Source organism: Thermobia domestica, chromosome 3, assembly GCF_964235325.1.
Source record: "Thermobia domestica chromosome 3, izTheDome1.hap1.1, whole genome shotgun sequence".
In the NCBI taxonomy this organism is placed as follows: Eukaryota; Metazoa; Arthropoda; class Insecta; order Zygentoma; family Lepismatidae; genus Thermobia; species Thermobia domestica.
Genome location: NC_137456.1, coordinates 220735076 through 220807164, shown reverse-complemented (window position 1 = coordinate 220807164; position 72089 = coordinate 220735076). Strand labels below are relative to the sequence as shown.

The 72089-nt window shown below is 36.4% G+C and overlaps 4 protein-coding genes across 4 annotated transcripts; all 4 read right to left on the bottom strand.

Annotated features, from left to right (window-relative positions):
* Positions 1-35297: 35297 nt before the first annotated feature.
* LOC145682128 (uncharacterized) lies at positions 35298-35957 on the bottom strand. The gene has a single exon (XM_081753722.1). It carries the CDS (start codon positions 35955-35957, stop codon positions 35298-35300), a length of 660 nt encoding a protein of 219 aa, XP_081609848.1.
* Positions 35958-36209: 252 nt separating this feature from the next.
* LOC145682127 (uncharacterized) lies at positions 36210-36716 on the bottom strand. The gene has a single exon (XM_081753721.1). The coding sequence runs from the start codon at positions 36714-36716 to the stop codon at positions 36210-36212; it is 507 nt and encodes a 168-aa protein (XP_081609847.1).
* Positions 36717-36911: 195 nt separating this feature from the next.
* Positions 36912-39802, bottom strand: LOC145682126 (uncharacterized). The gene is made up of 2 exons (XM_081753720.1): positions 37747-39802; positions 36912-37690 (listed from the first exon to the last, which is right to left on the bottom strand). Exons 1-2 carry the CDS (start codon positions 39800-39802, stop codon positions 36912-36914), a joined length of 2835 nt encoding a protein of 944 aa, XP_081609846.1.
* A 140-nt stretch (positions 39803-39942) lies between these two features.
* LOC145682125 (uncharacterized) lies at positions 39943-40479 on the bottom strand. Its single transcript, XM_081753719.1, has one exon. It carries the CDS (start codon positions 40477-40479, stop codon positions 39943-39945), a length of 537 nt encoding a protein of 178 aa, XP_081609845.1.
* Positions 40480-72089: the final 31610 nt, after the last annotated feature.

The following is a 72089-nucleotide window of genomic DNA, read 5'->3' as shown; positions in this document are numbered from 1 at the left end:
AATTATTACCCTCCTTAGGAGAAATTTACTGTGTAATTCAAGCGAGTTTAGCTATAGGCTACAATTTGCCCTTGAAATTATTACCCTCTTATGTGAAAATTTATATTTTTCTGGTCAATTTTTACCCTCTTTAGGAAAAATTCACTGTGCATTTCAAGCGAGTTTAGCTATAGGTACTTTTTGCTCGGGAAATTATTACCCTCTTTCCTGAGAAGTTATTTTTTTGGTCAATTATTACCGTCATGAGCAGAACGTTATAGTGTAATTCTATAGTGTTAAGCAAGAGGGTACTATTTTCCCAAGATATTATTACCCTTTTACTGTGAAGTCATTTTATCCTGGTCAATTTTTACCCTCTTTAGGAGAAATTTACAGTGAAGTTCAAGCGAGTTTTGTTCTAGGGTACAATTTAACAGGGGAATTATTACCCTCTTTAGTCAGAAGTCATTTTTCCCTGGTCAATTATTACCCTTCTTGGCAGAAATGTATAGTGTAATTCTATAGAGTTTAGCTATAGGGTACAATTTGCCCGGAAAATTATAACCCTCTTTCGTAAAAAGACATTTTTTCCTGGTCAATTATTACCGTCATGAGCAGAAAATTATCGTGTAATTCTATAGTGTTAAGCAAGAGGGTACTATTTTCCCAAGGTATTATTACCCTTTTACTGTGAAGTCATTTTTTCCTGGTCAATTTTTACCCTCTTTAGGAGAAATTTACTGTGAAGTTCAAGCGAGTTTTGTTCTAGGGTACAATTTTACAGGGTAATTATTACCCTCTTTAGTCAGAAGTCATTTTTCCCTGGTCAATTATTACCCTTCTTGGGAGAAATGTATAGTGTAATTCTATAGAGTTTAGGAAGAGGGTACAATTGCCCGGGGTATTATTACCCTTTTACTGTGAAGTCGCTTTTTCCTGGTCAATTTTTAACCTCTTTGGGAGAAATTTACTGTGTTGCTCAAGCGAGTTTAGCTGTAGGGTACAATTTGCCCGTGAAATTATAACCGGCTCTCGTGAGATGTCAATTTTCCTGGTCAAATATACCCTTCTTAGGAAAAATTTACTGTGAAGTTCAATCGAGTTTAGCTGTAGGGTACAATTTGCCAGGGAAATTATTACCCTCTTTCGTGAGAAGTCATTTTTTCCTGGTCATTTATTACCCTCTTTAGGAGAAATTTACTGTGAAGTTCAAGCGAGTTTAGATATAGGGTACGATTTGCCCGGGAAATAATTACCCTCTTTCGTGAGAAGTCATTTTTTCCCGGTCAATTATTATCCTCTTTAGTAGAAATTTACTGTGAAGTTCAAGCGAGTTTAGCTATAGGGAAGAATTTGTCCGGCATATTATTACCCTCTTTAATGAGAAGTCATTTTTTCTGGTCAATTTTTACCCTTATTGGGAGAAATGTATAGAATAGTTCTAAAGAGTTTAGCTATAGGGTACAATTGGCCCGGGAAATTATAACCCTCTTTCGTGAGAAGAGTACTTTCTCCTGGTTAATTATTACCTCTTTAGGAGAAATTTACTGTGTAGTTCAAGCGACCTTAGCTATAGAGTACATTTTGGGCGGGATATTATTACCCTCTTTCCTGAGAAGTTAAATTCTCCTGGTCAATTATTACCCTCTTTAGGAGAAATTTACTGTGTTGCTCAAGCGAGGTTAGCTAAAGGATACAATTAGCCCGGGATATTATTACCTTCTTTCATGACAAGTCATTTTTTTCTGGTCAATTATTACTTTCTTTAGGAGAAATTTACTGTGTTGCTCAAGCGTGTTTAGCTATAGGGTACGATTGCCCGGGAAATTATAACCCTCTTTCGTGAGATGTAATTTTTCCTGGATAATTATTACCATTATTAGGAGAAATCTACTGTGAAGTTCAAGCGACTTTAGCTATAGGGTACAATTTGCCCCAGAAATTATAACCCTCTTTCGTGAGGAGTGTTTTTTTCCTGGTAAATTATTACTGTTATGAGCAGAAAGTTATTGAATAATTGTATAGAGTTTAACAAGAGGGTACTATTTGCCCGGGGTATTATTACCCTTTTACTGTGAAATCATTTTTTCCTGGTCAATTTTTACCCTTTTTAGGAGAAATTTACTGTGTTGATCAAGCGAGTTCAGCTATAGGGTGCAATTTGCCCGGGAAATTATAACCCTCTTTCGTGAGATGTCATTTTTTCTGGTCCATTATTACAATCTTTAGGAGAAATTCACTGTGTATATCAATTGAGTTGAGCTAAAGGGTACAATTTGCTCGGGAAATTATTACCGTCTTTCGTGAGATGTCATTTTTCCCGGCCAATTATTAACCTCATGAGGAGAAAGTTATAGTGTTATTCTATAGAGTTTAGCAAGAGGATACTATTTGCCCCGAATATTATTACACTTTTTCCTGTGATGTCTTTTTTTCCTGATCAATTATTACCCTATTTAGGAAAAATTTTTTGTGTAGTTCAATCGAGTTTAGATATAGGGTGCAATTTGTCAGGGTAACTATTACGGTCTTTCGTGGCAAGTCATTTTTTCCTGGTCAATTATTACCCTCTTTAGAAGAAATTTACTGTGTAGTTCAAGCGAGTTTAGCTATAGGCTAAAATTTGCCCGGGAAATTATTACTCTCTTTCGTGAGAAGTCATTTTATCTTGGTCAAATATTACCATTCTTAGGAGAAATGTATAGTGTAATTCTATAGAGTTTAGCAAGAGGGTACTATTTGCCCCGGATATTATTACACTTTTTCCTGTGATGTCTTTTTTTCCTGATCAATTATTACCCTCTTTAGGAGAACTTTACTGTGTAGTTCAGGCGAGTTTAGGTATAGGCTACAATTTGGCCGGGATTTTGTTACCCTCTTTCCTGGGAAGTCAATTTTTCCTGGTCGATTATTACTATCTTTAGGAGAAATTTACTGTGTTGCTCAACCGAATATAGCTATAGGGTACAATTTGCCCGGGAAAATATAACCTTCTTTCGTGAAATGTAATTTTTTCCTTGTCAATTATTATCCTTCTTAGAAGAAATTAAGTGTGAATTTCAAGCGAGTTTAGCTATAGGGTACAATTTGCCTGGGAAATTATAACCCTCTTTCGTGAGAAGTCATTTTTTTCTTGTGAATTATTACCGTCATGAGCATAAAGATATAGTGTAATTCTATAGCGTTTAGCAGGAGGGTACTATTTGCCCGGGGTATTATTACCCTTTTACTGTGAAGTTATTTTTTCCTAGTCAATTTTTACCCTCTTTAGAAGAAATTTACTGTGTTGATCAAGCAAGTTTAGCTATAGGGTGCAATTTGCCCGGGAAATTATAATCCTCTTTCGTGAGAAGTCTTTTTTCCCTGGCAAATTATTACCCTTCTTAGGAGTAATGTATAGTGTAATTCTATAGAGTTTAGCTATAGGGTACAATTGGCCCAGGAAATTATAACCCTCTTTCGTGAGAAGTTTATTTTTTCCTGGTCAATTATTACCTCTTTAGGAGAAATTTACTGTGTAGTTCAAGCGACCTTAGCTATAGAGTACAATTTGGCCGGGATATTATTACAATCTTTCCTGAGAAGTTTAATTTTCCTGGTCAATTATTACCCTCTTTAGGAGAAATTTACTGTGTTGCTCAAGCGAGATTAGCTAAAGGATACAATTTGCCCGGGATATTATTACCTTCTTTCATGACAAGTCATTTTTCCTGGTCAATTATTACACCCTTTAGGAGAAATGTATAGTGTAATTCTATAAAGTTTAGCAAAAGAGTACTATTTGCCCGGGAAATTATAACCCTCTTTCGTGAGGTGTCATTTTTTTCCTTGTCAATTATTACAATCTTTACGAGAAATTTACTGTGTAGTTTAAGCGAGTTTTGCTACAGGGTACAATAAGTCCGAAATATTATTACCTTCTTTCCTGAGGAGTCAAGTTATTTCTGGTCAATTATTACCCTCTTTAGGAGAAATTTACTGTGTTGCTCAAGCGTGTTTAGCTATAGGGTATAATTTGCCCGGGAAATTATAACCCCCTTTCGTGAGATGTCATTTTTCCTGGATAATTAATACCATTCTTAGGAGAAATCTACTGTGAAGTTCAAGCGACTTTAGTTATAGGGTACAATTTGCCCCAGAAATTATAACCTCTTTCGTGAGGAGTATTTTTTTCCTGGTCAATTATTACCGTTATGAGCAGAAAGCTATTGAGTAATTCTATAGAGTTTAACAAGAGGGTACTATTTGCCCGGCGTATTATTACCCTTTTACTGTGAAATCATTTTTTCCTAGTCAATTTTTACCCTTTTTAGGAGATCTTTACTGTGTTGATCAAGCGAGTTTAGCTATAGGGTACAATTTGCCCGGGAAATTATAACCCTCTTTCGTGAGATGTCATTTTTTCTGGTCAATTATTACCCTCTTTAGAAGAAATTCACTGTGTATATCAATTGAGTTTAGCTCTAGGGTATAATTTGCCAGGGGAATTATTACCCTCTTTCGTTAGAAGTCATTTTTCCCTAGTCAATTATTACACTTCTTAGGAGTAATGTTAAGTGTTATTCTATAGAGTATATCAAGAGGGTACAATTTTCCCGGGAAATTATTATCCTCTTTCCCGAGAAGTCACTCTCCTGGTCAATTATTACCCTCTTTAGGAGAAATTTACTGTGTTGTTCAAGCGAGTTTAGCAATAGGGTACAACTTGCCCGGGAAATTATAACCCTCTTTCGTGAGATGTCATTTTTTCCTGGTCAATTATTACCTTTCTTATGAGAAATTTACTGTGAATTTCAAGCGAGTTTAGCTATAGGGTACAATTTGCACGGGAAATTATAACCCTCTTTCGTGAGATGTCATTTTTTCGTTGTCAATTATTAGCCTTCTTAGGAGAAATTTACAGTGAAGTTCAAGCGAGTTTAGCTATACGGTACAATTTTTCCGGGAATTTATAACTCTCTTTCGTGAGATGTCATTTTTTCTTAGTCAATTATTACCCTTCTTAGGAGAAATGTACTGTGAAGTTCAAGCGAGTTTAGCTCTAGGGTACAATTTGACAGGGGAATTATTACCCTCTTTCGTGAGAAGTCATCTTTCCTTTGTCAATTATTACCCTTCTTTGGAGAAATGTATAGTGTTATTCTATAAAGTTTAGCAAGATGGTACAATTTGGCCGGGAAATTATTACACTCTTTCGTGAGGAGTCATTTTTTTCCTGGTCAATTAGTACCCTCTTTAAGAGAAATTTACTGTGTTGCTCAAGCGAGTTTAACAATAGGGTACAATTTGTCCGGAAAGTTAAAACCCTCTTTCGTAAGATGTCATTTTTTCCTGGTCTATTATTACCCTTCTTAGGAGAAATGTATAGTGTAATTTTATAGAGTTCAGCAAGATGGTAAAATTTGCCAGGGAAATTATAACCTTTCTTTCGTGAGATTTAATTTTTTCCTGGTCAATTATTACCCTTCTTAGGAGAAATTTAATGTGATGTTCAAACGAATTTAGCTCAAGGGAACAATTTGCCAGGGGAATTATTACCATCTTTCCTGAGAAGTCATTTTTCCCTAGTCTATTATTACCCTTCTTAGGAGTAATGCATAGTGTAATTCTTTATAGTTTAGCAAGACTGTACAATTTGCCCGGGAAATTATTATACTCTTTCCCGAGAAGTCATTTTTTCCTTGCCAATTATTACCCGCTTTAGAAGAAATTTACTGTCTTGCTCAAGCGAGTTTAGCAATAGGGTAACCTTTGCCCGGGAAATTTTAACCCTCTTTCGCGAGATGTCATTTTTTCCTGGTCAATTGTTTCCTTCCTTAGGAGAAACTTACTGTGAAGTTCAAGCGAGTTTAGCTATTGGGTACAATTTGCCCGGGAAATTATAACCCTCTTTCGTGAGATGTCATTTTTTCCTGGTCAATTATTACGCTTTTTAGGAGAAATTTACTGTGAAGTTCAAACGAACTTAGCTCCAGGGAACAATTTGCCAGGGGAATTTTTACCCTCTTTCGTGAGACGTCATTTTTCCCTAGTCAACTATTACCCTTCTTAGGAGTAATGCATAGTGTAATTCTATAGAGTTTAGCAAGAAGGTACTTTTTGCCAGGGAAATTATTACCCTCTTTCGTGACAAGTAAATTTTTAATGGTCAATTATTACAATATTTCGGAGAAATTTACTGTGAAGTTCAAGCGAGTTTAGCTATAGAGTACAATTTGCCCGTGAAATTAAAACCCTCTTTAGTGAGAAGTCATTTTTTCCTGGTCAATTATTACCCTTCTTAGGAGAAATTTACTTTGAAGTTCAAGCGAGTTTAGCTCTGGGGCACAATTTGACAGGGAATTTTTACCCTCTTTCGTGAGATGTCATTTTTCTTTGGTCAATTATTACCCTCCTTAAGAGAAATGTATAGTGTAATTTTATAGAGTTTAGCAAGATGGTACAAATTGCCGGGGAAATTATAACCCTCTTTCGTGAGATGCCATTTTTTCCTTGGTCAATTATTACTCTTCTTAGGAGAAATTTACTGTGAAGTTCAAGCGAGTTTTGCTCTTTGCTACAATTTAACAGGGGAATTATTACCCTCTTTCGTGACATGTCATTTTTTCGTGATCAATTATTACCGTCATGAGCAGAAATTTATAGTGTAATTCTATAGATTTTAGAAGAGGGTCCTATTTGCCCGGGGTATTATTACCCTTTTACTGTGAAGTCATTTTTTCCTGGTCAATTTTTACTCTCTCTAGAAGAAATTTACTGTGTTGATCAAGCAATTTAGCTATAGGGTACAACTTGCCTGGGAATTTTTAACCCTTTTTCGTGAGAAGTCTTTTTTCCTGGTCAATTATTACCATTCTTAGGAGAAATTTACTGTGAAGTTCAAGCGAGTTTACCTCTAGGGTACAATTTGACAGGGGAATTATTACCCTCTTTCCTGAGAAGTCTTTTTTCCTTGGTCAATTATTACCCTTCTTAGGAGAAATGTATAGTGTAATTTTGTAGAGTTTAGCAAGATGGTACAATTTTACCGGGAAATTATAACCCACTTTCGTGAGATGTAATTTTTTCCTGCTCAATTATTACCCTTCTTAGGAGAAATTTTCTGTGAAGTTCAATCGAGTTTAGCTATAGGGTGCAATTTGCCAGGGAAATTCTAACCCTCTTTCGTGAGAAGTCATTTTTTCCTTGTCAATTTTTACTGTCATGAGCAGAAAGTTATATTGTAATTTAGTTTAGCGAGAGTTTAGCATGACGTTACTATTTGCCCGGGGTATTATTACCCTTTTACTGCGAAGTAATTTTTTCCTGGTTAATTTTTACCCTCTTTAGGAGAAATTTACTGTGTTGATCAAGCGAGTTTAGCTATAGGGTACAATTTGCCCGGGAAATTATAACTTTCTTTCGTGATATGTTTTTTTCCCTGGTTAATTATTACCCTTCTTAGGAGAAATTTACTGTGAAGTTCAAACGAATTTAGCTCTTGGGTATAATTTGCCTGAGGAATTATTTACCTCTTTCGTGAGATGTCATTTTTCCCTAGTCAGTTATTACGCTTCTTAGGAGTTATGCATAGTGTAATTATATAGAGTTTAGCAAGAGGCTACAATTGGCTCGGGAATTTATTATCCTCTTTCTTGAGAAGTCATTTTTTCCTGGTCAATTATTACCCTCTTTAGGAGAAATATACTGTGTTGCTCAAGCGAGTTTAGCAATAGGGTACAACTTGTCTGGGAAATTATAACCCTTTTTCGTGAGAAGTCATTTTTTCCTGGTCAATTATTAACGTCATGAGCAGAAATTTATAGTGTAATTCTATAGAGTTTAGCAAGAAGGTACTATTTGCCCGTGGTATTTTTACCCTTTTACTGTGAAGTCATTTTTTCCTTGTTAATTTTTACCCTTTCTAGGAGAAATTTACTGTGTTGATCAAGCAATTTAGCTATAGGGTACAACTTGCCAGGGAATTTATAACCCTCTTTCGTGAGATGTCATTTTTTCCTGGTCAATTATTACCCTTCTCAGGAGAAATTTACTTTGAAGTTCAAGCGAGTTTAGCTCTAGGGCACAATTTGACGTTGGAATTATTACCGTCTTTCGTGAGAAGTCATTTTTCCTTGGTCAATTATTACTCTCCTTACGAGAAATGTATAATGTAATTTTATAGAGTTTAGCAAGATGGTACAATTTACAAGAGAAATTATAACCCTCTTTCGTGAGATGTCATTTTTTTCTGGTCAATTATTATCCTTCTTAGGAGAAATGTACTGTGAAGTTCAAGCGAGTTTAGCTATAGGGTACAATTTGCCAGGGAAATTCTAACCCTGTTTCATGAGAAGTCATTTTTTCCTGGTCAATTATTACCGTCATGAGCAGAAAGATATAGTGCAGTTTAGTTTAGCGAGAGTTTAGCAAGACGGTACTATTTGCCCGGGGTATTATTACCCTTTTACTGTGAAGTAATTTTTTCCTGGTTAATTTTTACCTTCTTTAGGAGAAATTTACTGTGTTGTTCAAGCGAGTTTAGCAATAGGGTACAACTTGCCCGGGAAATTATAACCCTATTTCGTGAGATGTCATTTTTTCCTGGTCAATTATTACCTTTCTTATGAGAAATTTACTGTGAAGTTCAAGCGAGTTTAGCTATAGGGTACAATTTGCACGGGAAATTATAACCCTCTTTCGTGTGATGTCATTTTTTCGTGGTCAATTATTAGCCTTGTTAGGAGAAATTTACAGTGAAGTTCAAGCGAGTTTAGCTATACGGTACAATTTGTCCGGGAATTTATAACTCTCTTTCGTGAGATGTCATTTTTTCTTAGTCAATTATTACCCTTCTTAGGAGGAATGTACTGTGAAGTTCAAGCGAGTTTAGCTCTAGGGAACAATTTGCCAGGGGAATTATTACCCTCTTTCGTGAGAAGTCATTTTTCCCTAGTCAATTATTACCCTTCTTAGGAGAAATGTATGGTTTAATTTTATAGAGTTTAGCAAGATGGTACAATTTCCCCGAGAAATTCTAACCTTTCTTTCGTGAGATTTAATTTTTTCCTTGTCAATTATTACCCTTCTTAGGAGAAATTTATTGTGAAGTTCAAACGAGTTTAGCTATAGGGTACAATTTGCCAGGGAAATTCTAACACTCTTTCATGAGAAGTCATTTTTTCCTGGTCAATTATTACCGTCATGAGCAGAAAGATATAGTGCAATTTAGTTTAGCGAGAGTTTAGCAAGACGGTACTATTTGCCCGGGGTATTATTACCCTTTTACTGTGAAGTAATTTTTTCCTGGTTAATTTTTACCCTCTTTGGGAGAAATTTACTGTGTTGATCAAGCGAGTATAGCTATACGGTGCAATTTGCCCGGGAAATTATAACCCTCTTTCGAAAGATGTCATTTTTTTCTGGTCAATTATTCCCTTTCTTATGAGAAATTTACTGTGAAGTTCAAGCGAGTTTAGCTATAGGGTACAATTTGCCCAGGAAATTATAACCCTCTTTCGTGAGATGTCATTTTTTCGTGGTCAATTATTAGCCTTCTTACGAGAAATTTACAGTGAAGTTAAAGCGAGTTTAGCTATACGGTACATTTTGCCCGGGAATTTATAACCCTCTTTCGTGAGATGTAATTTTTTTTAGTCAATTATTACCCTTCTTAGGAGAAATGTACTGTGAAGTTCAAGCGAGTTTAGCTCTAGGGTACAATTTGACAGGGGAGTTATTACCCTCTTTCGTGAGAAGTCTTCTTTCCTTTCTCAATTATTACCCTTCTTTCGAGAAATGTATAGTGTTATTCTATAAAGTTTAGCAAGATGGTACAATAAGCCCGGGAAATTAATACCCTCTTTCGTGAGAAGTCGTTTTTTCCTGGACAATTATTACCTTCTTTAAGAGAAATTTACTGTGTTGCTCAAGCGAGTTTAGCAATAGGGTACAATTTGCCCGGGAAATTATAACATTCTTTCGTGAGATGTCATTTTTTCGTGGTCAATTATTAGCCTTCTTACGAGAAATTTACTGTGTTGCTCAAGCGATTTTACCAATAGGGTACAACTTGCCCGGGAAATTATAACCCTCTTTCGTGAGATGTCATTTTTTCCTGGTAAATTATTAGCCTTCTTATGAGAAATTTAAAGTGAAGTTCAAGCGAGTTTAGCTATACGGTACAATTTGTCCGGGAATTTATAACCCTCTTTCGAAAGATGTCATTTTTTCTTAGTCAATTATTACCCTTCTTTGGAGAAATGTATAGTGTTATTCTATAAAGTTTAGCAAGATGGTACAATTAGCCCGGGAAATTATTACACTCTTTCGTGAGGAGTCAATTTTTTCCTGGTCAATTATTACCTTCTTTAAGAGAAATTTACTTTGTTGCTCAAGCGAGTTTAGCAATAGGGTACAATTTGGCCGGGATATTATTACCTTCTTTCCTGAGAAGCCAATTTTTCCTGGTCAATTATTACCTTCTTTAGGAGAAATTTACTGTGTTGCTCACGCGAGTTTAGCTATAGGGTACAATTTGCCCGGGAAATTATAACCCTCTTTCGTGAGATGTCATTTTTTCCTGGTCTATTATTACCCTTCTTAGGAGAAATTTACTTTGAAGTTCAAGCGCGTTTAGCTATAGGGTACAATTTGCCGGGAATTTATAACCCTCTTTCGTGAGAAGTCATTTTTTCCTGGTCAATTATTACCGCCATGAGCAGAAAATTATAGTGTAATTTAGTTTAGCAAGAATTTAGCAAGACGGTACTTTTTGCTCGGGGTATTATTACCCTTTTACTGTGAAGTCATTTTTTCCTGATTAATTTTTACCCTCTTTAGAAGAAATTTTACTGTGTTGATCAAGCGAGTTTAGCTATAGGGTACAATTTGCCCGGAAAATAATAACCCTCTTTCGTGAGATGTCATTTTTTTCTGGTCAATTATTACGCTTTTTAGAAGAAATTTACTGTGAAGTTCAAATGAATTTAGCTCAAGGGAACAATTTGCCAGTGGGAATTATTACCATCTTTCGTGAGAAGTCATTTTTCCCTAGTCAATTATTACCCTTTTTAGCAGTAATGCATAGTGTAATTGTATAGAATTTAGCAAGAGGGTACAATTTGCCCGGGAAATTATTACCCTCTTTCGTGAGAAGTCATTTTTTCCTGGACAATTATTACCCTATTTGGGGGAAATTTACTGTAAAGTTCAAGCGAGTTTAGTTATAGGGTACAATTTACCGGGGAAATTATTACTCTTTCTCGTGAGAAGTAATTTTTTGCTGGTCAATTATTACCCTTCTTAGGAGAAATTTACACTGAAGTTCAAGGGAGTTTTGCTATACGGTACAATTTGCCCGGGAATTTATAACCCTCTTTCAAGAGATGTCATTTTTTCCTGGTCAATTATTACCCATCTTAAGAGAAAGTTACTGTGTTGCTCACGCGAGTTTAGCTATAGAGTACAATTTGAACGGGAAATTATAACCTTCTTTCGTGAGATATCATTTTTTCCTGGTCTATTATTACCCTTCTTAGAGAAATTTACTGTGAAGTTCAGGCGAGTTTAGCTATACGGTACAATTTGTCCGAAAAATTATAACCCTCTTGCGTGAGAAGTCATTTTTTCCTGGTCAATTATTACCGTCATGAGCAGAAAATTATAGTGTAATTTAGTTTAGCAAGAATTTAGCAAGACGGTACTTTTGGCCGGGGTATTACCCTTTTACTGTGAAGTCATTTTTTCGTGGTTAATTTTTACCTTCTTTAGGAGAAATTTACTGTGTTCATCAAGCGAGTTTAGCTATAGGGTACAATTTGACCGGGAAATTATAACCCTCTTTCGTGAGATGTAATTTTTTCCTGGTCAATTATTACGCTTCTTAGGAGGAATTTACTGTGAAGTTCAAACAAACTTAGCTCTAGGGAACAATTTGCCAAGGGTATTATTACCCTCTTTCGTGAGAAGTCATTTTTCCCTAGTCAATTATTACCCTTCTTAGGAGAAATGTATAGTGTAATTTTATAGAGTTTAGAGAGATGGTACAATTTGCCCGGGAAATTATACCCTCTTTCGGGAGATGTCATTTTTTATTGGTCAATTATTACCCTTCTTAGGAGAAATTTACTGTAAAGTTCAAGCGAGTTTAGCTCTTGGCTACAATTTGACAGGGTAAATATTACCCTCTTTCGTGAGAAGTCATTTTTCCTTGGTCAAATGTTACCCTTCTTAGGAGAAATGTATAGTGTAATTTTATAGAGTTCAGCAAGATGGTACAACTTGCCCGGGAAATTATAATCTTTCTTTCGTGAGATGTAATTTTTTCCTGGTCAATTATTACCCTTCTTAGGAGAAATTTACTGTGAAGTTCAAACGAGTTTAGCTATAGTGTACAATTTGCCAGGGAAGTTCTAATCCTCTTTTGTGAGAAGTCATTTTTTCCTGGTCAATTATTACCGTCATGAGCATAAAGTTATAGTGTAATTTAGTTTAGCCAGAGTTTGGCAAGTCGGTACTATTTGCCGGGGGTATTATTACCCTTTTACTGTGAGGTCATTTTTTCCTGGTTAATTTTTACACTCTTTAGAAAACTTTCACTGTGTTGTTCTAGCGAGTTTAGATTTAGGGTACAATTTGCCGGGGAAATTATTACTCTTTCTTGTGAGAATTCATTATTTCCTGGGCATTTATTACCCCCTTTACGAGAAATTTACAGTAAAGTTCAAGAGAGTTCAGATATAAGGTATGATTTGCCCGGGAAATTATTACCCTCTTTCGTGAGGAGTCATTTTTTTCCTGTATATTTTTATCCTCTTTAGGAGAAATTTACTTTGAAGTTCAAGCGAGTTTAACTATAGGGTACAATTTGCCCGGCATATTATTACCCTCTTTCCTGAGAAGTCATTTTTTCCTGGTAAATTATTTCCCTCTTTAAGAGGAATTTACTGTGTTGCTCAAGTGAGTTTAGCTATAGTTTACAATTTGGCCGGGACATTATTACCCTCTTTCCTGAGAAGCCAATTTTTCCTGGTCAATTATAACCCTCTTTAGGAGAAATTTACTGTGTTGCTCACGCGAGTTCAGCTGTACGGTACAATTTGCCCGGGAAATTATTACCGTGTTTCGTGGGAAGTCATATTTCCTGTTCAATTATCACCGTCATGAGCAGAAAGTTATAGTGTAATTTAGTTTAGCAAGAGTTTAGCAAGACTGTACTTTTTGCCCGGGGTATTATTACCCCTTTCCTGTGAAGTCATTTTTTCCTGCTTAATTTTTACCCTCTTTAGGAGAAATTTACTGTGCTGATCAAGCGAGTTTAGCTATAGGGTACCATTTCCGGGGAAATTATAACCCTCTTTCGTGAGATGTAATTTTTTCCTGGTCAATTATTACGCTTCTTTGGGGAAATTTACTGTGAAGTTCAAACGAATTTTGCTCTAGGGAACGACTCGCCAGGGAAATTATTACCCTGTTTCGTGAAAATTAATTTTTCTCTAGTCAATTATTACCCTTCTTAAAAGTAATGCATAGTGTAATTCTATAGAGTTTAGAGAGAGGGTAATATTTGCCCGGGAAATTATTACTCTCTTTCGTGAGAAGTCATTTTTTCCTGGTCAATTATTACTCTTCTTAGGAGAAATGTATAGTGTAATTTTAAAGAGTTTAGTAAGAGGGTACTAATTGCCCGGGGTATTATTACCCTTTTACTGTGAAGTCTTTTTTTCCTGGTCAATTATTACCCTGTTTATTAGAAATTTACTGTGTTGTTCAAGCGAGTTTAGCTATAGGGTACAATTTGCGGGGATATTTTTACCCTCTTTCGTGAGAAGTCATTTTTTCCTGGTCCGTTCTTACCCTTCTTAGGAGAAATGTATAGTGTACTCCTAAAGAGTTTAGCAAGAAGGTACTATTTGTCCGGGATATTATTACCCTTTTTCATGTGAAGACATTTTTTCCTGGTCAATTATTACAATCCTTAGGAGAAATTTACTGTGTAATTCAAGCGAGTTTAGCTATAGGCTACAATTTGCCCTTGAAATTATTACCCTCTTTCGTGAAAATTAATATTTTTCTGGTCAATTATTACACTCTTTAGGAGAAATTCACTATGTACTTCAAGCGAGTTAAGCTATAGGGTACAATTTGCTAGGGAAATTATTACCCTCTTTCGTGAGATGTCATTTTTTCCTGGTCAATTATTATCCTCTTCAGTAGAAGTTTACTATGAAGTTCAAGCGAGTTTAGCTATAGGGTACAATTTGTCCGGCATATTATAACCCTCTTTCCTGAGAAGTCATTTTTCCTGGTCAATTATTACCCTGTTTATTAGAAATTTACTGTGTTGTTCAAGCGAGTATAGATATAGGGTACAATTTGCCCGGGATATTTTTACTCTCTTTCGTGAGAAGTCATTTTTTCCTGGTCCGTTATTACCCTTCTTAGGAGAAATGTATAGTGTATTTCTATAGAGTTTAGCAAGAAGGTACTATTTGCCCGGGATATTATTACCCTTTATCATGTGAAGTCATTTTTCCTGGTCAATTATTACAATCCTTAGGAGAAATTTTCTTTGTAATTCAAGCTAGTTTAGCTATAGGCTACAATTTGCCCTTGAAATTATTACTCTCTTTCATGAAAATTCATGTTTTTCTGGTCATTTATTACACTCTTTAGGAGAAATTCACTGTGAATTTCAAGCGAGTTAAGCTATAGGGTACAATTTGCTAGGGCAATTATTACATTCTTTCGTGAGATGTCATTTTTTCCTGGTCAATTATTACCCTCATGAGGAGAAAGGTATAGTGTAATTCTATAGAGCATAGCAAGAGGGTACAATTTGCCCGGGGTATTATTACCCTTTTACTGTGAAGTCACTTTTTCCCGGTCAATTTTTACGCTCTTTAAAAAAAATGTATGTGTATTTAGCTCTAGGGTACAATTTGACAAGGGAATTATTACCCTTTTTCGTGAGAAATCATTTTCCTTTGTCAATTATTACCTTTCTTAGGAGAAATGTATAGTGTAATTTTATAGAGTTCAGCAAGACGGTACAATTTGCCCGGGAAATTATAACCTTTCTTTCGTGAGATGTAATTTTTTCCTGGTCAATTATTACCCTTCTTAGGAGAAATTGCTGTGAAGTTCAAACGAGTTTAGCTATAGGGTAAAATTTGCCAGGGAATTTCTAACCCTCTTTCGTGAGAAGTCATTTTTTCCTGGTCAATTATTACCGTCATGAGCAGAAAGTTATAGTGTAATTTAGTTTAGCAAGAGTTTAGCAAGACGGTACTATTTGCCGGGGGTATTATTACCCTTTTACTGTGAAGTCATTTTTTCCTTTTTAATTTTTACCCTCTTTAGGAGAAATTCACTGTGTTGTTCTAGCGAGTTTAGCTTTAGGGTACAATTTGCCCGGGAATTTATTACTCTTTCTTGTGGGAATTCATTTTTTCCTTGGCATTTATTACCCTCTTTACGAGAAATTTACTGTAAAGTTCAAGCGAGTTCATATGTAAGGTATGATTTGCCCTTGAAATTATTACCCTCTTTCGTGAGGAGTCATTTTTTTCCTATCTATTTTTATCCTCTTTAGGAGAAATTTACTTTGAAGATCAAGCGAGTTTAGCTATAGGGTACAAATTGCCCGGCATATTATTACCCTCTTTCCTGAGAAATCATTTTTTCCTGGTCAATTATTACCCTTTTTAAGTAGAATTTACTGTGTTGCTCAAGAAAGTTTAGCTGTACGGTACAATTTGCCCGGGAAATTATAACCGTCTTTCTTGGGAAGTAATTTTTCCTGTTCAATTATTACCGTCATGAGCAGAAAGTTATAGTGTAATTTAGTTTAGCAAGAGTTTAGCAAGACTGTACTTTTTCCCGGGTTATTATTACCCCTTTCCTGTGGTCATTTTTTCCTGGTTAATTTTTACACTCTTTAAGAGAAATTTACTGTGTTGATCAAGCGAGTTTAGCTATAGGGTACAATTTGCCCGGAAAATTATAAACCTCTTTCGTGAGAAGTCATTTTTTCCTGGTCAATTATTACTCTTCTTAGGAGAAATGTATAGTGTAATTTTATAGAGTTTAGCAAGAGATACTAATTGCCCGGGGTATTATTACCCTTTTACTGTGAAGTTATTTTTTCCTGGTCAATTTTTACCCTCTCTAGGAGAAATTTCCTGTGTTGATCAAGCGAGTTTAGCTGTAGGGTACAATTTGCCCGGGAATTTATAACACTCTTTCGTGAGAAGTCATTTTTTCCTGGTCAATTTTTACCGCCATGAGCAGAAAATTATAGTGTAATTTAGTTTAGCAAGAATTTAGCAAGACGGTACTTTTTCCGGGGTGTTATTACCCTTTTACTGTGAAGTCATTTTTTCCTGGTTAATTTTTATCCTCTTTAGGAGAAATTCACTGTGTTGATCAAGCGAGTTTAGTTATAGGGTACAATTTGCCGGGGAAATTATTACTCTTTCTCCTGAGAAATAATTTTTTGCTGGTCAATTATTGCGCTTCTTAGGAGAAATTTACAGTGAAGTTCAAGGGAGTTTAGCTATACGGTACAATTTACCCGAAAATTTATAACCCTCTTTCGTGAGATGTTATTTTTTCCTGGTCAATTAGTATCCTTCTTAGGAGAAAGTTCCTGTGAATTTCGAGCGAGATTAGCTCTAGGGTACAATTTGAAAGGGGAAATATTACTCTCTTTCGTGAGAAGTCATTTTTCCTTTGTCAGTTATTACCCTTCTTAGGAGAAATGTTGAGTGTAATTCTATAATGTTTAGCAAGATGGTACAATTTGCCCGGAAAATTATTACCCTCTTTCGTGAGAAGTCATTTTATCCTGGACAATTATTACCCTATTTGGGAGAAATTTACTGTGTTGCTCACGCAAGTTTAGCTATAGTGTACAATTTGCCCGGGATATTATTACCCTCTTTCGTGAGAAGTCATTTTTTCCTGGTCAATTATTACCCTCTGTAGGAGAAATTTACTGTGTAGTTCAAGCGAGTTTAGCTATAGGATACAATTTGCCCGGGAAATTATTACCCTCTTTCCTGAGAAGTCATTTTTTCCTGGTCAATTATTACCCTCTTTAAGAGAAATTGACTGTGTTGCTCAAGCGAGTTTAACAATAGGGTAGAAGTTGGCCGGGACATTATTGCCCTCTTTCCTGAGAAGTCATTTTTTCCTGGTCAATTATTACTCTTCTTAGGAGAAATGTATAGTGTAATTCTATAGAGTTTAGCAAGAGGGTACTATTTGCCCGGGGTATTATTACCCTTCTACTGTGAAGTCATTTTTTCCTGGTCTATTTTTACCCTCTCTAGGAGAAATTTACTGCGTTGATCAAGCGAGTTTAAAGGTAGGGTACAATTTGCCCGGGAATTTATAACACTCTTTCGTGAGATGTCATTTTTTCCTGGTCAATTACTACCCTTCTTAGGACAAATTTACTGTGGAGTTCAAGCGAGTTTAGCTCTAGGGTACAATTTGCCAGGGAAATTCTAACCCTCTTTCGTGAGAAATCATTTTTTCCTGGTCAATTATTACCATCATGAGAAGAAAGTTATAGTGTAATTTAGTTTAGCAAGAGTTTAGCAAGACGGTACTATTTGCCCGGGGCATTATTACCCTTTTACTGTGAAGTCATTTTTTCTGGTAAATTGGTACCCTCTTTAGCAGAAATTTACTGTGTTGATCAAGCGAGTTTAGCTATAGGGTACAATTTGCCCGAAAAGTTATAACTCTCTTTCGTGATATGTTATTTTTTCTTGGTCAAGTATTACGCTTATTAGAAGAAATTTAATGTTAAGTTCAAACGAATTTAGCTCTAGGGAATAATTTGCCAGGGGGAATTATTACCCTCTTCCGTGAGAAGTCATTTTTCCCTAGTCAATTATTACCCTTCTTAGAAGTAATGCATAGTGTAATTCTATAGAGTTTAGCAAGAGGGTACAATTTGCCCGGGAAATTGTTATCATCTTTCCTGAGAAGTCATTTTTTCCTGGTCAATTATTAACCTCTTTAGGAGAAATTTACTGTGTTGTCAAGCGAGTTTAGCAATAGGGTAACACTTGCCCAGGAAATTATAACCCTCTTTCGTGATGTGTCATTTTTTCCTTGTCAATTATTACCCTTCTTAGAAGAAATTTACTGTGAAGTTCAAGCTAGTTTAGCTATAAGGTACAATTTGCCCGGGAAATTACAACCCTCTTTCGTGAGAAACAGAAAGTTATAGTGTAATTTAGAGTAGCAAGAGTTTAGCAAGACGGTACTTTTTGCCCGGGGTATTATTACAATTTTACTATGAAGTGCTTTTTTTCCTGATTAATTTTTACCCTCTTTAAAAGAAATTTACTGTGTTGATCAAGCGAGTTTAGCTATAGAGTACAATTTGCCAGGGAAATTATTACCCTGTTTCGTGAAAATTAATTTTTCCCTAGTCAATTATTACCCTTCTTAAAAGTAATGCATAGTGTAATTCTATAGAGTTTAGAGAGAAGGTAATATTTGTCCGAGAAATTATTACTCTCTTTCGTGAGAAGTGATTTTTCCCTGGTCAATTATTACTCTTCTTAGGAGAAATGTATAGTGTAATTTTAAAGACTTTAGTAAGAGGGTACTAATTGCCCGGGGTATTATTACCCTTTTACTGTGAAGTCTTTTTTTCCTGGTCAATTATTACCCTGTTTATTAGAAATTTACTGTGTAGTTCAAGCGAGTTTAGCTATAGGGTACAATTTGCGGGGATATTTTTACCCTCTTTCGTGAGAAGTCATTTTTTCCTGGTCCTTTATTACCCTTCTTAGGAGAAATGTATAGTGTACTCCTAAAGAGTTTAGCAAGAAGGTACTATTTGTCCGGGATATTATTACCCTTTTTCATGTGAAGACATTTTTTCCTGGTCAATTATTACAATCCTTAGGAGAAATTTACTGTGTAATTCAAGCGAGTTTAGCTATAGGCTACAATTTGCCCTTGGAATTATTACCCTCTTTCGTGAAAATTCATATTTTTCTGGTCAATTATTACACTCTTTAGGAGAAATTCACTATGTACTTCAAGCGAGTTAAGGTATAGGGTGCAATTTGCTAGGGAAATTATTACCCTCTTTCGTGAGATGTCATTTTTTCCTGGTCAATTATTATCCTCTTCAGTAGAAGTTTACTATGAAGTTCAAGCGAGTTTAGCTATAGGGTACAATTTGTCCGGCATATTATAACCCTCTTTCCTGAGAAGTCATTTTTCCTGGTCAATTATTACCCTGTTTATTAGAAATTTACTGTGTTGTTCAAGCGAGTATAGATATAGGGTACAATTTGCCCGGGATATTTTTACTCTCCTTCGTGAGAAGTCATTTTTCCTGGTCCGTTATTACCCTTCTTAGGAGAAATGTAAGGTGTATTTCTATAGAGTTTGGCAAGAAGGTACTATTTGCCCGGGATATTATTACCCTTTATCATGTGAAGTCATTTTTTCCTGGTCAATTATTACAATCCTTAGGAGAAATTTCTTTGTAATTCAAGCTAGCTTAGCTATAGGCTACAATTTGCCCTTGAAATTATTACTCTCTTTCATGAAAATTCATATTTTTCTGGTCAATTATTACACTCTTTAGGAGAAATTCACTGTGTATTTCAAGCGAGTTAAGCTATAGGGTACAATTTGCTAGGGAAATTATTACATTCTTTCGTGAGATGTCATTTTTTCCTGGTCAATTATTACCCTAATGAGGAGAAAGTTATAGTGCAATTCTATAGAGCTTAGCAAGAGGGTACAATTTGCCCGGGGTATTATTACCCTTTTACTGTGAAGTCACTTTTTCCCGGTCAATTTTTACGCTCTTTTTAAGAAAAATTTATGTGTATTTAGCTCTAGGGTACAATTTGACAAGGGAATTGTTACCCTCTTTCGTGAGAAATCATTTTCCTTTGTCAATTATTACCTTTCTTAGGAGAAATGTATAGTGTAAGTATATAGAGTTCAGCAAGATGGTACAATTTGCCCGGTAAATTATAACTTTTCTTTTGTGAGATGTAATTTTTTCCTGGTCAATTATTACCTTTCTTAGGAGAAATTGCTGTGAAGTTCAAACGAGTTTAGCTATAGGGTAAAATTTGCCAGGGAATTTCTAACCCTCTTTCGTGAGAAGTCATTTTTTCCTGGTCAATTATTACCGTCAAGAGCAGAAAGTTATAGTGTAATTTAGTTTAGCAAGAGTTTAGCAAGACGGTACTATTTGCCGGGGGTATTATTACCCTTTTACTGTGAAGTCATTTTTTCCTTGTTAATTTTTACCCTCTTTAGGAGAAATTCACTGTGTTGTTCTAGCGAGTTTAGCTTTAGGGTACAATTTGCCGGGGAATTTATTACTCTTTGTTGTGGGAATTCATTTTTTCCTTGGCATTTATTACCCTCTTTACGAGAAATTTACAGTAAAGTTCAAGCGAGTTCAGATATAAGGTATGATTTGCCCTTGAAATTATTACCCTCTTTTGTGAGGAGTCATTTTTTTTCCTATCTATTTTTATCCTCTTTAGGAGAAATTTACTTTGAAGTTCAAACGAGTTTAGCTATAGGGTACAAATTGCCCGGCATATTATTACCCTCTTTCCTGAGAAATCATTTTTTCCTGGTCAATTATTACCCTTTTTAAGTGGAATTTACTGTGTTGCTCAAGCGAGTTTAGCTATAGGGTACAATTTGGGCGGGACATTATTACCCTCTTTCCTGAGAAGCCAATTTTTCCTGGTCAATTATAACCCTCTTTAGGAGAAATTTACTGTGTTGCTCACGCGAGTTTAGCTGTACGGTACAATTTGCCCGGGAAATTATAACCGTCTTTCGTGGGAAGTCAATTTTTCCTGTTCAATTATTACCGTCATGAGCAGAAAATTATAGTGTAATTTAATTTAGCAAGAATTTAGCAAGACGGTACTTTTTGCCGGGGTATTATTACCCTTTTACTGTGAAGTCATTTTTTCCTGGTTAATTTTTATCCTCTTTAGGAGAAATTCACTGTGTTGATCAAGCGAGTTTAGCTGTAGGGTACAATTTGCCCGGGAATATATAACACTTTTTTGTGAGAAATCATTTTTTCCTGGTCAATTTTTACCGCCAGGAGCAGAAAATTATAGTGTAATTTAATTTAGCAAGAATTTAGCAAGACGGTACTTTTTGCCGGGGTATTATTTCCCTTTTACTGTGAAGTCATTTTTTCCTGGTTAATTTTTATCCTCTTTAGGAGAAATTCACTGTGTATTTCAAGCGAGTTAAGCTATAGGGTACAATTTGCTAGGGAAATTATTACATTCTTTCGTGAGATGTCATTTTTTCCTGGTCAATTATTACCCTCATGAGGAGAAAGTTATAGTGCAATTCTATAGAGCTTAGCAAGAGGGTACAATTTGCCCGGGCTATTATTACCCTTTTACTGTGAAGTCACTTTTTCCCGGTCAATTTTTACGCTTTTTTTAAGAAAAATTTATATGTATTTAGCTCTAGGGTACAATTTGACAAGGGAATTGTTACCCTCTTTCGTGAGAAGTCATTTTTCCTTTGTCAATTATTACCCTTCTTAGGAGAAATGTATAGTGTCATTCTATAGAGTTTAGCAAGATGGTTCAATTTGCCCGGGAAATTATTACCCTCTTTCGTGAGAAGTCAATTTTTCCTGGACAATTATTACCATATTTGGAAGAAATTTACTGTAAAGTTCAAGCGAGTTTACCTATAGCGTACATTTTGCGCGGGAAATTATAACCTTCTTTCGTGAGAAGTCATTTTTTGCCAATTATTACCGTCATGACCAGAAAGTTATAGTGTAATTCTACAGAGTTTAGCAAGAGAGTACTATTTGCCCGGGGTATTATTACCCTTTTACTGTGAAGTCATTTTTTTCTGGTCAATTATTATCCTCTTCAGTAGAAATATACTATGAAGTTAAAGCAAGTTGAGCTATAGGGTACAATTTGTCCGGTATATTATAACCCTCTTTCCTGAGAAGTCATTTTCTCCTGTTCAATTATTACCCTGTTTATTAGAAATTTACTCTGTTGTTCCAGCGAGTTTATATATAGGGTACAATTTGCCCGGGATATTTTTACCCTCTTTCGTGAGAAGCCATTTTTTCCTGGTCCGGTATTACCCTTCTTAGGAGAAATGTATAGTGTACTTCTATAGAGTTTAGCAAGAAGGTACTATTTGCCCGGGATATTATTACCCTTTTTCATGTGAAATCATTTTTTCCTGGTCAATTATTACCTTCTTTAGGAGAAATTTACTGTGTAATTCAAGCGAGTTTAGCTATAGTCTACAATTTGCCATTGAAATTATTACCCTCTTTCGTGAAAATTCATATTTTTCTGGTCAATTATTACACTCTTTAGGAGAAATTTATGTGAAGTTCAAGCGAGTTTAGGTCTAGGGTACAATTTGACAGGGGAATTATTACCCTCTTTCGTGAGAAGTCATTTTTCCTTTGTCAATTATTACCTTTCTTAGGAGAAATGTATAGTGTAATTCTATAGAGTTTAGCAAGATGGTTCAATTTGCCCGGAAAATTATTACCCTCCTTCGTCAGAAGTCATTTTTTCTTGGGAAATTATTGAACTATTTGTGAGAAATTTACTGTAAATTTCAAGCGAGTTTACTTATAGGGTACAATTTGCCAGGGAACGTATAACACTCTTTCGTGAGAAGTTATTTTTTTGGTCAATTATTACCGTCATGAGCAGAAAGTTATAGTGTAATTCTATAGAGTTTAGCAAGAGGGTACTTTTTGCACGGGGTACTATTACCCTTTTACTGTGAAGCCATTTTTTCCAGGGCAATTATTACCCTCCTTAGGAGAAATTTACTGTGTAATTCAAGCGAGTTTAGCTATAGGCTACAATTTGCCCTTGAAATTATTACCCTCTTATGTGAAAATTTATATTTTTCTGGTCAATTTTTACCCTCTTTAGGAAAAATTCACTGTGCATTTCAAGCGAGTTTAGCTATAGGTACTTTTTGCTCGGGAAATTATTACCCTCTTTCCTGAGAAGTTATTTTTTTGGTCAATTATTACCGTCATGAGCAGAACGTTATAGTGTAATTCTATAGTGTTAAGCAAGAGGGTACTATTTTCCCAAGATATTATTACCCTTTTACTGTGAAGTCATTTTATCCTGGTCAATTTTTACCCTCTTTAGGAGAAATTTACAGTGAAGTTCAAGCGAGTTTTGTTCTAGGGTACAATTTAACAGGGGAATTATTACCCTCTTTAGTCAGAAGTCATTTTTCCCTGGTCAATTATTACCCTTCTTGGCAGAAATGTATAGTGTAATTCTATAGAGTTTAGCTATAGGGTACAATTTGCCCGGAAAATTATAACCCTCTTTCGTAAAAAGACATTTTTTCCTGGTCAATTATTACCGTCATGAGCAGAAAATTATCGTGTAATTCTATAGTGTTAAGCAAGAGGGTACTATTTTCCCAAGGTATTATTACCCTTTTACTGTGAAGTCATTTTTTCCTGGTCAATTTTTACCCTCTTTAGGAGAAATTTACTGTGAAGTTCAAGCGAGTTTTGTTCTAGGGTACAATTTTACAGGGTAATTATTACCCTCTTTAGTCAGAAGTCATTTTTCCCTGGTCAATTATTACCCTTCTTGGGAGAAATGTATAGTGTAATTCTATAGAGTTTAGGAAGAGGGTACAATTGCCCGGGGTATTATTACCCTTTTACTGTGAAGTCGCTTTTTCCTGGTCAATTTTTAACCTCTTTGGGAGAAATTTACTGTGTTGCTCAAGCGAGTTTAGCTGTAGGGTACAATTTGCCCGTGAAATTATAACCGGCTCTCGTGAGATGTCAATTTTCCTGGTCAAATATACCCTTCTTAGGAAAAATTTACTGTGAAGTTCAATCGAGTTTAGCTGTAGGGTACAATTTGCCAGGGAAATTATTACCCTCTTTCGTGAGAAGCCATTTTTTCCTGGTCATTTATTACCCTCTTTAGGAGAAATTTACTGTGAAGTTCAAGCGAGTTTAGATATAGGGTACGATTTGCCCGGGAAATAATTACCCTCTTTCGTGAGAAGTCATTTTTTCCCGGTCAATTATTATCCTCTTTAGTAGAAATTTACTGTGAAGTTCAAGCGAGTTTAGTTATAGGGAAGAATTTGTCCGGCATATTATTACCCTCTTTAATGAGAAGTCATTTTTTCTGGTCAATTTTTACCCTTATTGGGAGAAATGTATAGAATAGTTCTAAAGAGTTTAGCTATAGGGTACAATTGGCCCGGGAAATTATAACCCTCTTTCGTGAGAAGAGTACTTTCTCCTGGTTAATTATTACCTCTTTAGGAGAAATTTACTGTGTAGTTCAAGCGACCTTAGCTATAGAGTACATTTTGGGCGGGATATTATTACCCTCTTTCCTGAGAAGTTAAATTCTCCTGGTCAATTATTACCCTCTTTAGGAGAAATTTACTGTGTTGCTCAAGCGAGGTTAGCTAAAGGATACAATTAGCCCGGGATATTATTACCTTCTTTCATGACAAGTCATTTTTTTCTGGTCAATTATTACTTTCTTTAGGAGAAATTTACTGTGTTGCTCAAGCGTGTTTAGCTATAGGGTACGATTGCCCGGGAAATTATAACCCTCTTTCGTGAGATGTAATTTTTCCTGGATAATTATTACCATTATTAGGAGAAATCTACTGTGAAGTTCAAGCGACTTTAGCTATAGGGTACAATTTGCCCCAGAAATTATAACCCTCTTTCGTGAGGAGTGTTTTTTTCCTGGTAAATTATTACTGTTATGAGCAGAAAGTTATTGAATAATTGTATAGAGTTTAACAAGAGGGTACTATTTGCCCGGGGTATTATTACCCTTTTACTGTGAAATCATTTTTTCCTGGTCAATTTTTACCCTTTTTAGGAGAAATTTACTGTGTTGATCAAGCGAGTTCAGCTATAGGGTGCAATTTGCCCGGGAAATTATAACCCTCTTTCGTGAGATGTCATTTTTTCTGGTCCATTATTACAATCTTTAGGAGAAATTCACTGTGTATATCAATTGAGTTGAGCTAAAGGGTACAATTTGCTCGGGAAATTATTACCGTCTTTCGTGAGATGTCATTTTTCCCGGTCAATTATTAACCTCATGAGGAGAAAGTTATAGTGTTATTCTATAGAGTTTAGCAAGAGGATACTATTTGCCCCGAATATTATTACACTTTTTCCTGTGATGTCTTTTTTTCCTGATCAATTATTACCCTATTTAGGAAAAATTTTTTGTGTAGTTCAATCGAGTTTAGATATAGGGTGCAATTTGTCAGGGTAACTATTACGGTCTTTCGTGGCAAGTCATTTTTTCCTGGTCAATTATTACCCTCTTTAGAAGAAATTTACTGTGTAGTTCAAGCGAGTTTAGCTATAGGCTAAAATTTGCCCGGGAAATTATTACTCTCTTTCGTGAGAAGTCATTTTATCTTGGTCAAATATTACCATTCTTAGGAGAAATGTATAGTGTAATTCTATAGAGTTTAGCAAGAGGGTACTATTTGCCCCGGATATTATTACACTTTTTCCTGTGATGTCTTTTTTTCCTGATCAATTATTACCCTCTTTAGGAGAACTTTACTGTGTAGTTCAGGCGAGTTTAGGTATAGGCTACAATTTGGCCGGGATTTTGTTACCCTCTTTCCTGGGAAGTCAATTTTTCCTGGTCGATTATTACTATCTTTAGGAGAAATTTACTGTGTTGCTCAACCGAATATAGCTATAGGGTACAATTTGCCCGGTAAAATATAACCTTCTTTCGTGAAATGTAATTTTTTCCTTGTCAATTATTATCCTTCTTAGAAGAAATTAAGTGTGAATTTCAAGCGAGTTTAGCTATAGGGTACAATTTGCCTGGGAAATTATAACCCTCTTTCGTGAGAAGTCATTTTTTTCTTGTGAATTATTACCGTCATGAGCATAAAGATATAGTGTAATTCTATAGCGTTTAGCAGGAGGGTACTATTTGCCCGGGGTATTATTACCCTTTTACTGTGAAGTTATTTTTTCCTGGTCAATTTTTACCCTCTTTAGAAGAAATTTACTGTGTTGATCAAGCAAGTTTAGCTATAGGGTGCAATTTGCCCGGGAAATTATAATCCTCTTTCGTGAGAAGTCTTTTTTCCCTGGCAAATTATTACCCTTCTTAGGAGTAATGTATAGTGTAATTCTATAGAGTTTAGCTATAGGGTACAATTGGCCCAGGAAATTATAACCCTCTTTCGTGAGAAGTTTATTTTTTCCTGGTCAATTATTACCCTCTTTAGGAGAAATTTACTGTGTAGTTCAAGCGACCTTAGCTATAGAGTACAATTTGGCCGGGATATTATTACAATCTTTCCTGAGAAGTTTAATTTTCCTGGTCAATTATTACCCTCTTTAGGAGAAATTTACTGTGTTGCTCAAGCGAGATTAGCTAAAGGATACAATTTGCCCGGGATATTATTACCTTCTTTCATGACAAGTCATTTTTCCTGGTCAATTATTACACCCTTTAGGAGAAATGTATAGTGTAATTCTATAAAGTTTAGCAAAAGAGTACTATTTGCCCGGGAAATTATAACCCTCTTTCGTGAGGTGTCATTTTTTTCTTGTCAATTATTACAATCTTTACGAGAAATTTACTGTGTAGTTTAAGCGAGTTTTGCTACAGGGTACAATAAGTCCGAAATATTATTACCTTCTTTCCTGAGGAGTCAAGTTATTTCTGGTCAATTATTACCCTCTTTAGGAGAAATTTACTGTGTTGCTCAAGCGTGTTTAGCTATAGGGTATAATTTGCCCGGGAAATTATAACCCCCTTTCGTGAGATGTCATTTTTCCTGGATAATTAATACCATTCTTAGGAGAAATCTACTGTGAAGTTCAAGCGACTTTAGTTATAGGGTACAATTTGCCCCAGAAATTATAACCTCTTTCGTGAGGAGTATTTTTTTCCTGGTCAATTATTACCGTTATGAGCAGAAAGCTATTGAGTAATTCTATAGAGTTTAACAAGAGGGTACTATTTGCCCGGGGTATTATTACCCTTTTACTGTGAAATCATTTTTTCCTAGTCAATTTTTACCCTTTTTAGGAGATCTTTACTGTGTTGATCAAGCGAGTTTAGCTATAGGGTACAATTTGCCCGGGAAATTATAACCCTCTTTCGTGAGATGTCATTTTTTCTGGTCAATTATTACCCTCTTTAGAAGAAATTCACTGTGTATATCAATTGAGTTGAGCTATAGGGTACAATTTGCTCGGGAAATTATTACCCTCTTTCGTGAGATGTCATTTTTCCCGGTCAATTATTAACCTCATGAGGAGAAAGTTATAGTGTAATTCTATAGAGTTTAGCAAGAGGGTACTATTTGCCCCGAATATTATTACACTGTTTCCTGTGATGTCTTTTTTTCCTGATCAATTATTACCCTCTTTAGGAAAAATTTTCTGTGTAGTTCAATCGAGTTTCGATATAGGGTGCAATTTGTCAGGGTAACTATTACGCTCTTTCGTGAAAATTCATTTTTTCCTGGTCAATTATTACCCTCTTTAGAAGAAAATTACTGTGTAGTTCAAGCGAGTTTAGCTATAGTGTACAATTTGCCCGAGATTTTATTCCCCACTTTTGTGAGAATCATTTTTTCCTGGTCAATTTTTCCCCTTATTAGGAGAAATGTATAGTGTAATTCTATAGTTTAGCTATAGGGTACAATTTGCCCGGGAAATTATAAACCTCTTTCGTGAGAAGTCATTTTTTCCTAGTCAATTATTACCCTCTCTAGGAGAAATTTACTGTGTAGTTCAAGCGAGTTTAGGTATAAGGTACAATTTAGCCGGGATTTTGTTACCCTCGTTCCTGAGAAGTCAATTTTTCCTGGTCGATTAATACCATCTTTAGGGGAAATTTACTGTGTTGCACAAGCGAGTTTAGCTATAGGTTACAATTTGCCCGGGAAAATATAACCCTCTTTCGTGAGAAGTGATTTTTCCTGGTAAATTATTACCCTTCTTAGGAGTAATGTATAGTGTAATTCTATAGAGTTTAGCAAGAGGGTACAATATGCCCGAGAAATTATTACCCTCTATCGTGAAAAGTCATTTTTTCCTGGTCAATTATTACCCTCTTTAGGAGAAATTTACTGTGAAGTTCAAGCGAGTTTACCTATAGGGTGCAATTTGCCCGGGAAATTATAATCCTCTTTCGTGAGAAGTCTTTTTTCCCTGGCAAATTATTACCCTTCTTAGGAGTAATGTATAGTGTAATTCTATAGAGTTTAGCTATAGGGTACAATTGGCCCAGGAAATTATAACCCTCTTTCGTGAGAAGTAATTTTTTCCTGGTCAATTATTACCTCTTTAGGAGAAATTTACTGTGTAGTTCAAGCGACCTTAGCTATAGAGTACAATTTGGCCGGGATATTATTACAATCTTTCCTGAGAAGTTTAATTTTCCTGGTCAATTATTACCCTCTTTAGGAGAAATTTACTGTGTTGCTCAAGCGAGATTAGCTAAAGGATACAATTTGCCCGGGATATTATTACCTTCTTTCATGACAAGTCATTTTTTCCTGGTCAATTATTACACCCTTTAGGAGAAATGTATAGTGTAATTCTATAAAGTTTAGCAAAAGAGTACTATTTGCCCGGGAAATTATAACCCTCTTTCGTGAAGTGTCATTTTTTTCCTTGTCAATTATTACAATCTTTACGAGAAATTTACTGTGTAGTTTAAGCGAGTTTTGCTACAGGGTACAATAAGTCCGAAATATTATTACCTTCTTTCCTGAGGAGTCAAGTTATTTCTGGTCAATTATTACCCTCTTTAGGAGAAATTTACTGTGTTGCTCAAGCGTGTTTAGCTATAGGGTATAATTTGCCCGGGAAATTATAACCCCCTTTCGTGAGATGTCATTTTTCCTGGATAATTAATACCATTCTTAGGAGAAATCTACTGTGAAGTTCAAGCGACTTTAGTTATAGGGTACAATTTGCCCCAGAAATTATAACCTCTTTCGTGAGGAGTATTTTTTTCCTGGTCAATTATTACCGTTATGAGCAGAAAGCTATTGAGTAATTCTATAGAGTTTAACAAGAGGGTACTATTTGCCCGGGGTATTATTACCCTTTTACTGTGAAATCATTTTTTTCTAGTCAATTTTTACCCTTTTTAGGAGATCTTTACTGTGTTGATCAAGCGAGTTTAGCTATAGGGTACAATTTGCCCGGGAAATTATAACCCTCTTTCGTGAGATGTCATTTTTTCTGGTCAATTATTACCCTCTTTAGAAGAAATTCACTGTGTATATCAATTGAGTTGAGCTATAGGGTACAATTTGCTCGGGAAATTATTACCCTCTTTCGTGAGATGTCATTTTTCCCGGTCAATTATTAACCTCATGAGGAGAAAGTTATAGTGTAATTCTATAGAGTTTAGCAAGAGGGTACTATTTGCCCCGAATATTATTATACTGTTTCCTGTGATGTCTTTTTTTCCTGATCAATTATTACCCTCTTTAGGAAAAATTTTCTGTGTAGTTCAATCGAGTTTCGATATAGGGTGCAATTTGTCAGGGTAACTATTACGCTCTTTCGTGAAAATTCATTTTTTCCTGGTCAATTATTACCCTCTTTAGAAGAAAATTACTGTGTAGTTCAAGCGAGTTTAGCTATAGTGTACAATTTGCCCGAGATTTTATTCCCCACTTTTGTGAGAATCATTTTTTCCTGGTCAATTTTTCCCCTTATTAGGAGAAATGTATAGTGTAATTCTATAGTTTAGCTATAGGGTACAATTTGCCCGGGAAATTATAACCCTCTTTCGTGAGAAGTCATTTTTTCCTAGTCAATTATTACCCTCTTTAGGAGAAATTTACTGTGTAGTTCAAGCGAGTTTAGGTATAAGGTACAATTTAGCCGGGATTTTGTTACCCTCGTTCCTGAGAAGTCAATTTTTCCTGGTCGATTAATACCATCTTTAGGGGAAATTTACTGTGTTGCTCAAGCGAGTTTAGCTATAGGTTACAATTTGCCCGGGAAAATATAACCCTCTTTCGTGAGAAGTGATTTTTCCTGGTAAATTATTACTCTTCTTAGGAGTAATGTATAGTGTAATTCTATAGAGTTTAGCAAGAGGGTACAATATGCCCGAGAAATTATTACCCTCTATCGTGAGAAGTAATTTTTTCCTGGTCAATTATTACCCTCTTTGGGAGAAATTTACTGTCTAGTTCAAGCGATTTTAGCTATAGGGTACAATTTGATCCGGAAATTATTACCATCTTTCGTGAAAAGTCATTTTTTCCTGGTCAATTATTACCCTCTTTAGGAGAAATTTACTGTGAAGTTCAAGCGAGTTTACCTATAGGGTGCAATTTGGCCTGGATAGTATAACCCTCTTTCCTGAGAAGTCATTTTTTCCTGGTCAATTATTACCCTCTTTAGGAGAAATTTACTGTGTTGCTCAAGCGAGTTCAGCTATATTGTACAGTTTGCCCGGGATATTGTTACCCTCTTTCGTGACAAGTCACTTTTTCCTGGTCAATTATTATCCTCATGAGGAGAAAGTTATTGCGTAATTCTATATAGTTTAGCAAGAGGGCACTATTTGCCCGGGGCATTATTACCCTTTTACTGTGAAATCATTTTTTCGTGGTCAATTTTTACCCTCTTTTGAAAAATTTAGTGTGTAGTTCAATCGAGTTTCGCTATAGGGTACAATTTGCCAGGGGAATTATTACGTTTTTTCGTGACAAGTCATTTTTCCCTGGTGAATTATTACCCTTCTTAGGAGAAATGTATAGTGTAATTCTATAAAGTTCAGCAAGAGGGTATAATTTTCCCGGGAAGATATTACGATCTTTCGTGAGAATTCATTTTCGCATGGTCAATTTTTAGCCTATTTGGGAGAACTTTACTGTGTAGTTAAAGCGAGTTTAACTATATAGTACGATTTGCCCGGCAAATTATTACCCTCTTTCGTGAGATGTCACTTTTTACCTGGTCAATTATTATCCTTTTTAGGGGAGATTTAGTGTGAAGTTCAAGCAAGTTTAGCTATAGGGTACAAATTGGCCGGTATATTATAACCCTCTTTTCTGAGAAGTCATTTTTTTTCTGGTCAATTATTACCCTCTTTAGGAGAAATTTATTGTGTTGCTAAAGCGAGTTTAGCTGTAGGGTACAATTTGCCCCGGATATTATTACCCTCTTTCGTGAGAAGTCATTTTTTCTTTGTCAATTATTACCCTTCTTAGAAGAAATGTATAGTGTAATTTTATAGAATTTAGTAAAAGGGTACTATTTGCCGAGGATATTATTACCCTTTTTCCTGTGAAGTCATTTTCTTCTAAGCAATTATTATTCCCATTAGGACAAATTTACTGTGAAGTTCAAGCGAGTTATTTAAGTCTAAAATTTGCCCGGATATTATTACCCACTTTCGTCAGAAGTCATATTTTCCTGGTCAATTTTTACCCTCTTTAGGAGAAAATATTGTGTTGCTCAAGCGAGTTTAGCTATAGTCTAAAATTTGCCCGGATATTATAACCCACTTTCGTGAGAAGTAATTATTTTCTGGCCAATTATTTACCTTCTTTGGAGAAATGTATTCTGTAATTCTATAGAGTTTAGCTATAAGGTACAATTTGATCCGGAAATTATTACCATCTTTCGTGAAAAGTCATTTTTTCCTGCTCAATTATTACCTTCTTTAGGAGAAATTTGCTGTGTAGTTCTACCGAGCTTAGCTACAGGTACTATTTGCCGGGGAAATTATTACCCTCTTTCGTGAGAATTCATTTTTTCCTGGTTACTTTCTTTAGGAAAATTTTACTGTGCAGTTCAAGCGAGTTTAGCTATAGAGTACAATTTCCCGGGAAATTATAACTCTCTTTCGTGAGAAGTCATTTTTTTCTGGTCAATTATTACCGTCATGAGCATAAAGTTATAGTGTAATTCTATAAAGTTTAGGAAGAGGGTACTATTTGCCCGGGGTATTATTAACCTTTTACTGTGAAGACATTTTTTCCTGGTCAATTTTTACCCTATTTAGAAGAAATTTACTGTATTGATCAAGCGAGTTTAGCAATAGGGTACAATTTGCCCGGGAAATTATAACCCTCTTTCGTGAGATGTCATTTTTTCCTGGTCAATTATTACACTTCTTAGGAGAAATTTAGTGTGAGGTTCAAGCGAGTTTAGCTCTAGGGTACAATTTGACAAGGGAATTATTACCCTCTTTCGTGAGAAGTCATTTTTCCCTGGTCAATTATTACCCTTCTTAGGAGTAATGTATAGTGTAATTCTATAGAATTTAGCAAGAGGGTACAATTTGCCCGAGAAATTATTACCCTCTTTCGTGAGAAGTCATTTTTTCCTGGTCAATTATTACCCTCTTTGGGAGAAATTTATTGTGTAGTTCAAGCGAGTTTAGGTATAGGGTACAATTTGCCGGTGAAATTATTACTCTTTCTCGTGAGATTTCATTTTTTCCTGGTAATTTATTATCCTCTTTAGGAGAAATTTACTGTGAAGTTCAAGCGACTTTAGATATATGGTAAGATTTGTCCGGGAAATTATTACCCTCTTTCGCGAGAAGTCATTTTTTCCTGGTCAATTATTATCCTCTTTAGGAGAAATTTACTGTGAAGTTCAAGGGAGTTTAGTTATAGTGTACAATTTTCCGGCATATTATTATCCTCTTAGATGAGAAGTTATTTTTTCCTGGTCAATTTCTATCCTCTTTAAGAGAAATTTACTGTGTTGCTAAAGCGAGTTTAGCTATAGGGTACAATTTGCCCGGGAAATTGTTACCCTCTTTCGTGAGAAATCATTTTTTTTCTGGTCAATTATGATCCTTTTTAGAAGAAATTAACTGTGTAGTTCAAGCGAATTTAGCTATAGGGTACAATTTTGCCCGGGATATTATTACCCTTTTTCGTGAGAAGTCATTTTTCCCTGGTCAATTATTACCCTTCTTAACAGAAATCATAGTGTAATTCTATACCGTTTAGCAAGAGTGTACAATTTGCCCGGGAATTTATTACCCTCATTCCTGAGAAGTCATTTTTTCCTTGTCAATTACCAATTTCTTTAATAGAAATTTACTGTATGGTTCAAGCAGGTTTAGCTATAGTGTACAATTTGCCCGGGATATTATTACCCACTTTTGTGAGAATCATTTTTTCCTGGTCAATTATTACCCATCTTATGAGAAATGTATAGTGTAATTCTTTAGATGTTAGCTATAGGGTACAATTTGATCCTTAAATTATTACCATCTTTCGTGAAAAGTCATTTTTTCTTGGTCAATTATTACCCTTTTTAGGAGAGATTTACTGTGAAGTTCAAGCGAGTTTAGCTATAGGGTACAATTTGGCCGGGATATTATAACCCTCTTTCCTGAGAAGTCATTTTTTCCTGGTCAATTATTACCCTCTTTAGGAGAAATTTACTGTGTTCCTCAAGCGAGATTAGCTATATTGCACAGTTTGCCCGGGATATTATTACCCTCTTTCGTGACAAGTCATTTTTTCCTGGTCAATTATTACCCTCATGAGGAGAAAGTTATTGCGTAATTCTATATAGTTTAGCAAGAGGGCACTATTTGCCCGGGGCATTATTACCCTTTTACTGTGAAGTCATTTTTCCGTGGTCAATTTTTACCCTCTTTAGGAAAAATTTAGTGTGTAGTTCAATCGAGTTTCGCTATAGGGTACAATTTTCCAGGGGAATTATTACGCTTTTTCGTGACAAGTCATTTTTCCCTGGTCAATTATTAACCTTCTTAGGAGAAATGTATAGTGTAATTCTATAAACTTCAGCAAGAGGGTATAATTTTCCCGGGAAGTTATTACGATCTTGCGTGAGAATTCATTTTTGCATGGTCACTTATTAGCCTATTTGGGAGAAATTTACTGTGTAGTTCAAGCTAGTTTAGCTATACGGTAAAATTTGGCCGGGATATTATTACCCTCTTTCCTGGAAAGTCATTTTTTCCTTGTCAATTATTACCCTCTTTAGGAGAAATTTATTGTGTTGCTAAAGCGAGTTTAGCTGTAGGGTACAATTTGCCCCGGATATTATTACCCTCTTTCGTGAGAAGTCATTTTTTCTTTGTCAATTATTACTCTTCTTAGGAGAAATGTATAGTGTAATTTTATAGAGTTTAGCAAGGGGGTACTATTTGCCGGGGATATTATTACCCTTTTTCCTGTGAAGTCATTTTTTTCTAAGCAATTATTATTCCCTTTAGGATAAATTTACTGTGAAGTTCAAGCGATTTTATTTTAGTCTAAAATTTGCCCGGATATTATTACCCACTTTCGTCAGAAGTCATATTTTCCTGGTCAATATTTACCCTCTTTAGGAGAAATTTATTGTGTTGCTCAAGCGAGTTTAGCTATAGTCTAAAATTTGCCCGGATATTATTACCCACTTTCGTGAGAAGTCATTTTTTTCGGGCCAATTATTTACCTTCTTTGGTGAAATGTATACTGTAATTCTTTAGAGTTTAGCTATAAGGTACAATTTGATCCGGAAATTATTACCATCTTTCGTGAAAAGTCATTTTTTCCTGGTCAATTATTACCTTCTTTAGGAGAAATTTACTGTGTATGTTTGTTGTGTTTGGTATGTCTGGTTGAATAGCAATAGTTGGAGGACCACTGTTAAATTATAACAGAACTGTATTTCCATAGGAGGTTCATCCACGGATACGCAAGTTGAATAATGATTGCATTTGCATTCAATAATAATTTAATTTATCACATATATATAGTAAGTGGAATAACAGATATAGGTTAATTAAAGAAATATATGATTGTAGATTAATAAAGTTAAACGAATATATAAATAGAATCTATTGTTTCATTTGATCGATGGTTTGTTGTTCTCTTTATGATCGAAAACCAAAATAGACTTGATAAAAACACATTGTCTTGCACTACTGCACTTGATCTCTGTGCATAATGAGAAAATTGATTGTTTATGTAAGTATTGAATGTTAATTTTATGCACCACACCAAAACACTCGCGCACTGTTCATTTCTGCTCACTTCTGTTCCTCGAGACGAACCCTCTTCGTATGCGAGGACACACACTTCCCCCTTCTCCCTTCCTTAACGGTAGTCTTTGGGGTGAAAGTTGGAAACAGGGACTGTTTACAAAAAATGCATTCCAATGCTATCTTTGGGTCAAGAAAACACACTATTTTGGAAGGGAAATAAGAAAATACTAACATACTCCCTCCTATTGGTCGAATAGCGACCAACAAACAATGAGACACTTTCACACATAATTGTCACTGATGTGAAGAAACTGGGGAGGGTAATGGAACCAGTTTATTCACTGCACGCTTGTAAATGCCACTTGCAGTTCGTACACTAACAACTCTCGCTAGCGGGTCTTTACCCAGATGCACTTCTTCAATTACACCTAAGCGCCATAACAAAGGAGGAATGTTTGCTTCCTTCAACAACACGATAGTACCTAGGGTTATATTGTTCTTTTGGAAATACCACTTGTTTCTCTGCTGGAGTCCGTTCAGGTATTCCTTCGACCACCGCTTCCAGATCACTTGAAAGTATTTTTGTGTGAGCTGCCAACGGTCTAGTCTGTTGTTAGGGAGGTCAGTTATGTCTGGCTCAGGGATAGAGGTAAGAGGTTGTCCTATTAGGAAATGACTAGGGGTTAAAATGTTTGTATCGCTAGGGTCGTCGTTCAATTTTGTTATAGGACGTGAGTTTAGACACGCCTCAATTTGCGCTAAGAGCGTACAAAGTTCTTCAAAGGTCAATGTCGCGCCCTTTGTAGTTCTGACGAGATGATGCTTCATTGATTTCACTCCTGCCTCCCACAATCCCCCGAAGTGCGGAGATTGCGCCGGAATGAAATGCCATTGTATGCCTTCCGAAGATGTGAACTCCTCCACCCCTTTACGAAATGTATCTTTTCGTAACATCTTGTATAAGCGCATTATTTGCACCTACAAATGTTTTGCCATTATCGCTGTAAATATTACTGCATTTGCCTCTTCTTGCTATGAATCTTTTCATGGCTGCAAGGAAAGATTCGGTTGTGAGGTCACTGACCGCTTCCAAATGTATGGCTGTTGTAGACATACAAACAAATACCGCTATATAACATTTTTTGAGTGATTTGCTTCTGAAGGTGGATTTGATGTTTATTGGCCCTGCATAATCGACCGCACAATTTAAAACGCTGGTGCTGGCCGTACTCTATGAGACGGCAATTGCCCCATTTGTTGAGGTAGAGGTGATGCCTTGAGACGAACACATGTCACACAATGATGAATAATTTTCTTTGCTAATTGACGACACTTCGGGATCCAGTATCGTTGACGCACAGAGAATACTAATAATTGTAACCCAGCGTGAAGATGTCTTTTATGCTCATTTTCCAAAATCAGTGTTGCCAGATGCGAATTTGAAGGAATAATGGCTGGATGCTTTCCTTCATAGCGAAGGTTACTGTTTTCTAACCTTCCACCCACTCGTAGCACTTGGTTCTCATCCAGTAGAGGGCACAAATTTTTGAGAGGGCTACGTGCTGAGATTTGACGAGCTGCACTAATGTCCTTGATTTCTTGCTTATACTCCCTTTGTTGCACTAATCTGATACACAGCTGTAGCGAATTGTTTAGTTCACTCGTTGATAGACTGCCTGTCTTTCGCTCGCTTCCCCTTCTTGCATTGTGCATGAAACGGTGACAGTAAGCTATCACTCGTACTAGCTTCGTTAGTCCTGAAAACTTGCTGATGACGTCATCCTGAGGCTCTTGTGTAGTCAAAGCTACCACTGTTTTTTCTCTTGCTTCGGGAACGTCTTGAATGCTGGATTTCTTTCTTGAAGAAGGCCATGTGTCTTTGGGCTGTGACAACCATGGAGGCCCCTCCTACCAGATCTTTCGGTCCTGAATGGAAGCAGGTTCGACACCACGAGAGATCATATCCGCAGGGTTGTCTGCTGATCGGCAGTGTTGCCAGTCGCTGATTTGAGTCATGTCCTGTATTTGGGCAACTCTGTTCGCAACAAATGGTTTCCATCTTGTGGGCGGTGACGATAACCAAGCAAGCACAATTTGGGAATCAGACCACAAATAAATGTTGTCTATCTTGAACTGTAGCACAGGCAGAATTTTATGAAGCAAAGTTGCGAGTACCAATGCTGCACACAATTCTAGACGGGCTAATGTGATTTTCTTTAGCGGTGCTACTCGTGACTTCGCACACAACAATTGTGTTTTTGTTTGACCATTTTGATTCGTTGATCGTACGTAAATACATGCTCCATAAGCTGATTCGCTGCTGTCCGCAAACCCACATAGTTCAATGCTTACTGGTTCTTCTTCCACTAAAACGAAACGATCTACTTGAATATCTTTAATGAATGCTAATTGCTGCTGCAAGTGTTGCCATCTTGCGTGAAGTTCTGGTGGTAGTCCATCATCCCACGTGATTGGTTCTAACCACAATTTTTGCAGAAAACACTTGTATGTGATTACTACTGGGCTTATCAAGCCTAGTGGATCAAAGATAGTCGCCACCACAGACGCCACCTGTCGCTTGGTGATGCTACTTGAAATTTCAATGATGTCTGCTGGCCGATGTTTGGTGAAAAATTTGTCCTTGCCTGGATGCCAGGATAGACCTAATGTATTGACGCCCTCCACATCTTGAAAATGGATGGGAAATTCAATTTCTCGATTTTCTGGCGGAATGGCTTCCAACAAAGCTGCACTATTTGAACACCATTTGCGTAAGTTGAATCCTCCCCTTGAAGCAAAGAAATGAGTTCTGCTTGTAGCCTTAAGGCCTCCTCTGTGCTACTCGCACCACTTGCGAGATCGTCCATGAAAAAATCTTCTTTTAATATTTTCGATGGCTGAGGGAATAAATGTGATTTCTCTTCCGCCAGCTGTTGCAAGCATCTTGTAGCTAAAAATGATGATGAGGCCATGCCATAGGTTACGGTCTGAAGCTCGAATATTTGAATTGATTCTTCAGGTGATCTTCGCCATAGAATACGTTGCAATGATGTGTCATCGGGATGTACTCTAATGGCACGATACATTTTCCCTACGTCAGCCGTAAACACTATAGGGTGGGCACGAAATCGCAATACGATGAAGAACAGATCTTGCTGCAAAGTAGGCCCCACCATGAGAATATCAATTAGTGATTTGCCACTTGTAGATTTGGCTGACGCATCGAACACCACACGGACCTTCGTTGTGGTACTGCTGGGCTTGAACACAGCGTGATGCGGTAGGTAAAAGGCTGCTCCTTTGTTTTCTTCTCTTAACTGTGATTCTTGAATTTCTTTCATGTGTCCCAGTTTTTCGTATTCCTCAAGAAAATTCACATATGATGTTTGTAGCTCGGGTTGACGCAGTAGTTTCCGTTCCAGTTGTTGTAGTCTAACTGCCGCTTGTTGAAATGAGTCACCAAGTACAGATCGGTCTTCACGCAATGGCAAACGAACCACAAATTTGCCTGTCTCGTCTCGCACAAAATTTTTCTGGAAATGCGTTTCACATGCTGACTCTTCGGCGGTCCGGGGGTTGGTGAACACTTCTTCCAGCTCCCAAAAACGACGTAGCTGATCGTGAAGATTGTCTTCGGTTCTGGTGAAGAATGACGTCACTGGGCTGTTCCTGTGGCATTCTGATGGGATGCTTCCTGCGATGACCCAACCCAGCTGTGTGTCTTGTAGTACCGGAAGCTCTTCACCCAGCAACTTCCGTTCCGCTTTGAGTATCCTGAAGAATACTTCCGCACCCAACAACAAGTCGATCTTCCCTGGAACGTTGAAAGTGGGATCCGCCAGTGCTATATTCTTCGGGATTTTCCAATTTTTGCAGTCCACTCTTTCCGCTGGTAAATTTCCAGTGATGCGTGGCAACACTGAACAACTGATGTTTGCCTGATATGACGTCACCATTGACTGTAGTGCGATGTCAACACAAAACCGTGCTTCTGACGCAGCATCGTTTATGCCTTGAATGGGCATGTGTCTTCTATGCTTCTTGAGACGCAGACGTTGTACCAATGTCTCCGAAATGAAGTGGCTCTGGGATGCGCTGTCCAGGAGGCCCCGACATGTAATCCACTGTCCACTGCTGTCCTTAACCTTCACCATGGCCGTGGAGAGTAACACCTGTGACAACCCTTTAAGCGTGCAATATGAACCCTGAACATTATCTTGCTCCTCTTGGTCTCCATTGGGCGTGTTGCTGCTTCTGTTATTCTCTGCCTTTCTTCCCCCTGAAGAAGATGACGCGCTTGATTGTTTATTATAATGCAAGAATGTATTATGCTTCTTGCCGCATTTTTTGCACGAACTTGATTTGCATTTGCTTGCTCGATGATTTTCCCGCAGACAGTTCATACAGAGATTGTTCTTGCGGACGCACTCACTCTTTTGTTTGTCACTCGCTTTAATAAATAATTGGCATGCAAATATAGGATGAGCTTCCTTGCAAAACTGGCATGCACGAGAAACTGTGGACACATACGCCTTCGTATGATTGCCCCTAACACCCTTTGTTTGCAATTGATGTATTCTTGCCCCCTTTATTTCACTTGTGTTCGCATTCATTGTTTCCAACCCTTGGCATCTTTTCTCCAAAAATGACAGGAATTCGTCAAGCGTGGGGAATGGTGTTTCAGTTTTGCGTAGCTCCCATGCTTTTCTACTGCTATTGTCTAATCGTGACACAAAATGTTGGATAAGAATGATATCTAATAGCTGCTCATCTGTTTTGAGCGCTTGTAATTCGTTCATGTTGCTTGCCGCGGTGTTTACAAACTCCCTGAGTTCTGCTGCGTTTTCTTTTTGCACCTGACGAATATTAAGAATTTCTTGAATGTACGATGCAGCTATTAGCGGTTTATTTGAATACCTGTCTGACAGTAATTTCCATGCTACCGTGTAATTTGCTTCTGTGATGGGCAGATTTGTACTAATTTTAGCGCTTCCCCTTTCAAAGATGATCTCAAATACTGCAGTTTTTGAATAACGGCAATGTCTTTATTATTGTGTATAAGGGATCTGAATGTGTCTTCATAGGGAAGCCACTGTTTGTAATCCCCGTCAAAGTGAGGAATCACAATCGCGGGCAACTTTATCTGTGTGTGTGTATTAGCTGTTGATGCGTCATGATCTGAAGACTGATTTTTGTGTTCATGTTTCGACAGAAGGGTTTGTATTTGTGCCTTTACACTGAAATACAAGTTTTCGAATTCTACCCCTGTGTTGGCGGTATCATCCTCTTTCTCGATTTCAATGGCATCTTGTATTTCTTGCAGTTTTAACCACACTCTGTCCAGATGCTCCACCCGTGCTTTAATGTCTTTCACATTTTGTTGGGCTTCATCAAAATCATTTATAAATGTCTGTATGCGCGAAATTTTCCCTTTGTACGCAGCGCGTTGGCGTAACAGGCATTGTGTCTCACTCATTTCTAAATTTGATTTAAACAAGCAAGGAAAATAAAGGATGAGCCAGATAAATATTTACTGACCTTTGGTTGTAAAGCTGCTGCCTGGATGCTGCTCTGCTGCTGCAATCCTGGACCTCTTCTCTCTGTCTGGATGTGATGAGGCACCACTGAACTGACACTGACGCGCGGGAAATGCTCTACCCGACGCTCACGTACGCCGCCATGTTGTTATTTATTACTGTCACTGAATTTATTTGTTCACACAAAACTGTCCACACACTAACTAGTTCTCTCCACTAGCGTATCCGGCCCTGGTAGGACCAATGTTTGTTGTGTTTGGTATGTCTGGTTGAATAGCAATAGTTGGAGGACCACTGTTAAATTATAACAGAACTGTATTTCCATAGGAGGTTCATCCACGGATACGCAAGTTGAATAATGATTGCATTTGCATTCAATAGTAATTTAATTTATCACATATCTATAGTAAGTGGAATAACAGATATAGGTTAATTAAAGAAATATATGATTGTAGATTAATAAAGTTAAACGAATATATAAATTGAATCTATTGTTTCATTTGATCGATTGTTTGTTGTTCTCTTTATGATAGAAAACCAAAATAGACGTGATAAAAACACATTGTCTTGCACTACTGCACCTGATCTCTGTGCACAATGAGAAAATTGATTGTTTATGTGAGTATTGAATGTTAATTTTATGCACCACACCAAAACATTCGCGCACTGTTCATTTCTGCTCACTTCTGTTCCTCGAGACGAACCCTCTTCCTTGGCGAGGACACACACTTCCCCCTTCTCCCTTCCTTAATGGTAGTCTTTGGGGTGAAAGTTGGAAACAGGGACTGTTTACAAAAAATGCATTCCAATGCCATCTTTGGGTCAAAAAACACACTATTTTGGAAGGGAAATAAGAAAATACTAACAGTGTAGTTCTACCGAGTTTAGCTACAGGTACAATTTGCCGGGGAAATTATTACCCTCTTTCGTGGGAATTCATTTTTTCCTGGTTACCCTCTTTAGGAGAATTTTACTGTGCATTTCAAGCGAGTTTAGCTATAGAGTACAATTTGCCCGGGAAGTTATTACACTCTTTCGTGTGAAGTCATTTCTTTCCTGGTCAATTATTACACTCTTTAGGAGAAATTTACTGTAAAGTTCAAGCGAGTTTAGCTATAGGGTACAAATTTTCCCGAGAAATTATTCTTCTTTTTCATTAGAATTCATTTTCTCCGCGTCAATTATTACCTCTTTAGGAGAAATTTACTGTGAAGTTCAAGCGAGTTTAGCTATAGGGTACAATTTGCCCGTGAAATTATTACACTCATTCGTGTGAAGTCATTTCTTTCCTGGTCAATTCTTACACGCTTTAGGAGAAATTTACTGTAAAGTTCAAGCGAGTTTAGCTATAGGGTACAATTTTCCCGGGAAATTATTCTTCTTTTTCCTTAGAATTCATCTTTTCCGCGTCAATTGTTACCTCTTTAGGAGAAATTTACTGTGAAGATCAAGCGAGTTTAGCTTTAGGGTACGATTTGTCCGGGAAATTATTACCCTCTTTCGTTAGAAGTCATTTCTTTCTGGTAATTATTATTCTCTTTAGGAGAAATTTACTGTGAAGTTCAAGCGAGTTTAGCTATAGGGTACAATTTGGCCCGGATTTTTTCCCCTCTTGCCTGAGAAGTATTTTTTTCCTGGTCAATTATTACCCTCTTTACGAAAATTTACTGTGTAGTTCAAGCGAGTTTAGCTATAAGGTACAATTTGCCCGGGGAATTATAACCCTCTTTCGTGAGAAGTCATTTTTTCCTGGTGAATTATTACCCTCATGAGGAGAAAGTTATAGTGTAATATTATAGAGTTTAGCAAAAGAGTACAATTTGCCCGGGAAATTATTACCCTTTTTCGTGAGAAGTCATTTTTCCTTGTCAATTATTACTTTCTTTAGGAGAAATTTACTGTATAGTTGAAGCGAATTTAGCTATAGTGTACAATTTGCCCGGGACATTATTACCCACTTTCGTGAGAAGTCATTTTTTCCTGGTCAATTATTACCCTTCTTATGAAACATATATAGTGAATTCTATAGAAGTTCGCTATAGGGTACAATTTGATCCGGAAAATATTACCATCTTTAGTGAAAAGTAATTTTTTGCAGGTCAATTGCTAGCTTCTTCAGGAGAAATTTACTGTGTAGTTCTATCGATTTAGCTACAGGGTACAATTTTCCCAGGAAATTATTAACCTCTTTCGTGAGAATTCAATTTTCCTTGGTCAATTATTAACCTCTTTAGGAGAATTTTACTGTGCAGTTCAAGCGAGTTTAGCTATAGGGTACAATTTGCCCGGGATATTATTGTCCTCTTTCGTGAGATGTGATTTTTTCCTGGTCAATTCTTACCCTCTTAAGGAGAAATTTACTGTGTTGTTCAAGCGAGTTAAGCTATTGGGTACAATTTTCCCGGGAAATTATTATTCTTTTTCGTTAGAATTCATTTTTCCGCGTCAATTATTACCCTCTTTAGGAGAAATTTACTGTGAAGTTCAAGCGAGTTTAGCTATAGGGAACGATTTGTCCCGGAAATTATTACTCTCTTTCGTGAGAAGTCATTATTCTTGGTCAATTATTACCCTTCTTAGGAGAAATGTATTGTGCAATTCTTTAGTGTTTGGCAAGAGAGTACTATTTTCCCGGGTTATTATTACAATTCTTCCTGTGATGTAAATTTTTCCTGGTCAATTATTACCATCTTTAGGAGAAATTTACTGTGTAGTACAAGCAAGTTTAGGTATAGGCTAAAATTTACCCGGGAAATTAATACCATTTTTCCTGAAAAGTAATTTTCTCCTGGTAAATTATTACCCTCTTTAGGAGAAATTTAGTGTGTAGTTTAAGCGTGTTCAGGTATAGGGTACAATTTGCCCGGGAAATTATTAACATCTTTCGTGAGATGTCACTTTTCCTGGTCAATAATTGCCCATATTAGGAGAAATTTACTGTGAAGTTCAAGCGAGTTTAACTGTAAGGTACAATTTGCCCGGGGAATTATAACCCTCTTTCGTGAGAAGTCATTTTTTCCTGTACAGTTATTACCCTCATGAAGAGAAACTTATAGTGTAATTTTATAGAGTTTAGCAAGAGGGTACTATTTGCCCGATATATTATTACACTTTTTCCTGTGAAGTCATTTTTTCCTGGTCAATTATTACCCTCTTTAGGAAAATTAACTGTGTAGTTCAAGCAAGTTTAGCTATAGGTTACAATTTTCCAGGGGAATTATTACGCTCTTTCGAGACAAGTCATTTTTCCCTTGTCAATTATTACTCTTTTTTTGAGAAATTTACTGTGTATTTAAAGCGAGTTTAGCTGTAGGGTACAATTTGCCCGGGAAATTATTACCCTCTTTCGTGAAAAGACATTTTTCCCTGGTCAATTTTTACCGTTCTTGGGAGAAATGTATAGTGTAATTCTATAGAGTTTATCAAGAGGGTTCAATTTGCCCGGGAAATTATTACCCTCTTTCGTGAGAAGTCATTTTTTCCTTGTCAATTATTTCTTTCTTTAGGAGAAATTTACTGTATAGTTCAAGCGAGTTTATATAGAGTGTACAATTTGCCCGGGATATTATTACCCACTTTCGTGAGAAGTCATTTTTTCCTGGTCAAATATTACCCCTCTTAGGAGAAATATATAGTGTAATTCTATAGAGATTAGCTATAGGGAACAATTTGATCCGGAAATTATTACCCTTTTTCGTGAAAAGTCTTTTTTTCCTGGTCAATTATTACCTTCTTTAGGAGAAATTTACTGTGTAGTTCTATCGAGTTTCGCTACAGGGTACAATTTGAACGGAAAATCTTTACCCTCCTTCGTGAGATTTCATTTTTTCCTGGTCAATTATTACCCTCATTAGAAAAAATTTACTGTGAAATTCAAGCGAGTTTAGCTATAGGGTACAATTTGCCCGGGAAATTATTATCCTCTTTCGTGAGAAGTCATTTTTTCCTGGTCAATTGTTACCCTTCTTATTAGAAATGTATAGTGTAATTCTATAGAGTTTAGCAAGAGGGTACAATTTGGCCAGTAGATTATTACCCTCTTTCGTGAGAAGTCATATTTCTGGTCAATTTTTAATTTTCTTTAGGTTAAGTTTACTGTATGGTTCAAGCGTGTTTAGCTATAGGGAACAATTTGCCCGGAATATTATTACCCTCTTTCGTGAGATGTCCTTTTTTCCTGGTCAATTATTACCCTTCTTATTAGAAATGTATAGTGTAATTCTATAGAGTTTAGCTATAGAGTACAATTTGAACCGGAAATGTTTACCCTCTTCCGTGAAAAGTAATTTATTCCTGGTCAATTGTTACCCTCTTTAGGAGAAATTTACTGTGTAGTTCTTTCGTGTTTAGCTATAGTGTACAATTTGCTCGTTAAATTATTAAACTCTCTCGTGAGAATTCATTTTTCCTGGTCAATTATTATCCTCTTTAGGAGAAATTTACTGTGTAGTTCTTTCGTGTTTAGCTATAGTGTACAATTTGCCCGTTAAATTTTTAAACTCTTTCGTGAGAAGTCATTTTTTGCTGGTCAATTATTACCCTTTTTAGGAGAAATTTAGTATGTAGTTCAAGCGAGTTTAGCTATAGGATACAATTTGACCGGGAAATTATTACCCTCTTTCGTGAAAATTCATTTTTTCCTCGTCAATTGTTACTCTTTTTGGGAGAAATTTACTGTGCAGTTCAAGCGAGTTAAGCTATAGGGTACAATTTGCCCGGGATATTATTACCCTCTTCCGTGAGAAGTCATTAATTTTTTCCTGGTCAATTATTACCCTCTTTAGGAGAAATTTACTTTGAAGTTCAAGCGAGCTTGATGGACGGAACATTGTGTACGTTTATCCCCGAAATACTTTCCGAATAACCAGCACGCATCGCTTAAAATTTTCAGTGACGACGGAGATTTGCAAATTGACATGTTTGTAAGTTCCAGGAACTGCATTATTCCACAACTTCTTTCTTATAACGTTCCTTGTTTTCGCATCAGATCATACTCAGCCATATAGATATGCGTTACCATTCAAATAAAATTTCGCTTTTTTTAGTCACTACAGCGTCATTCTTAAAAACATGTTTCAACCACACCATACCTATTTGTAGTGTAGTCTTAATTTGCGAATTAAAGTAGCGTTCTCATTTGAATTTTCACATTACTTTTCACCCCACTCACATACAGCGCGCAAGGATAGATTATTTTGCAGTACTTGGATTTCTCTATATATATTATGGCAATTTTATTATTACATTTTTATCTTTGTTGCATCATCTCGAGCCTTGGAACGCTACCGTGGTTTTCCTATTTAGTTTTCATTATTTTCATTTATCTCTAACCGTATTCATACTATGGGCACTAGACGTTTTGTTAGGTACATTCACCATATCATTTTGAAAACGGTGTCTCATGTCAAAAATATTCTTACAGAAGCTGTTTGATATTCATTTGTCTATGTAACGTGATGTTACTCGCTTCAAGTTGCTATTTGAAATGTTCAAGTTGGCCCCGCATACCTTTCAGTGGAGTCACCCCGACAACACCTCTCGATGTGCCTTACGTCATTTACCTACTCCAGTTTTTCTTCTGTTGATTTATCTCCAATCGCTTTCCTACTACGGGCACTAAAACTTTTCTGTGACACGGATACTATGTTTCGGCTGCATTTTGAGAACAGTTCCATTTCACCTCAATTGTTTTCTCCTGCAAGATGTTTGATTTTGCAAGATTTATCAAAGTTCCACTCGACTCATGTTAGTATTTGAAATTTTGAAGTTAGCCCCCAAGACCCCTTTAGGGAGGCCACTGGGATCACAGGGACCACACCATTCGATATGCCCTATGATATTTACGTATTTCAATTTTGTTCCATTCATTTACCTTCCTAGGTTTTCATACTACGGGTACTGGAGTTTCCGAACCGTATCATGGCGACCATTTTGAAACTGGTGCTCCCTACGAAACATCTTTTGGTACAGCTTTATTTAGTTTTCCAAGACCTTTCGAACGAGGTATTACTCGACCATTGTTCCCATTTGACATTTCAAAGTTACTCCCGTTAACCCCATTTACGGGAGCGGGGAGGGGTACTTTTGGCGGACTTGGTTTTCCCCTTAGCAATATATAACGTGTACTTCAAACATTTCTTCTATGCTTTATTATTTTTCAGATATTTCCGTGGATTCATTAAAATGGCCCACCCTGTATATATAATACCCCTCCCCCCAGAAATGTATATGCTTTCGCTGCTAGAGTGGCATGTAGGTCTATTTTAAGAGTCATTAGTATCCTTTTGACCGATCGTCAGTACGCAATTTATTTCAGAATTTTTTTTGTTATATTGTTGCAAAATAATTGGAGATAGAAATCGGAAAACAATCGTATTTTCAGGACTTACAAAATATTTTTCCGTCTTGGAAAAGGTGTATTTGTAGCTTTAGTGCAAACTTCGCTACCCACTATGAAAATATGTCGCTCAGCTACAGTTACAGAAGGTCGATTCGCGTATATGTGTCCAATTTTACACCCGTACCCCTGACCACAGAAGCGACCGAACCAAGTGGTTAAACGCGTGTGCTATACCTGGAGGTCCATTCTATCGTCTGCCAAGCGAAACTGTATATCGTTTGCATCATGGCTCCAGAGGTGAACCGTTTTTGGAAGGGCTACGTAATTGGACTTTTCCACGCCAAATATTCGGTTTCTAAAATTCAAAAGCAGTGCAAAGAAAAAGGTTGTGCATTGGGTTCGACGACTATCAAGAACATAATCAAGCAGTATAAAAAAGAAGACATATTAGGTAAGCATTCACCCACTAAGGGGTCGAGGAAGCGAGCGTGTACCACAGTGACTCCACAAGTAGCCCAGAAGTTGCGGCGAATGGCCGTATAAGAAAATCCCCCTCCGCAACGTGTGATGGCAGCTCGACTCCACACACCACAGTCAACTGTTAACCGCGCCCTGAATGGAAATTAAACCTGCGGATGATCTTTAAAAGTCATGGACATTACCTAAGTGCGGCCCATCGCCGTGAGAGAAAGACCAACAGCAGGCGCCTCTATGAACGCCATTTGTCTGGGGAAAAGTGGAAATTTGTGGACAGACTAGATGAAGCATGGGTGTATCTATCAGATTGTGGAAAAATTCTCTCGATAACTTACACTTCGAAAGATGCAAAAAGCCGTCCTGCCTTCATCCTACGTCATTGCAAAGCAACTTTCTCGAAAGGATTTATTGTTGTCGCCGGTTAATCTTATCAGGGCTAGTTAACAATTCGTCAGGTCCCTAAAAACTGTAAACTCAACTCTGCATTCTTTCAGCAACATATACTGACCCCAATTTATACAGAAGATCTGCCTCGTTTGTATGGGCATGCCATAAAGCAAGTGTCTGTGCATATGGATAAGGCCTCCTCACCTACATCTCGTTCTACCCAGAGCTTTCTGAAGCAGATGGAGACAGACACCGATATTCGTGCTATTTCATTTCATGATATACCTGTGAAATCTCCAGATGCCAGTCCCATGGATTTCCGCGTGTTTGGTCTACTGAAAAGGGCAGTTGCTTCTCGTCGTATCACTATTCTCGGGGGCCTGTGGAAATCCTGCCGGGAGGAATGGGAGAAGATTCCACTTCCTGTACTTCGTCGTAATCTTCTACAGTGGAAGAACACATGGCCATCACATTGAGCCCAACCGATTTTGGTCCCATGGCTTTTCATAAGGTTAGTGCTATTTCAAAATTGGACACATATACGCCGATTGACCTTTTGTACAAGCTACAGGTTTTGACTAGATCTAGAGCTACAAAATTTGTAGCTAGCTATTGTAGCTTCGCTACAAATAGTGCGCTACTTCCAAACAGACTATGAGTTATATAAGTAACAACTATCACCTACTATAACTTGTGTCACATACTGTATATAAGAAAAGTTGATGACAAAGTAACTCGATACATTTTAAACGTAACTTAACCAACTGATTGTACTCTAGACAAGATATTTTACGTTCCTGTCAAATTATATTTCCATATCATCATTTTCTATTAATGTGCCTATATTAGTCCTCTTCAAAATTACCCTATATTATTCGAAAGTTTGGACTACCTTTTAGAAAATTCATTTCCGATAATTCATGAATCTTCACGCTTACGTTTGAAACATGAGAGAACATCATATGTCGTTGTTCCCCAAATTGATACTCATTAAGCACTTTTACTGATATTTCCAACAGAACAGCAAAGTGCATAAATAGTATAAAAAATGTGAGTTAATTGTCACTTGAATATCTTTCCTCCAATGAAAATCCTGCGGTGCTGAATGGATGCGAAACATGGTGTTGTAAACAAAACCTGTGAAGTTTTATTTCCAACAATAAAAAAAAGCATCGTTCTTTTTACTGTTTGTTTTTCAAATGTTCAACAAAAACCATTGCCCTACCCACCTGAAGTGATAAAAGCTACTAAACACTGCGTAAATCCATTAATTCTTCAAGATAGCTATACAAGAAATTTATCGATTAGGAAATTTACACCTAACTTTACAAGAATTTTGTTTTGTAACAATGCTCTCCACAGCCGAGCCAATGATGTCTTTAAGGAGAGATCAGATACAGGAAGACTCAGTAAGCCGGACATACAGTCACTTCCATAAAAGGGACAACCATCTAACTTCTAGCGACAAAATTCAGTCCATTTGAATGCGCTGAATGAAACGTGCCGACTCTAATTGTGCAATTGGTTTAAATTGGTCGGCTCGCGGCTTGTTCACTACAGAGCCGAGCTCAGAAAGACAGCTCACATATCACGTTTACCGAGATGTGGCGGACCTCAACCGAGGCGAATGGAGAGGATGGTTCATCTGAGCCGAGTCGAACAAAGCGGATAACTCATCCCAACCTAACCGGCTCTGTGGTGCGCATTACCAAGCTTTTATTGGGTACCACTGCTAGAAGGATACCACCCCCAAAATCCAACTAGATATATGTCAATTGTTGAGGAATCGTGCAACTTCTAATGCTACTATGAGAATTTGAGTTGCACATTTCTAGAAGGTAAAAGGTATTTTTTAATTAACTTCGCTGCACTGCACCTTCAATAATACTGACAAAGAAAACATTGATGTTACGCATGATAGTATTGCAAAATCAAAACTTTTGGTGTACTATAGGCATTTTGACATATACAAATTATAGGCACTTTGTATCAGAAGTTCTAACATCCTCTGATGAAGTATTGAAGATACAAATGTGGCAGAGTATGAGGAAAATATTGACGAGACAGGTTCCCAAATCTGAATGCTGAACACAGTGGGCAGCGAGTTCGGTGTTTTTTTTCTAGGTGTGCGTTTCCCCTCGAAATTCAAACATCGCACTGCCCAGGATCTAAAATCGACTAAATCGTGTTCAACTATGCCCTCAACTCACTTTCACTTCTCTTCAGACAAGGTGTTCTATAGGAAAATGTGAAAGATATCTCACTTTTGAGCACATCATTTATCTTTAAAATGAGGATAAAACCAGGATTTAAAATAATGTCATAATTGAATGTATGGTTTACATCCGCTACTTTGAACCTGACTCAAAACAGATTTGAAAACAGTAGAGAACACACCTCATCTCCTCTCGTAAAATACTAAGTGAGAATGTTCGGAGTAAGGTGATGGTTAAGGTATTATGTAACTGAGTGCATTCTTGTGAGACGGAATTGATTCTAGCAAGCGGTGATACTATTGAGAGCTATTAAGGGTTTTAAGTGAAAAAACATGTGAGATCGTCGTGAAACCCTATCTAAAAGGGTTCTGATACACCAAGACAACAATAAAGTCCATACTGGGAAGAAATAAAATATCTCACCAAATTTAATACCCTAAAAGCTTTTTTCTATTTCCTACTTATAATAATAATAATAATAATAATAATAATAATAATAATAATAATAATAATAATAATAATAATATAATATTTGATTTTGAGTTTAATGCTTCTTTTAACAGCGAGGCTGTATGAGAAGTAAACCTACAACTTAAAGTAGGCGCCGAATCACATGAGCTCCGCCGGGAATTAAACCCGGGTCTCCCACACCTAAAATGCGTATAATAATAATAATAAAAATATCTGCGTTCTGGTAGTGATGAAAGAGGTATTAGGTCTGATAGTGATTTTCTGGACACTAGAATTCCGTATTATTTATAGGTTTACGAAAATCTTATGGATCGATGCAAGAAGTGACTTGCACTAAAGCGAAATCAGATTAGAAGTATACAGAAAAGGTTTTACGGTTTTAAACCTTCTTATCTTTGGACAAATTAGAAAGTAGTCCATTACAGCCCTGTAATATATATATACTATAAAAGTGTACACGAGCAATAACTGAAAAATTAAAAAAAATAATAAAAGCATCGAGTGTGACTCGAACCAGAATCACAAATTTTGCATTTAAACACAAAAAAATAGACTACTTAACAACTAGAGACCGCTCCTTCAGTTGTATTGATACAGAACGAACTCCTTATCTACCCTTGTTTTTATGACGATCTTTGTTTTTCTTCGAAAAGTGGGTGTGTTTTCTTTTTTAAAAAAGGGAAAAAGTTCGCTGCATTAATGCTAAGGTACTGGTTTGTACTGGAAGTATCGTTATTAGATGTAACAAAAGAAGAACTGAGAATTTCAAACAGCAAACTGTGAGCTGTGTTCAGAAGTCTTGTTTCTTTTTTCATTCCATCCCCTCCTCTAGCTCAGAATGCGTTGTTGCCAAACTTACAATCTTAAGGGACTTAGAAAAAATGGGCGTGCAATTATATCTTGGAGAAGTGTACAATAATTTTTTTCTTCTTTTGTTTCAGTGATGGAGCTTCTTTTACTAAATACCATAATATTTTATCTTTTTTAGCTCTAGTTTTATCTTTTTTATTTAACGGAACGTTTCCTTGCAATACGTTTATGAACATTCGCAAATGGAGCGAATTAAATCCGGATCTGCACTTCGTACTTTGTTTACGGTTTCACGAGCCGCCTTAGTGTTTCGCCACAGCTAAAAGTTTCAGTAAATGTGCATTTTCTTCCCTAATTATTTTTATAGATATTATAGTAAAAATGACTATTAAATTATTTACATTGTTCAGGTGCCGTCTGTCAGCAACGTAAATGTACACCTTGTCTGAAAAAGGTTGAGTGCATTCTCTATTGCTGTTTCGAGGCAAAAGTCCAACTTCGGGTATCTTCGGAAAAAAGTAAACCAGATTCGAAACTCAAAGCCAACCTTTGCAATCGGGAAAATGTTTGCAGTTGTGTTTTCCTTCTTTTGAATATAATAAGACTTGTTACCAAATGTATAAAAAAAAGCAACTTTGATTGAAATACTTAATGATACAATATTTCGAAACTTTGTATTAATGTCAGCACATGCTTGTTTATTTTTCTCTCCATACTTAATGGAATATTTAGATACGTAAACGAATCTTTCCATATGTGAAAGAATGCTGAAAGTTAAGACATAGAACATAATTCTCACCTGAGTACTAAAATAAAAGTCAAAGTACAACAAAAACAGGGTTTGCAGTGAATATGAATGTCATTATTATCTTAAATGCCCCTATACATCGCTAGAAGTATTTTCCGAAGAGCGCTTGTGTTAGCTCAGTGGTAAGCCCTTGGATTTCAACTCATAAGGTTGAGAATTCGATTCTCATCTGAGACAGTGTATTTTCGTGAAATTCTGTTTTCCGCAATGCATGAAAAATTTTATAAAATTATTACATTAAAATACGTCAGTTGTATATATATAACATATAATCATTGCAGAACATAGTGATTATTATGTTTAAAAGATAACAGGTGTACACAGTACGTTGGTATTCTATGATATATGTGAATGTTAAATACAAATTAAGAGAATAATATCATCGCAATAAATTGCATTTTTTAGTGTGTTTGTTTGCAGCTATTTGTCATCGTAAGTTACTTCTCAATTTTCTCATTACAGCAAGTGATTTACTCTTTCTGAAAGGTAAAGAGACTATTCGGGTATAAACAGAAATTATTATACAAACTCCAATCTTTGTTAGAGACACAAAACACACGATCCCTAAAACCATGTATAGAGGAAATTTACGAACACGAAATCATGTCAAAGAGACTTATTTATACTTTAGAAAGAAGGCAGAATAGGATTTCTATCCAAAGGATTTCAGTTCAATAATCTGCAATGCTTTTGTATATAGATGTGGTCCCTTTCTCTCCGCCTCTTATTAAATATATATATATATATATATATATATATATATATATATATATATATATATATATATATATATATATATATATTGTGTGTGTGTATGTTCCATCATGTAAACAAACTTCCTACATATAGTGCTTACAGTTTAAGAAAGTACTCTCGGGGTAAGCTATTGGGAGTTGGAGGGAGATATATATTAAGTAAAAGCTATCGATATTAGTATCGAATCCATAGTTCTCGTTGTTGCAGACATTAATAATTACAACCTCTAAAGCGTTAAAGTCCAAATTTAACTCTCATCGTAAAGCTCCTTTGTGGTTAAGCGTACAGCGTGGGACACCCAGGTTCGGCTCCCGGCGAGAGCTCATGTAGTTCGGATTCTACGTTAATTAGTAGATCTACGTTTCATATAGCCTCACTGCTGACGGGACATTAAACTCAAAATCAACTCAAAATCAAACCCATCATCATCGCGTGCGATAAAGGATGTAAAATAAAATGTCTCAAGTGACTGAGATTAGTGTCAAATCCATAGTTTGAGTTCGTGACGCTATTACAAACACAATGTTTGTGACGCTATTACAAACACAATGTTTGTGACGCTATTAATACCACGTTTTGGCATGAGCGACTATGCCACTTGGATTTTGAATTTACAGAAGCAACATCGAAATCGTTGCTCACACAGCTCTAAATGTTTTGATGTATGTATACGTGTGTATTCCAGCGAAACTCGGGAATATCTGGAGTAACTTTTACCTAACATGGGAGACATATTACTTTCAATCTATGAAAAAATGTTGTGGAATTCAGGTACCTCTAGGGATGGAAGTTGGGAGGAGTAACATGTAAAAATAGTGTAAAATGACTGATTGTAGAGTGTTATCCATTGTTTTCTGGGTCGTTGAGATGAGTAGTGAGGCACTCAATCGCGTTATATCCAAATTCATCCCCATCTTCACAGGATGAGGGGCTTGGAGATATGATTAATAAAATGTAAAAACTTACTTAAATATTTGTCGAAGTAATAGTTTTCTGGGGTCGTGAAAGCGTTTCTAATAACTTTGGAATGAAGTTTGTACCCACTTCAAGATAGGGTTTTTAATCGTATCAATTTCTCACCTTAAGAAGAAATTACCATTTCAACTAGTATATGGATCAAGCTAGCGTTCCCAATCGAGAAAAAAGTGTAGATGTATGTTTCGTCTTTTAAAAGATATACTAAATGTAAAATCAGAGATTGAGTGGGTCGGTGGGTCAAATGGGTCAAGATTTGTGTGTGGGTCGGTGGATCGTAGGTCAACAAGGCGTGACCCACTGCAAAACACCATCACCGTGACTCACACTGACCCATTGACCCACCAATCCATACTGCTCAGTGCCTTCTAGATAGCATTTTCTGAACACGCAAGTTTGTTCTACCTTTTACTTTCAACACTTCCATTTTTCTTCTTTTTTTATTTGGTTGTAATGAAGAAAGAAGTTCAGGCTCTTTTGGATTTTGATATTTCCAGGTGTAACAATGCCAATACGACTTACTACTTGGCTTTTGAGATGCAGGCTGTAAGTTTTTAGAGAGGCAAACTTCTGGAAAAAATTGGTTTATTACAAATATAACCTCTTTAGTCAGTAGAGATAATGGCGTGGATAGTGAATCAAACTTCATGACGATGTATTTTAGTGGGTCGGAGTTGGTCACAATGGTTCAGAGTTGTTTATAATTGGTGGTGGGTCAGAGTGGGTCATGGTGGGTGAATGGGTTACGTTGGGTGTTGAGTCATTCTGTGTCACGGTGGGTCGTGGGTCACGATGTGTGGGGGTCAGTATGTTGTGGATCAAGATTTCATCGGCCCACACCACATCTGGTCAACATTGCACTAAAGAGGAGAGGCTCCGAAGGTGCGCGTCGGCGATTTTCTCAAATTTTGCAAATAGATAGCACCCCACCAGAAAGCAATAAATCTCGAAACGGTTCACAGTACCATCTCACAGAACTCCAGATAGAGGGATTTCTTTGATTGGCTAAATTAAGACCTCAACAATTTATCCTTCTACAAGCGAGATTTTCTTAATCGTTTCCCCAAGTCAGAAGAATATACGACAAGTAAACTTAAGGTTGAAGGTTCGCGCCCACCTTGGGATACTTGCTGTTTTCCATAGTGTTTTCTACACACCTGAATATAAACAAGTCAGGTTTATGGGCGATTTAACATATTTTGGGGGAGGAATTTTGTGGTTCGCTGGCGTTTCGTCGAGTCTCTGCCGCTTGTGGTATAATTTTCAAAACGGAAGTGGGGCCACCACGGATCGTAGCTGCGGGATCGCCAACTTTTGGCGAAGGGTCATCAGTTGCGCATCGGTGGTACACTGACACTTACTGCATGGGAACTTGTATGTGAAAACTAAGAGAATAAAGAAGCATGCTATCCATGAAGCCCGTTGGCACTAAAAGAAGTCTGAAGCGATGAAACAGATGTCAAAACCGGAAAACAATTACTTTATAATTTCAAAGGTACCCCGTGTCGAAGAAAAAATATTTGCCCTAAGGTTTCCCGGAGGGTCTCAGGAGGGATGCAACTCAAAATTTGAAAGTGGCGAGGAGAATCAAGTAGTATGTCATTTAAAAGTATTGCTAAAATTTTTAAAAAATTGTAAGAGTCTCGAGTCTTTATGCTAACTTGCGCAAAATAGCGAGCGTTGAAGACGGTAATAAATCCTTCATTGAAAACTCCGTGACGAACTCTAGAAATGTGAAACTGAAACTACACAGAAGAGGTAAACACTTGTCTTAACATTGCAAAAGTATAATGCACTAAGATAAAACAAGAAGTGCCCCATTATGGGTTTATTACATCACTAATATTAAATTCTACGTTCCACGATTGTGTGTTTAAGCTAAAGGACAGGGTGATTGTGAATTATGAAATTAATGGTAGAATGCAGAATAGACCCAACACCAACTATGAACCACTCTGAACCATTGTGACCAACTCCGACCCACCAACGTCATCAACTCTGATCCTTGATCCACGTCCTTCTCTCCATTGACTAAAGAGGTTACACTTGAAATAAAACAAGACTGTGAAATTATCAGTTATCGGAGTTGAATTCCTACCGTCAATCGCTCAAGCACCGCTCTGTTACAATAACGATGGATTTGACCTTTATGATATACAATGGTAAAGTGTTTCTCATCTTCCAAATTTAGATGAATTTAAATTTATCATATATAATTATTTCTTTCTTGGCTTACATATACATTTCAGTAGAAAACAGAATGAAATTTGAAAGTATCAAATAAAAATAAAGTAGACCAACCATAAAAAAAAGAAAAACTAGTTTTCCATATAATTAAGCATGCCGTAATAATTTAAAATGCCCATGAAATTTAGCTTAGGATACAAACTTTATTAAATTTTTCTCACACCTTTATGGCTTGATTGCCTTATGCTCTGAACGATTCATATAGTAAACATCAGCTTTAGCAAATATTATATTAGAATGCAGTGGGTATAAAATGGGAAGGACTGTAGTTTTCATTCCTCATTTAGTTTCTCAACTAATATCAATCGATTTCGATAACTTTTACAAATCAACCAACTACCAATTTCCAATATATAGAAAATCCCCCCCCCCGCTCATAAAAGACATTCTTACAAATGCCAGGACACGTTCTGTTTATTTTTAATAAAGAGTTATATACTCAGCTCTCTAAGTTGAACGGCTTGTAAGATACTCAATTTTTCGCAAAAATTCAAACCCCTACACCTCACTAAGGATATGGGTTAAAATGAAAGTGATACGCGTATAATACCTTGCCCGTTGGTATTGGGGCCTGATTATATACCAATGTCATTTCATTTGACTTTGCAATTTGACCGTGATGATCACGCAAAGTTACTATCAGTTTTTAATACTAGGTATAATAATTCATCTATTACAGGTGATTCGAATTTTTTTCCAGCAGTTAGCTCCTCTAAAAGCTCAAAAGCTGTATCTCTAAATTGAACTCCTATTGCTATTGCCACTCTTACAATTGCAAATATCAAAATCCAGAAGTGCCTGAACTTTTCTTATTAGAAACAAATGAAAAAACGAAGAAAAATGAAGATCTTGAAAGTACAACGTAGACAAGCTCACCAGTGTTCAGAAGATGCTGTCTACAATGCACTGAATACAATGGGTCGGTGGGTGGTTGGGGGTCGTTTCGTCCAAAGATATTACGTCCAAAGGACATTTCGTCCACAGAGATTTAATTCAAACACATTTGCTCCAGGAACATTTTGTCCAAAGGGCAATTTGTCCAAAGAACATTTCATCCAAAAGACATTTGGTCCAAAAGACATTCGTCCAAAACACAATTGGTTAAACAGACAATTGGTCCAAATGACATTTAGCCCAAAAGACATTTCGTCCAAAGGAAATTTCATCCAAAGACATTTGGTGCAAAGGATATTTCGTCCAAATCACAATTGATCCATAGGACATTTCATCCAAAAGACATTTGGTCCAAAAGACATTTCGTCCAAAGACAGTTGCTTCAAAGGACATTTCGTCCAAAACACAATTGGTCCAATGGGCATTTGATCCAAAAGACAATTGGTCCAAGGGTGATTTCGTCCAGGGATATTTAGTTCAAAGCACATTTCGTCCAAAGAACATTTGGTCCAGAAACGCTTGGGGGTCAACGGTTTGTTTCTATTAGAAGAATAAAAATGATGCATATAACATTATGACTCACAAGTAATACTCCCCAAGTCTAACACTGCGATTTTGAAAAAAAATTCGCAGGTAGATACTACACATAAAATAGGGACAATACGCAAAAAATAAATGAATGCGAGTTTATTTTCTGCGGAAAACGGTTTTAACGGACAAAATCCCCCACACAAAATTTTGAAATTTGACGCCTAAAGGGCAAGAAAAAGTGCACTGAATTGAATGAAACTGTGCACAGATGTTGTAGACGTAAATTGAGATATTTGGGTTTCGTATTTTCCTGAAAAAAAGCGGTTGCGTATATCACGGACCTTTTAAACCGTTGATTACGAAATATCAAAAGTGCAAATAATTATACGTCAAAAGTTCTTGAAGAGTATGGAGAATTGCAACGAAATCTCGTATAGGAACAATCCGCAAAACAATAAACGAAACGTGTTTTAATTTGTGCGGAAAAACAATGTTGGGGGCTAGGCCTCCTCCGAAAAAAGTAAATATTACCGTAATAGCGTAAGAAGTAGTGGATCAAAGCAAATGAAATTGTGGGTAGATATTTTAGAGACCCTATGTAAAATAATGTCTTTCGTGTTTCTGAAGTGTCCCTATCCGTTTTGGTTAAAATTTGGCACATCAACAAAAAACAGGAAATGTATTGACACATGTTTTGTTTATGAGGAAAAAACATTGTAAGTGTCAAAGATGCCTTCTTATATGCTATAAAAGACACTATACTGTTTGTGCTTGATCTGTGAAATTTGAAGCAATCAGATGGAGACACTTGTTAAACACGAAAGGCCTTATTTTAATGTCTACATAGAATTTCATTCGCTTCGTTCCACACCTTCCACCACTCAACGCCTCGGTCCGCTCAACAGCTTTTCTTTTCAGAAAAATACGAAACCCGTATTCCTTCATTTTTCGTCTACAATATCTGTGCACAATTTCATTCACTTCGGTCCACTTCTTCTTGGCTTTCGGGCAATATCTTTTCGAGCAATTGTATTTTGGACGAAATGTCCTTTGGACCAATTCTCCTTTGGACGAAATGTCCTTTGGACCAATTGTCTTTTGGACGAAATGTCATTTGGACGATTTGTCCATTGGACCAAATGTCCCTGGACCAAATGTCTTTGGATTAAATGCCTCTGTACGAAATGTTCTTTGGACGAAATATCTTTGGACTAAAAGGTTGGCCACCCGGTGGGCCAGTGTGAGTCACGTCCTTTTGACCCACGATCTACTGACCCACTCACAAATCTCGACCAGCTTCACCCACTTACCAACCGATCCATTGACCAACTCCATCTTTGATTTTACCATGTCTTGTTTCATTTAAAAGACTAAACATACATCCATATGATTTTTTTATCGATTGCGAAGGTTGGCTTAATATCATAGTTGAAATGGTATTTTCTTCTTAAGATGTGAAATTGATGTCATTAAAAAGCCCATTTTGAAGTGGGTACAAATTACCTTCCAAAGTTATTAGAAATGCTTTCTCACCCCGAACACTATGAATTCGACAAATATTTAAGTAATTTTTGAGATTTTATTTTTAGCTCTCCCAGGCCATCATCCTGTGAAGATGGGGATGAATTCGGATGTAACCTCTATTGGGGGCATCACTATCCATCTGAACGACCGAGAAAAGTATGGATAAAACACTAAGATCAGTCGTTTTACATTGTTTTTACATGTCACACCTCCCAACTTCTATAACTTCATACTAGTATAATATTTTCTTCTTAGATTGAAAGTAATATGACCCGCAAGTTTGATAAAGGTTGTCCCAGACATGCCAGAAATACGTTGGAATATTCATCTATACAGAAACATTAAAATACATAAAGCTGTGCGAGCAATGCCTTCGATGCTGCCCTTGTGAATTCAAAATCCAACTGACATGGTCGTTCAGAACTGTTGCTATTTATCTCGGTGATAACGAAACCATGGACTCTACACTAATATCGATCGTTTTCAATCATTGTATATGTTACTCCCTTCGACTTTCCTTATTAGATGTGATGGGGGATCTTACTTCTACTGGACGTTGAACTTAAACGTCATCAGAACTGCTCCCAATGAACTTGGGGACAACGAAAAGTATGGATTGTATACTAACATATGTCATTTTCAATTATTTCTACATGTCACAAATTTCACACACTCCTTCAGGGTGTTAATGGGGGCTTAACTTACATGGCATATGGAGTGCCACTCTTTATCTAAGAGACCTCCAAAAGTATAGATTCGACACTAATGTTGGTCTTTTTTTTTAAATTTTGATGTCAGCCCCTTTCATTCCTTCTAGGACAGCATTCGGATACTGGGATCGCTAGGACTAAATTTGGTATTAAATGGCATTAAAATTTCTACCAATTAATTTAGCGAACAGTGCTGCATTTAGAACCTCGGTGCCCCCAATAACTACATATTTCTCCGCCCCTTGATCCGTAACTTACAAATAAAACTTAATTCAAATATGCTTAATTATTGAATTTATTGCAGTTAAATACCACTCACTAGATGCTACAGCTACAACTACGTAACAAAAATAAATAGGAAACATGTTCTGAATTATTTCTAGATTTCTTACGCTATCATTAAATATATTAGATTAGTAAAAGAGGATTGCTCATGAAATAGTATATTTGCTCTCGATTTTTTTTTCATACGAAAAAATTAAAATTTTAAACTTTGCGCTCTTCAAATATGTTGCCTTCTAGGCACGGGCCTAGTTGAACTAATGGGAAATGCGGCACTGAAAACTTACATTTCGACTCTAATATCGGTTGATTTCAATATTTTTATGTCGCTACCTAACCACCCTGGGTGCTAATGGGAGCTTAATTGGATTTGAATTGAAAGTAGAACTGTTTACCTAAGCGACCACGAAACTATGGATTCGATACTATTATCGATCCTTTTCTAGCATTTTTGATATGTATCCCGACAGTACTCTTTTCCAGATTGTAAGAAAAAAGGTTAAAATTGCTCTAGACATATCAGAATTATGTTGAAACACACACATCCATCCACTTTCATATATATAAATATAGAGTGAGCGAGAGAGAGCGACCAAAGGCATCACCACTTCCACATTGCCAAAGCATATATCAGGTACTGAATTGAAAATCTATGTAAAGACCTTCTGCTGTGGCATGCTTCATATGGACAATTCTAGTCTGCTCACGTGACGTTTGGGGTTCTTGAATATCTTGCGAGCGTTTCGACTTCGGATTCTCGGTTTATACCCTCTTTTTATGCCTCGGATAATTTTTCCAGAACATCAATGACATGCTGTAATACGAATGTTTAGAAGTAGCCTCTATATGACAAATAGCTGCAAATAAATACACAACATAATTTATTTATTGATATTATTTTCTTAATTTGTATTTAACATTCACATACATCATAGAATACCAACGTACTGTGAACACCTGTTATATTTTAAACATAATAATCACTATATTCTGCAATGATTATATGTTATATATATATATATATATATATATATATATATATATATATATATAATAAATAAATATATCATAAATAAACATAAACATAATATATCATAAATAAACATTGACTCAGATGGCAATCGAACTCTCAATTTTATGATTTGCAATCCAACGGCTTACCACTGAGCTAACACAAGCGCTCTTTGTAAAATACTTCTAGCGATATATAGGAGCATTTAAGAAAAATAATGACATTCATATCCACTGCAAACGCTGCATTCGTTCTACTTTGAGTTTTATTTTAGTATTTAGGCGAGAATTATGTTCTATGTCTTAACTTTCAGCATTCTTTTACGTATGGAAAGATTCGTTTACGTATCTAAATATTCCATTAAGTATGGAGAGCAAAATGACAAACAAGCATGTGCTGACATTAATACAAAGTTTCGAAATATTGTATCATTAATTATTTCAATCATAGTTGCTCTTTATATATATTTTGGTAACAAGTCTTACTATATTTAGAAGAAGAAAAACACATCTGCAAGGTTTTTCCCGATTGCAAAGGTTGGCTTCGAGGTTGGAACCTGGTTTACTTCTTTCCGAAGATACCCGAAGTTGGACTTAGAAAATTTTTGCCTCGAAACAGCAATAAAGAATGCGCTCAACCTTTTTGAGACACGGTGTACATCTCTTCTTTGAGTCTTTCGTTCCTGCGCTCTAATCGTGGAGGATATGAGGATTAAAACAATCAAAAGAGTAGTGAAGGGTAACGAGAAAAGCCTAGTCTGAAGAAGACATTGAAGAGGGACACAAGCTGTGAATGCGAATCGTGCATGGTGTAAATAAAGGACGAAACCGAAAGAGAAAACCAGAAACAGATAGTAAACGGAGAAAAAGAGTAGAAATTATTCAAGTGGGAACAAAATATAAATGAGAATAAATATATCAACAACTAGACGCTTACCAAGAAACTATCGTGGTGTAGTGGTTAAGACGCTGCTTTGCAAATCCAAAGGACGTAAGTTTGAATCTATTTCAAAGAGTGTACTTCTCTCTTTATTTTTTAATAATGCATACAGCTCTTGGGATGTGGTAGAAGAGAGTTTATTATCCGTTTAATATAGCATGCTAAGTGAAAACGAGTTAAAATTTCCGGTAAAATTTATCAGAGAAATGAAACAATGAAAACAAGGAAGCAGGTATATTTAATCAGTGAAACGTATTAGAGGGGGATGATCGAAAAAACTTGAACTTTTCCCGAATTTCGTACATGTGATTCTCTACGTTTGAAAATTCCTCAAGAAATGTGCCTATTGCAGACACATCATGTCAGACATGCCGTAAATTGCATATGATCTTTTGTCGATCTTCACGTTCTGAGACGAAAACCACCTTCAGTTCGAAAGTTTCTCACCTGCTCTCTCTCTCTCTCTCTCTCCCTATATATATACACAGACTGTTCCATAATTCGTGTTATCTTCTACAGCGCTGGGAGAAGATGAAGTTTACACACTATTAATGTGAAATTTGGCACTCTTATTGAGAAATATCTGAATGTTTCGACTTTCTAAACAAAATAAGAGAAAATTGCTGTTTAGTCCCCCTTTTAGGGGTATAAATACGAAAGTTCATTTTCCTTATGGGAGATTGAATGTTAAATTTTAGAAGCAGTTTTCTACAATAATTATTCGTGAAGAGTTTGGAGCAAATGAGTTGTATTTGTTACAAAATGCAAAAACTCATTCACAAAGCTAGTTAAGCCGTCTCAAACATTATTTTGCGAAGGTCCCCCTTTTCGCGGGCAAGGGCCGTAAAAAGGTGATGGGTGATATGTTACCAAAATCCCAAAATTTATTTTCGGAATGCCAGTAAGCGTGAGATTAATCACAAATGTCACAGAATTAATGCTCCAATGTCCTTACATGTAAGTGACTAATAATGGGGCTACACCCCCTTTCAAAATTAAAAAAAAATCACCATAAATATCCTTACTAGGGACACACGAGAAGAAGGTATTTTTTAATTCATGTAAAATTAGGCGTCATTTTATCAAAAGAGTATGCGTTTTTCAAATCTGGAATGTTATTTTGATATCGCAACCGCCTTAGGGTTGCACAGGGGGCGAAACATAAAATGATGGATGTTTATAAAAATTCCAAATGTTATTCTGGATGTGTAAATGAGTATTAGATTAATGGCAAATGACACAGAATTAATATTCCGATGATCCTTGCATGTGCCAGTGATTGATGTGGTGCTACAGCCACCTTCCACAAATCACCAAAAATCAAGATAAATATCCTTAACAGGGACATACCAAAAGAAGCTTTTTTTTCTATTGGTCGATTAATGTGAAATTTGGCGTTATTGTAATAAAAAGTTATGTATTTTCCAAATCTGAAATGTTATTTTGCTAACAGGGGACAAAGGGCGCGTTTGGTAATTTTTTGCTTTGGCGGGCACAGGGGCGAAGTATAAAATTTCCAAATTTTATTTTGGTAGTGCCAATGACCATGAAATTAATTGCAAAGCGCACAGAATTAATGTTCCTATGCTATTTCCATGTACAATCCGCAGCAAAGAACCTGCAACGTGAGCATATAAGTTTATTGTGAAACTACGACTTCTATTGTGAAACTATTGTGAATCAAATTAACGTCTAAGTGGCATGAATCACGCCAGGAGAAACCTCGGAGTCCTCCCCTGCACACTTATTTTGGAGCAAAAGACTTCGTCGTTTCACAATAAACATATATGCTCATGTTCAGGTTTTTTGCTGCGGACTGTACCAGGGACTGATATTAGGCTACAATCCCCTTCCATAGAACAATAGAAATTAATGATGAATGTCCTTACACGCAAGGACCTATTGCAGAAGGTAAATACTTTTCATTATTAAAGTGAAATTTGGCATTATTTTCCAAAAATGTTTGTTTAGAAAAAGAGCTAAAGCGACAATATGATAATGGTCATGTGTTGATCTCTTTTAGTGCCGTCAACTCAAAATTTGATTGGCCTAACGGGAGTTTCAATGTAAAATGCGGAAAGCAGTTTGCTCCATATTTATACGAATTTTGCTGTAAATTAGCAGTTTTATGTAGAAAATACGATACCATTCCTCTTCTTCCTCCCCTTTCATCTATGATGGTACATACGTTTCTAGTTTTATTACGCCGAACCTCCAAATTGGGGCAGATAGGCAATAAGAAAAATTCAAACTTTTCGTTATTTCCCGTGAGCGTCAAAATATTTGGAAATATACCAAAATTAATGCTTAGAAGCTACCTCCATTTGCCAGCGACCACTTTAGTGACTCAACTCACCCTTCCCGGTCCCAAAATCACTTAAAGAACCACACCATTTTGTTTTATTATCTTCCATGCTTCTCTCTGCCCTATTCAGAATGCATGCTAAGAGATGTGTGTTTAAGAAGCACTTTAACACGTCCGAATCATTTGTTGGCGTCCCACTGTAAGCTGATTTTAAGCAATGTCAACAAACTTTGTTTATAAAACACCCTCTAATTCCTGACTCAACTTCTTGTTCATGTGTGCTGACAGCAGTTTCAGACCTTTTCTTATCGCAATACACCAACGATTTACGAGTTAACATGTTGACAGTTCAATAGGATTTCCCCAGACAGCACAATGCACGTACAGTATCCGTATAGTACATGTACAATTGCACGGATGCAACATGTGCATCATCTGTATAAATGCATGTGATGCACATATACATGCCAGGTCCTATTCAACATCTTCACGTGCACAGAACATGTGCAACGCACACGTAGACGTCCTGCACAAGTGATTTACACCTACCGCGCAGGTGATTTACAAGTAGCACGTATTTGATTTACATGCAGTTCACAGGTAATTTACATATAGGACAGTGGTGATTTACACGTAGCACACAGGTGATTTACAAGTAGCACATAGGTGATTTACACGCAGTAAGCAGGTGATTTACATGTAGGACAGAGATGATTTACACGTAACACACAGGTGATTTACAGGTAGTACCCAGGTGATTTACATGTAGGACAGAGATGATTTACACGTAACACACAGGTGATTTACACGCAGTACTCAGGTGATTTACATGTAGGACAGAGGTGATTTACACGTAGCACATAGGTGATTTACACGCAGTACCCAGATGATTTACACGAAACACACAGGTGATTTACATGTAGGACAGAGGCGATTTACACGCCGTACCCAGATGATTTACATGTACGATAGAGGTGATTTGAAGCAGTAACCAGATGACTTACATGTAGTGTACAGGTGATTTCCTCGCAGTACAGAGGTGATGTAAAAGCTTATATATTTAGTGTCTTACGCAGTAACACCATCTATAACTGCAAAGACATCACCTTCAAAGTATATAACAAGTAACTAATAATTGTCAGTAAGAATTTTAGTTTTGGAGTTTATTATTTGCAACAAGCAAAGCTTTAGGTAGTATCTTTGACATGTTTGTCAAGTAACAAATAACGCAACATATTTTGCTGTAATAGGTCACGAAAATAATTTTGTAAACCTATGAACTGTCTGACTGTAGTTACATCAGTACAATGCTGTCACCTGTTTATCTTGTATCCTAGCTCAGTGGACGTTATGGAGTTTTTACAATCATTCAGCTGTTATTCGTCGAAAAATCTCTATAACGCCGCCTGGAGGAAAAACGACACCTACCAAAAATGGAGGTTACTTTCTGTTCATGAGAGTGAGAGTAAAAGAATGAAAGTAAAATTATACACTTGCACGGTAATATGGACGTGTCATATACACGTGCAATAGCCGTGCAAATACCCATGTGCACACAAGGGCTTAAGCAACGGTAATTTAAATGTGCTTCATCCTCGCAAATGCACATGTGCACATGCACGGCTAAAGCATGGGTTATGTATCCTCGTCCCATAAGTGCCTTTACATCGCAGTGACGGGTATGTGACCGCGCAGTACTCCAAGGAAGGGATGGTTGTATAAGAATTTGTGATTAATTTTGAAGAGTTTTTATTTTGACTAGGGAATTAACATAGGTGAAGGGAGTAAAGACACAGATTTGAAGCATCAGTTCACTGTTATTGAAGCATCAGTGCACGAAAAGATTCGTATTCTCAGTTTTTCTATTTATTGTTTTATATGTTAAGTTAAACACCACAATATGTATCACTGATATCGCAAATCGTATTATTTTTTAAAATCGTGTTTGTAACCTATTGTCAAAACATTCATCTCCAGACATGATGTAGAGAGAAGAGAAAGAGATACGACATCTGTAATATATGTATATGTGATTCACTAAGTAACTGTAGAAATTAGTTAAAGGTCACATAAGAGAGCGAAAAGGAGCTCTAGAAGTCTGAACTTTTTAGAAACGTAATAGATAGGTGAAAATATAGTTAAAAATTGCAAAGGGTATCATGTAATTTACCTCTCTTTTCTTATATTCTAGTATACTTTTTCTTTCACATCCAAACATCCCTATTCAGATTTACGAGATAAAGGTGAAGAGAGAAACATTTCCATTTCAAGAATTATATAAGGAAAAAAAACCTTTGACTTAGACTAGATTCGAACTCGCAACCCTTGTATCCATGGCTCAGCGCTATACCGATTGAGCTAACAACTTCTGTTGGAAAAGCCTGATTTCTACAACTACTGGTTGCTGAATGATGTGTATTAACCAAGTTTGCCGAGATAATTGCTTCATATAGCTATTGCAATAATAATAATAATAATAATAATAATAATAATAATAATAATAATAATAATAATAATAATAATAATAATAATAATAATAATAATAATAAAGCAGAAGAAGAAGATCAGAATTTAAAAAGTCGCATATGTTAAAAGTTTGACGTGCAGAGTAAGTTCTAATATGAGATTTTATTAATTATATATAATAAATGTAAGCGTGGTTTATTCGTGCGTGCTATTCAAACTGCGTAATTCACTACCTAGTCCCATAAGGGTTGTACAGTATGGTACAGTAGCCTTGCGTCCTCCAACCGTGAAGAATGTTTCGGTTTGAACCTATGCGTGTCCTAGGAGGAAGGAGGAGATTGAAAGAAAGAAAAGTGGTTTAGAAATTATGCAAACGTAGAATATCTCACGAGGTGAGGTGATATAGAGTTCAGCGTGTCTTTCAGCTACTACTCTATACAAGACAAGCATCTACGACTTAACGTGGAACCCGAACCACACGACTCCTGACGGGAATCGAAACCCGTATCACCTCTAGTTCTATTATGGGAGACACAGGAACATATAAAAATAATCGAAAATGAACGATATTAATGTTAAATCCAAAGCTTTCGACGTCCTAAAAATTCGTAATTGAAAGATATGAGTGTCTATTCAATAGTTTTCGGGGTCGCTGAAGTGAATAATGACACTCCAGATACCAAGAAAGCCCAAGGCTTTATTCTTCGTTAGCGGCAAGTTTATTCAGTTGCTCCTGCTGGAAATGGATTCGTACTATTTCATTCCGATTCAAATACGTATTCTACTGGGAAAACTAATCTCAAATATATCTAATGGTTATATTTAATGAATATAAACATATGCATTTTTGAATATTGTATATGAATTGCTAATTCATACTTTATCTAGTAGAAAATGGTGCATCCAGGATATATTCTGAAGTAATAGGGAGAACTTTTGGAGGTATATTTTATTTATCTACTGTCGAATTTAGTGTGCAATAATTTCACACAATTTACTTCGGAACTATCGAGACGAGACTGAGATAGCTATTTGTCGATTAAAAGGGGACTAATACTGTAAGTAGTCTCGTATTGTCTCGTTTTGATACCAGTCTTACTTCGGGGCTTGTTCTCTAGTAACTGGTTGCGTAGTGCACCTACATAAGACGTCGTATATTTAAATGTTTGAGAACTTACCCCACCTCCAGTTGACGGATCGTTCTATCTAAAACTACCAGACCGTTTATGTAATTTTTCGTTTATGTACAGGTCCTATCCTTATGTCAATTATTTTCTTGCAACAGAGAATGAAAAATGTAACAGTTATAATGTTGATCGCGCATAATCCTGTATAGATAAAAGGCACTTTATAGAGTGTCGGACTCCGTGGAGTAAATACAGTAGTTACTGCCTTGGTAAGTTCATCACTGAACGCGTTTCTGTCCTACTCGTGCAATGACGTCACCTTTGACACTCGCTCGGGACAGAACCACAGGAGAAGTAACGCTGTTGTCTGCTTACTCGCTTGCTGTTGTGTATTCTCTTTGGAACCTGATGTGAAATTTCTGTTTTCTCCTTACTTTCAGCTGTCTTTTGGTATTTCTAATTTAGATGTCTATTATATTAGTGGAATTTTATTCCGTCATGGAAATATATTTTTTTCTTTTTAAATGTAAATAGAAAGAAAAGTCTATTTGGACAACTTTCCCCACAACTCTAGAGTTGTTGTCTGTGGTGCTCTTTTCTTTCCTTTTCCTTAAGGGCCCCGGTGGCTCAGTGGTAGAGCGTTTACCTCTGGTGCTTGGTGTTCCGGGTTCGATCCCAGCCTCCTTCAAGTGAAATTTGTGGTGGACAAACATCGTGTGCGTGGGTTTCCTCGGGGTACTCCCACTTCATTCATTACTCATCATAATCACCCTATTTAGGATAACCGTCGGACGTAAAACTCAAAGATTTCATTTTTCTTTTTTTTTCCTTAAGTTGTATCCCCAGTTGGCCTAATCCAGTTGCGTTTGTCAATCAGAATTTCTTTCCAGAACTTTTAATTTTCTCACTTCATCACTTTCTTCATTTGCTTGTAAAATGTTCTTTCGGAGGAAGAACTTTTCAGTTGCTTGTTTAGTTAATTTATACTTATGTATGTTCTAAATGGGATAAAATATTAAAACCTCCGGTTCACACTTGCTAACAAATTCATTTTTTTATGATCTGTACTTAAATCTTAGAGGATCCGGATGGTCATTGCTTGAACTCATTAGTTTTCTAGGTATCAGGACATTTGCGGTAAAACCAGAACACCAGTTTTTCTGGGATATTTGCGGTACTGTTCAAAACTTTCCCTTAAACAGTAGGACATTTGCGATACACACCGTGGAACGTGCGCCGAAATCATCCGTTTCAGCCCCGTTAATCTAAATTAGAATGAATACATTAATAAAGAGGTTGGGTATGCAGATGCAACAGCCTAATATATGTGATTCATTCTGTTTGGCTGATTTTAGTAGGTCATGAATATATAAGACGAGATCACGCGGGCTGCTTAATGGAAACTATCACAATAATCGAAACATCTAAGAAACCATGCGTTTCTCATCAGGGTTTTCAGTACAGACAGTATTGAAATTTCAAGAACGGGAACATATCTTGAAGGAAACAAATATTGTCCCTTGGATCTTCGTCCTTTTACCAGCAAGAGATAGTAAGAGATATCAGAGTTTTTCAGTTTGGTGAAGGTTAATATTATGATTGGAATCCGAAATTAAGCAAATTACGTTTCGAGCAAAAAGCAATAACATCTCGAAGAACACTGTTCCAGGAAACGCACATTACTTGGTGTAAGTTCCATTTTAATCAGTGCTTGTGGAGGAAGGTTCAGGAATTAGGACTCAACTATAAATCAGCTCCAGAGGTGAGGCTCCGCCTCAGAATTTCTTTTGCCCTACCATTTCTCCCTGTAGATGATATTGCTATTGGGTGGCTTTCCATTATTCAAGATGAATCACATCACGAAAGACTTTAGGTTTTTAGATTATCTTGCAGAACAGTGATTAAGAAATAATGCCGGTTAAATAATACTGGTATTGACATATTCATGTGAAACTACTCGAATCAAGAGCACAGAACGAATAATGCTGTTGAAGGTGGAATTACAGAATCAAATCATTAATAAGTAAATCAACTCCTAAGTGTGTTGTTTAGAAGTATCTAAAAAAAATGAGGCTGTGTACAGCAGCTAGCTGTATCAAAGAAGACCTTTAAACATTGAAGGGAAACGTAGATAACAAGCGTACATAGAATTGGACGGAAGAATAGAAAAAGCATTAACTGATTATGTATCCTCAAAAGATGTCAATAAATTCTTGAGGAAAATGGTACACATTCAAAAGTTGGAGTAATTATTATTTCTTCCAGAAAATAGGCTACGTTGTTTATTGTTTTTATTATTGTGATTGTAAGTTGTCTCAATCTATCCATCATAATTATCTGTAGTTCTTGGAAAAGTGTTAATGAAAGCTATGAAAGAAAACAAAAATATAAACATTTCTAGAAGTTTCCTTTAAATATTATGGACAGGCATTTGACCAATGAGAGATAAGAATTTGTTTACATTTTCCAGTTTTGGCCAATCACAAACAAGCATTTGTTTACATCTTTCGGATGTGTCTACCATGTATCCTAGTAAATATTTTTCTTTTCACTTTTCTGTATAATTGATCCTTATATTAGAGTTTAAATGTTCTTAGTGTTCTGAGAAAAGTTTGTATGTATGTATGTGAGTTAATAATGGTTTCATATTCTGAAAGAAGATTTTTAGTCTGCTTTTAGTATGCAAAAACCCGAGTCCCCTAAAACAGTCATGTTATTTTCCCCTAAAACAAAGTGCTAGCTACACCAATGTTATAAAATTTGGTCGTTGTGTAGCAGTTGATACTGCGTGCTTATCCTGTAACTGAACACTCGAAAATATTTTCTCTTAGCAAAGAGAATAAGAAGTTATTTCAAATAGTACCGCAAATGTCCCAATACCACAAAAGTCAATACTCGAAGTACCGCAATTGTTGCAGTATCACAAATGCCGATACCGCAAGTGATTCCCTTTCAATTTTCTAAACAATCTTCATTTAATTTCTTTCTCAAAAGCAATTTTCCTGCACAATTCTGTACTTTGATTTTTCTACAAAACGAAAGGAACAAATAGCACCTGAAATACAAACGGATAAGGACGAATTTTACTTCTTTCTGTTCCTTGTTTGATCTACATAAATAATTTTAGAAAGAATAGGATTATTTTTTTAACGATACATGTAACATTAGGGTGGTCCAAAATCAAATGCAAAAATTCAACTTGTTCAAAATAATAGTCCACAAGGCTTATTTTTTCCTCTAGCCACAACCTATTTACTTGCTTAATTTCAGCTCTGTTGCTTAATATTTACAGGTCGCTCCATTTCAATTTTTTTTTTGTTTATGTAATATATTACCAATGAACTAACGCTAGAAGTTTTCTGAGGTATACGCTGGACCGTTCTCAAAAATATAGCGTATACCCTTCTCCGTATATACTCGTTCATTCGTAAATTAAGGTAAATATATGCTGCACTAGAAAAATATTAGGTTCCTAATGGGTATTATATTCATGTATACTATATTATAGGCGTCAAGACTACAATGTAATTTAACACAGTTGCTGTGCTAATAGCCGGATAGCCGGATAAGTTCGTAGCTTTCATTGTGATCATTAGATGGTGTCATCATGTTATGGAGGTAGTCCTCTCTAGTGTCTTAAAAAATAAAATGAAATTTTTGAGTTTTACGTCCCACGGTTATGCCGGCTAGGCTAAAGGAGATGGTAATGTTGAGAAATGAATGAAATGGTGGAATGAAGGAAGTAGGAGGAAACGGGAGAACCCCGAGGAAATCAACGCACACGGCGTTTGTCCACCACAAAGTTCACTTGGCGGGAGCAGAATTTGAACCCGGGACCCCATGCACCAGAGGTGAACGCTCTACTACTGACACACCACGGCCCCTCTCTAGTATCTTCAAATGTTTGTTTAGTCCGGCAGAAGGTCTATCAACTTCATCGTTCAAACAATTTCATAAACAGTGGCCATCAGTAAATCAGGATGATTTACAAAGACAACTGACGACCTATTTGAGAGTCCAGTGACGCACAGATGCTATGCACGAAATCCATTGAAGCACAAACATATCAGATGTTAAAATATTTACCAAGTGCTCCTTAAGCCAAGAAGCCTAGAGATGATTATAAGGAACTTTTGCGTTTATTTCTCATATTTCTTGGTGGATGCAACGACAATCAGTCATTTCGAGCTCGAGACCCAAAACATCACGCTAGATGGATGGGGAAAGGTATTTAAGCATTGATTATTTTTTAAGTCTCAATTTAGAATGACT

What these genes read in the sequence shown, in the direction of transcription:
- LOC145682128 (XM_081753722.1), bottom strand. Translation starts at nt 35,957, where the DNA reads ATGTTACGAAAAGATACATTTCGTAAAGGGGTGGAGGAGTTCACATCT.
- LOC145682125 (XM_081753719.1), bottom strand. Translation starts at nt 40,479, where the DNA reads ATGAGTGAGACACAATGCCTGTTACGCCAACGCGCTGCGTACAAAGGG.
- LOC145682127 (XM_081753721.1), bottom strand. Translation starts at nt 36,716, where the DNA reads ATGCACAATGCAAGAAGGGGAAGCGAGCGAAAGACAGGCAGTCTATCA.
- LOC145682126 (XM_081753720.1), bottom strand. Translation starts at nt 39,802, where the DNA reads ATGAACGAATTACAAGCGCTCAAAACAGATGAGCAGCTATTAGATATC. An exon ending in TGTTCAAATAGTGCAGCTTT is followed by an intron (nt 37,691 to 37,746) that starts GTTGGAAGCCAT and finishes TCCATTTTCAAG; the next exon opens with ATGTGGAGGGCGTCAATACA.